This window comes from Anguilla anguilla, chromosome 8, assembly GCF_013347855.1.
Source record: "Anguilla anguilla isolate fAngAng1 chromosome 8, fAngAng1.pri, whole genome shotgun sequence".
Taxonomy (NCBI): Eukaryota; Metazoa; Chordata; class Actinopteri; order Anguilliformes; family Anguillidae; genus Anguilla; species Anguilla anguilla.
In genome coordinates, this window is record NC_049208.1 from 38670198 (window position 1) to 38730690 (window position 60493).

The following is a 60493-nucleotide window of genomic DNA, read 5'->3' on the forward strand; positions in this document are numbered from 1 at the left end:
AAGCAAGATGTCCACATCAGCATGGCTGAATAGGAACAAAATTAAAGCTTTGGAGTGACCTGTTTGAAGTTCTGACTTGAACCCAATACAGGTGCTGTGGCAGAACCTAAACGGCCAGTTCATGCTCAAAAACCTATTAATTTGTCTGAATTAAATCAGTTCTGCAAAGAAGAGTCAGTTAAAATTCCTCCACATTGATGTGAAAGACTGATTATAATCATAGGAAGTGTTTGGTTGCAGTTATTGCTGCTAAAGGTGGTGCAAGCAGTTATTAAGTGCAAGGGGGTAATTACTTTTTCACATGGGTTCACACGAGTTTACATGGGTGTTTGATAACATTATCCATTAACTATAACTGCCTACTCCTGGTCAGGGTCACGGGAGGTGCTGGAGCCCATCCCAGCCTGCACTGGGCGAGAGGCAGGAACACACCCTGGACAGGTCACCAGTCCATCACAGGGCACACGCCCACCATTCCCTCACACACACCTAGGGGCAATTTAGACTCCAGTTAACCTCCAGTTAACCTCCTGTAAGTTGCATGTCCTTGGACTGTGGGAGGAAATCGGATTACCTGGAGGAAACCCACGCAGACACAGGGAGAACAGTGCTTGATAACATTTTTCATTAAATAAATTAAGTTTACTCAGGTTCCCTTTGTCTAATATAGCATTTTATCTAAAGATCTGAAACCATTCTGTGTGACAAGTATGCAATAATAGAGGAATCAGGAAGGGGGCAAATACTTTTCCAGGGCACTGTACTAAGTAGCACTATGGAGTCATTCATAAACTTTCTTGAACAGTTCTTATAACTGGGAAAAAATGTGTAATTATACAATCACTGTAGAGGATTTATGTTGTGTTTATGAAGACATTTTTTGAGCCATTTGGTTATATCACTGTAACTTGTAGTAGCTGTCAAATAAAGATTCAGGAAAATATAGCCAGATGTTTATAGGCCAAATGTCCACAAGGCTTGACAAAGTTTGATAACTGATGTATATTTTATATGGTAATAAATTCGTACCTTTATTGCCGTTCATAAAGCTGTGCCACACATTTTCAGATTCTTGGAGCACCTACTCATCCACAGCTTTGGCAGAGATCCGCACAATTAAGAGAAGTTATATTTTTCATGTCAGTAAGCCAACAAATTATGGAAAGTTGTAAATTTTAAGTTTTTACACCAAATACAATGAGACTTCTGTGCTATGGGGGTTAAAACAAGTTTTTGTAAACTTTAAACTCTGAAATGAAAGAATAAAGTACCACACTTACCTACAGTTTGGAGTACAGTATCTCACATGTGATTTTCCATTATTTTCTCAGCAGTTTGTATGTGCCCTACAGTCCAGAATATTTCCCCAGGGAGTGAAATGACAGTATTCTTATTTCAACATTTGTACATATTGAGTGACCCCTTGTGGTTAAACAAGGCTATGCAACCACGGATTCTGTCACTTTATTTATGGAATGCCCCAAGGAATTACTGATGGAATCCTTTAATAATGGATGAAAGGGAAATATTTTATTATATATGGGATGATGTATTGTATTTTGATTTTATATATTTAACTTTTGTGCACATACCTATACTGTGGAGTTACGCTTCTCAAGACTGCAGAACATTGGGAGTTAAAAATGCATTGAAACACTATCATCCTATTTCAACATATACAGTATATATATTTTAAGTCTGATGATTTGAAATTGTTATTTATCCATACTTCTTCCATATGATTTCAGTTTTCTGACTGTTTTCTACTGCAATAGGCGATGCCACGCCTCGGAATTCTAGAATCAGTCATAAATCTATGTAAATAAAGTGAAAGAACAATTTTGTGCACAAAATAAGTGCACTTACATATGAATATATATACTATATGATATTATGTTGTATCCATTTCACCAATGTTGCCTTCTTTTTTCTTGTTATTTGTAGTCCTGTATTAAACAGTTTGTATGTACAGTATTATGTATAAGGTAAAATATTCTGTTGACGGACACTTAATGTAACTGCAAGTAGTACAGTGGCTTAGTGCCTGCAGTCAATTTGCATATTAGGCCCAAACATGTATGGAAGTATATTGCTGTTACAATTAGCAATGGGACTAAGGTTGAACAAATTATAACTACGGCTTTATAGAATATGGCTTTCTTCTGTTCAGTTGACATTTTTATTGTTCTGTTATTGAGAGTTATTAGATTTACTGGTTTACTGGTATTAGATTTATCTTACATCATGGTTATGCACTAATTATGAAGGGAACATGTCTGTCTTGGCTACCACCCATCTTTCTTAACAACAGAGTGGAAAGTATTTTAGCAAAAACACAACTGTCTGGATTTTACCACTGATCTGCTGGCAGCCGAAAGGAAGTACTTACCTGAAAGAAAGTGAAGTGCACATTGAATACTCAATTATTGTACATGCAATAGACTATGCATACAACAGGCTATTGCTTCAGATAGCAATCTTTTTAAGATCCACCTTAAGTTGAAACATCACACTTTGATCCACCTTAAGATGTACCGGGGAAGATATGTGCAGCATCTAAGACAGGCGTGGCTTAAGGGTGGAGCAAGCTTCAACTTGGACAACTTCAGCCGACAGGAAGTCAGGCCTTTCAGTGCCACCAGCGATGACATGGGAGGAAAGCACAACAACAAAGCTGACAGTTATTTATTTTGAGAGGTGGAGCACCACCACTTAACCGTAAAAGCTTTTCTGCAGTGGGAATCCTGTCGAACATTGTGCATCAAAAGTTGCCATTTCAATGACAGTATTAAGCCTCATGATAAATAAAATTCATTCAACAGAATTTGAAATGAAATTGCATTCATTTTGGGCTCAAAAGTGAAAAAAGAAGGGGAAAAAAACTTGAATGTCAGTGTAGGAATTTCCAAATGACATTCAAATGGCCCTTCCAAGTTCTTGAGCAGAAATGCTTTTAGGTGTGCATATTTCAAGTGGCCATCACTCTATCAAATCTTAAAGGGCTGGTTTTGCTGTCCGATCAACTATTTGGTAATTTGCATGTACGGTACATTGAGGACCACTTAACCATGCGCTGCTTTGACAGAATCGTGCATGCAGTGATGGAAGAAAAAAATGTGTCAACAGCCCTTTTCACCTTGACTTTACAGACCCACTGAATTAACAGTGCATCTATCATGCATCACAGCATGTTGCCTCTTCACTCTTCAGTGAAATCCCCTGGGTGGCCTCGACACCTGTAAGTGGCCTGGGACCCTATTTATTAAGCCGCCGAGTAGGCGTGCTGATCTAGGATCAGGTTCTCCCTGTCCTTATTGTAACCTTGTCCACTATGAACTTAACAAGCAAACTGATCCTAGATCAGCACTCCTGCTGTCAGATGCTTAATAAATATGGGCCTCCTGGTTACAAAGGCCTACTTTGCGTCCTGACTGGCCTCTGATGCCAGGCTTTACACATCTGTATTGGCTCCCTGTATTGTTTATTGTTTATTGTTTATTAGGATCCCCGTTAGCTAATGCCACGACATCAGCTAGTCTTCCTGGGGTCCGACACATGCTTCTTCTGTATGCTGCTTCTACCAAGGCTATTTAATTGGGAGATGCTTTTAGCTGAAGATACTCACAAAAGTGCCTTTTAACATGGTAAGCAAACACCACTAGAACTACAGAAACACAATGTCCATGCCATAGTGTGCCAATGTTTCTGTGCCATTAGTCTTATTCATAAGCCTATTTTCACATTCATTTTACCCAATTTAATAGTACAACATTTTAAATCTATAATTGTTGAATAGTTAATTTTACCGTTTTCAGTATTTAGAATAATACCTGTCAACATTAAAATTCTTTAGTTCATGATGTAGCACCAAAGTATTTCTGTTTCCCACAACTTTATGAATGATGTCACTAAATGCAGCCACTCTCACTGTCAGCACAGCATACTTAGCCATACAGCCTTAAAGATAATATACTAAGGCGCTAAAGGTCTTGGAAATATCCCCCCCTGTATATTTAACTATTGCCATGGCTGGCTGCATGCATGCAGGGAAAACAAGGAGGTGTACCTTTGCACTTAGAAGTTGAAAAATGGAAAAGAAAGAAAAAACACTGTCACACACGCTGTCTGGAATGAACTTTCACTGTATTTCTGGAACAGGGTGTATTTACAAATCAAACAGGATTCAGAGGCTGACCTTGGGCCATTCAGAGGCAGTGTCCCTTGGTCTTATGCTAACTAAACAGGGACCTGAAACTCAAAACTTTAAATGGAGTGCCGACAACACAGACATGGCACCTATGGGTCTCCTTCATGCAAGTATGAAGTAAAAAAAAATAAATAAATAAAAGCTATAACCTTTCGCATGCTATTTGTACTGGCTGTACCTACGTTGGCTTGATTTCTACGGTATAACTCAAGATACTGCATAATGAACCAATAAAGAAACCGTGTTTTTACATCGCAAAACAGTGACTTTACAGTGATTTTACCATTTCCAGTGCAACTGTTAGCTGCCCTTTCAACATTTCAGTAGTACAGTATGACCTCTATTCAATCTGACCACCGCACGCTTCATCCTTACCTGTAGATCAGATATCTAGGCAAGTGTTAAGTTCTTTAGCGTAAACAACATTGTGAGTTCATAGGTCACTCAATGAAAATAACAAAAAAGTGCCATAAGAAATGAACACATTAAATAATAACAACATAGCTTAAGAAATTTGTTACACAAAGTTGAGGACACGTCGCACCTTGGTGGGATTGAACAGAGGCCTAAAATGGTGACAAAATACTTCAAATCAAAATTCAGCACATACACAATGTCAAGACAGTGCAATGCTATGTACATCTTTGATATAAAACCCGATCAGCTCTGAACATCCCCCCTTCCTTGTATTTCTGTTGACAGACAATGTAGCCCTCGCATTGGTCCCAACATTGAGGGACTCACACAATATAAAACGAGACTTTCCAAAGTTATATTGCTTTCAGCATGTAAAAAATACATCAAGTACAGTAATGTTCACAGGCGGGGAATTCTGGGATATCTAAAGAACGTTCGTTGCCAGCGTTTGAGGTCATTATTTGTGAAAGTGTTATGCACATATACCTTATGTATATATCTTGTCAACTCGCATCATAAACTCTTTCTGCATTTTTTTACTTTAATGTGAAGATACCTTCTTGTATAGCTTGCATCATAAAACTCCTATAGAATTTTTTTTGTAATGTGATATATCTTCTTTTCTAGCATCATAAACTCCGTATTTTTTATGTGAAGAAACCTTCTATTCTATTCTTCTGTTCATAATGTCTTTCTGGCTTTCTCAGACCATAAAATGGAGAACAGTGTTTTAGCTTTTGATAAAATAGTTTTTGTTGAACTCAGGGTAATTCAGGGGAAGAAATTAGGACAGGAGAATTCAATTTATTGTCAAAAAAGGGACCTCAAAAGATGTTATAATGCAAGCCTACTTTAAAATTAATATCATTAGGTTTCTTTAATATTTAATGTCTTCATCATAATTATGTTCAAACTTCTCATCCTGAGACTTCTGATTATTTCTTATTTGGCAAAAAGGAACAAAAAAAAAGGTTTTGTGGAGTAAAATTATGATCAGTTGTTTTGATTATGATAATTCTGTAGATAAGTTGTAACTATTCCACTTTTTAGTAGGACTAATAATAATTTAGTCCCAGTGTGAAGTGACACAATGATGTATTAATATGTATATTAATATTTAAATAGATTAATACCTCCAGAGGATAAGCAATGAGCATTTTTCACCCACTCGACCCACACTGCACAAACTTCCAGCTGCAGGGAGCATACGAAAGAAACTTCAGCAGCCATTTTGTGCCTTTGGTACGGCGTTACAGCTCAGAGCCTCAATATAAAAAATTACCTAAGCTCTCAGCCGTAAATCATCTAAGCCCTCAACTGAAACAAAAAGATGCAAATAAATATAGAGATGAAGTGCAGGACAAAAACATGGAAAATGGCCGCACATTCACAGAAGTCACATGACAAAATGACAGACCACTTTCTGTGCGCTAGTAAAAATGTCAAAGGAAACACTTGATGTCTACAGATATCTTACACATCGCCGTGCAATTTCGAAGGAGGTGTAAAAGGGAGGGTGTTGTGTTATCCCGAGGGCATGAGTGACCATGCGGAGATAAAGGAGTGTAAATGGGGATCTTTGCAGCGCAGGGCAAACCTTAGGTCAAAATCAAACACTGAACACGATTCTGTCTTTCTCCGTATCAACACATTTCCAACACTTTCTTTATATAGCACTTTAAAAGGAAAATATACTAGCTGACAAATGAGGTACCAAAACATCTGCAGACAAGGGAAATGTATTCCAGAGAAATCTAAAATTCTAAAGGCAAAATGACCTTGAGTTTCTGGAAACCTAAAAGCTCTCAAAATGGAGGCTATTAAAGCAATAGAGCTGGCGGCAATTTTTATAGCGCTGCATTCTTGCTATCGAAGTACTGTTTGGTTTTGTCATAAGTCCATAAAAGTTAGAATACTGCCCTCCAGCGTCCGTGCTACCTGTCAAAACCCGATAAGGCCAAATGCTTCTGAGCGAACGCAGAGAAACGCTCTCCCACGTCTGGAGCGGAAATCGCATTTTCCTCGTGAAAACGCGAGTGGTCAGCCGACGTCTGAGCTGATCTTTACCCGTTCCGCTCCCGAACGTTCGTATTTTGCGTGTCTTGCATTGCGCTGTGGGACGTCCTGCAGCCGAGAGGACGCGGAGACGGAGCGATAGCCCTTCGCCCGCGCTCAGTCGCCGCGGAGTGCGAGTCGGGCAGCTCGCCGTCACTCCGGCCAATCCGCAGCTGCGGCACGAGGGTTCCAGTTTCTCCAGTCGAGATCAGGGGAAAAGCAGCAGCCCGTCTATGTGCCGAAATAATGTGCAAGGCATTCTACTCGGAGTGGCTATGCAATCCAGGCCTATCCAGTGTGCTTCCGCAAAGCAAAAAAAGATTTAAGAAATCTACACAGCATATACACAGGTTTCTCATATTAAAAATGGCACATCAGACTTTTATGTTATAATATATATATATATGTATATATATATGTATATATTTACAATTACATTACACCTAAAGGTGGTTGAAATACAGCCTAGTAAGATGATGCCTACAGACCCAATTGAAGCTGACTTGAGGAGTGTGAGTGTCATGAGATCCAGTGTGTGGGGACAGAACACTGCAAACAATAAACCAAAACATAAAAACCAGCAAAGGGAGGAAAAAACGGTTGATTTTTTTTTTTTTAAATCCCAAAGCGCGAGTGAGATGAAGCCTCTGAGCCCGGCCCGAGCGTTTTCGGCTCGTTTCCCGTAGGAACGGCGGCTTGGTGGTCCCCTAGCAAGTGGCGCAGTGGCGGCTCTCTCACGCGAGTCCCCCGCTCCGCTTTCCAGCCACTGGAAAAAAAGAAGGTGCTGCTGGATCGGCCCGGCTTGTCACTCGGTGGCGCCCTCTGCTGGCTCGCCGGACGACTTGCTGCCGTTGCGGGCCTGCCTCTGCATCTGTTCCAGCTCTTTCCGGCGCGCTTTCTCCCGCTGCTTCTCTTGCTTCTCGCGGTTCCTCCGGGCCTTCTCCATCAGCGCCTTCAGGTCCTTCACCTTCTTCTTTATCAGGGCGCGGTCCTGGGAGGAGGCCACGCCCAGGGCCTGAACACACACAGGGGAGAAAACTCTCAGCTTCCCTCAGTTATGCTTCATTCATACTGATACTAGTTTATCAATACGTCTGCTGTTACTACTACTATTACAAATGGTGTTCTGTTCCGGTCATTATTAGTAGCATTACAATTATTATTGCTGTATATCTTCCAGCTGCCTTAGAGAGGGACTTCCAAAGCGACTGACGGTACATCTGACGGTACAAGTTTTTCTCAAATGGTAAATAGTGAATGCATATAGCGCATTTTCCTGCAACTACTGCACAAAGCTCTTTACAATTAATGCCTCTCATTCACCCATTCACACACCCACTTGCACACCAATAAGGCAGCCCAAAGGCAGCCGTGCAAGGCAATTGGGGTTAGGCGTCTTGCTCAAGGACACTTCGACACACTCTAAAGGCCTGGAATCGAGCAGACAGCTCTCCAACCCCTCGAGCCTTGTGAGCAGTGCTTCGGTCTACGAGCTTCACCTTGAGGCTGGTGCCGTCCACCTGCAGGAGCTGCCCTCCGTCCACGTTTTTGGCGGTGAACTCCGGGACGTACTGCTCCAGGTTGAGGCCCATCAGCCAGCGGGACACCTGCTGGCAGTTCCACTCCAGCACGCAGCGGTTCTGCCACTGGTGCGCTTTGGGCGCCTGGGCCTCGTCCAGGATCTCCTCGCGGGAACAGTTAGCGCGTTACGCACACCGCTTCGATTCAAGGGGAACAGCTGCATGCACCACGCCAGCGACGGAACGGACGTCACACACACACAACCGCCCCGCAACCCTGCTGCGAAGCATCCACACTTATAGCAGAGTAGCAGAAAGTCCTTGAACAGGCAACGTGCAGGCTGCGCTTTCTCAGTTTATGACACCAGCCCGCCACTCAAAATGCTAGCCGAAAATGCAGAACGATGCTATTTAAGTTTGAAGGATGGGGTCTGAAATAGCGCTCCCGATTCATAGCGGGTTCAGCCAATCAAGAAGCAGGTTAGCTCCCAACCAGCAGGAGGCTTCCAATCTGAAGACTTACGTGCTCGCTGTAAAACCTGGAATGGCTCGGACTGCTATGCACCGGGAGCGATGTTCCCATCCTTACACCAGCGACTGAACAACGAGCGCATGCAACCCTCAGCCCCAGTACCACACACTGACAGTACATGCTGAATCTCACCTCATCCTCTATCATATCCAAGCTCTGACCAATGGGGCGCGAGAGCATGTGGAAGAGGCGGGGTTGTTTATGGAAATGGAGAATAACAATAATGACGCAATAAAGATGTAGCCAAAGACAGAAAATTGATCAAACATGCTGAGTTAAAAAAACAAAAAAAAAAACCCAACAGACAGACGAACAGACCATTACGTTAAAAAAAACGTTTCTTCGTTTGCCATCCACATCTGCTGATAAACAAAAAATACAACTCGTGACAATCCTGCTAAAAAGCCTTGCTAGATAACTTCCAGGTTTTCAAAAGCAGGATATTCATTCCGTGTGGTGGCAAAGGTCTGTTTTACAGTGCAACGGGAGCAGCTTAAAATGTCTCCCCTCGTGCGTGCGTTCGTACAGTAGTTACCGAACGCTCTGAAAGCTACGCGGTTGCACACATGCCGAATGCAGAGTGCAGGGAGGCCGGCACGGACCCAGCGGGGCAGCGGATCCGCACGCGCGTGCGTGCGGGTGCGGGTTCTCACCTCGTCCGACGACAGGGCCGGGGTGTGGCAGCGGCCCGAAAGCTTGGGGTCGGCCAGCAGGCCGCTGAAGTCCGCCGAGCTGGCGCTGCTGGCGCTGAAGTCGTCGTTCAGAGCGGGGCTCTGTGTGCGAAGTAAATTCGGCAGGTTCACGCATTTCAAATGCTGACGGACGCTAACAAGACGCTAACAAGAACTGACGGACGCTAACAGGAATTTAAATTATTCTACAGAAAGCAATTCAATTCGGTAATTGATGAGCATTTCATTTAAAAAGTAACTATCATTTCATAATCACACAAGATTATGTGCATTGGATTGTTAATTTTATTTGCACTTTTGTAAATTTACCTCAGAAATGAACACCAGTAATGAATCCTATCACAAAACATACTTGAATGCTTTCTGTCCAGCAAAGTGAAAGGTTTAAGATTCTCTCACACGTCTTGCAAGATATTTGCCAGTAACGCCAGGCCGTGGCGGAAGACCCAGGATTTACAGCGTGTTTTGCGTGAGGAATTTGACTGCCTGAGCCCAGGATTTACACCATGTTTTGCGTGAGGAATTTGACTGGCTGAGCTTTTATGTAACATTTCCATCCCTAGCAGTCCGCTCTCCTCTGCTCTGCTCGCTCTCTCGCTGCTCTGCTCTGGTCCCGCGGGCGGGCCGCTCTGAGTTTGAGGAGACGTGGGCTAAAGCTGAGTCACGCTCTGACACAAGCGGTGCCAGCGGGTGCTCGGTCTCGGCCAGTGACGCTGCGATCAAGGCAAAGCTCCCGGAAAGCCAGGAGCTGATTGGTCCGCTCGCCCGCGATCCGCTTCAGAGTTTGTAGAGCTTCACGCAGGGACCGTGGAAAGATAGGTGGATGCGCGTAAGTCACCCCTCAGCCAGGGGGTCGGCCAGGGACAGGTGACCAGGTCTGAGCCAATCACGTCTCTGGCCTGCGGTGGCACACAGCCTCAGGCTGTCTCTTTCTATCACATCTGCATGATGATTGTGCCTCGCTGGGTAATTTTTGTATATTTTTGCTTAGGCATATCGGCACAAAATGGCCGGGCAGCTTCTCAGAAAACTCCATGATGCCAGCATAAACTTGTGCCCTGTGAGGATTAGGCTGCTCTGCAAGGCCTTGGACAGTAGCTGTGTATTTAGAAGTCCAAAAAGCAGCTTATGTAGTAGCAACTGGCTGCTCCCCACATGCAAAGGCCACTGGGGCAACTAAATCTGAAATAACGCATCCATACCTGAACATAATATGCAACCAATGTTTTCTCCGTGCCAACACATTTCGGACTTTGCTTATTTACTTGTATGTGATTTTCAAGATTATTTTGCTGGAGAGAACTCACATAAACTATTTGTACTGGATTTATGGGGAAATCATACACAGCTGTAGAGACAGACAGCAGATTCTTACATGGCAATTCTACTTCCTGTGCTTAGTCAAACATTTGCAATTGAATCAGGGATCTTATGTCACACAGCTGTTACAATGCAGCAAGATTTAATACAAATTCATTTTACCCATTGGGAAAGTGATTGCATGATCATGTTTGTCAGTTATTGAACTGATCAGCTTGCTGCTGATAATTGGTACTTAGTTTGTAATCACCAGATTATACATTGTCTAATAGTATTCACATACGTGCTGCTGTACATGCACTATCGTTTCTAACTTTATAAAACACGATTGAAGATTTAAAAAAATGAAACACGATACCACATAATAAGAATAGGAAAAGAAATGTGGCCAGGAGAGGGATTTCTGTTCAACAGAGATGCAAAAAGAGACTGTCATTTTCATGGCTTAAAAATTCATTCATTATGAACAATACTAGGCTCGCTCACATTTTGGTGCATCCTTTTACTTTCACACATTCCACTGCCAACGGCTGTTTGCGTATGAATTCAGACTATCTGACAGCATGTCACGCCCGAGACAGAGCATCCGCACTGTGGAATGCTACTGTACGTTGGTCACAAACAGTGGAGCCGTAAGTCAATTTTACCGTTTTACACAGGGGCTGGCACCCCGCTCAGGATACGGAGATGCGATGTACTGGCGACTCTGCGCATTGTACTGGCTGGACTGCACATGCTCACAACAGATCAGTGTTATTAGTCTGGGGTTCTGTTTGCGTACCTTGGGCTTGAGCTTCTCCGGACTGTTCTCCGCAGACAGATCTGTGGAACTGTAGAGAAGGAAGGGTTATTGGTGGCTGCTAATGCAGTGGAGACAGGGAAGCAGAGGAAGAGGGGGAGGGAGGGAGGGAGGGAGGAGGATACTTTACACCCCTCATTTCCATGACCATTATCAAATAAAAAAACACAGAGAACAAACCTAAAGACAGAAGTTATTTTAAAACTCTTTGTACTGGTGCCAAGGAGTAGTATGTCATTTTACAATAGTTACAGAGGATTTATGTTGTTTTTAAAAAGACACATTTGTGTGTCATTTGGCTATATCACTGTAACTTGTAGTAACTGTCAAATAAAGATTCTGGGAAATATAGCCAGATGTTTATAGGCCCAATATCTACAAGGCTTGACAAAATTTGATAAGTGATTCATATTTTATATGGTAATAAATACTGTCCTTTATTGGCGTTCATAAAGATGAATTTTGATGAGCTTGTGTCACACATTTTCAGACGCCTGGAGTACCCACTCATCTCAGCTTTGATAGATGTCCACACTGTACCCCCTTGCTTCCATGACCATTTTCAGATAACAAACACGGAGAACACGGGTTAGATCCTGGATCTAAAGACAGGATTTATTTTAAAACTCCAGCTGCGCTCCTGTGCTGAGAACACACTGGAGGACTTACCACAAACTTCAGATAACCTTGTACGGTACCCTTATTTACTAAGACCTTTAGTATGTGTCAAACGTTTTAGCACACACAAAACCAATAACATGGCCAATGACAGGTCATGGTATTCGTTTTGCACCAATCGTTGGTTGTGTTATTGATTTTGTGTGCGCTAAAAGGTTTTCTAAGGGTCTCAGTAAATTAGGCCCTCTGCATCGTCTTGTGCGGTTTTGTGCTCTCTGGTGGCTTTGCGGGTGCAAATGCCTTCACGAGCCTTTACTAAACTCTGGTCTAGTCCGGTAAAGTAAAAGACGGTGCAAGAAAGGGCCTGCTTCACAGGACCAGATCTACGTGGGTAGCTTCTATGCGGTCAACTCCGTAGCGGTCACAGCGCGGTAAGCCTGCTGCTGCGTGCGGTGTCTGGCCACGCCTTCCGGTTGCCGTGGCAGTGACTGCTTCCAGTGCCAGACAACCGCAACGCATCGCCCGGGGACCTGGGGCACCGTTATATAAACTGCTGCTCTCTATATAAATCAAAACCTTCTCCATTTGCCTGTTACGCCATAATACTGTGTCAACTCGCTGACAGAATGACACACCCTATCACGATGATAAAGGGCAGAGACTACAGTAAATGTATCCACCCACGCTGAAGGGGTGCTCAACCGCGTACATTTTTTGTCAAAATGTAAGCCCATTGTAGAGCATCTCCTTTTGTTTTTATCCTGCTTACTTTGTGTTGCATAAATTCTAAAAAACCTCAGCATTAAATCAAACCGATAAACAAGGACAGAACTGACTAAAGAGGAATATTTGTATGCTGTTATATCACAAAATATCATTGCCAAAATATATCCTCTCTCCTAATTTCAGTGATATACTTAATGCTGAAATGAATCTCATTATCTCTATATTATCATTTCTTATATGGCATTCTTTTCTGTATGGGGAGGGGTGGGTGTGGCTACACAGCAGCAGGGTGTTTGTTGCTAGCTAGCTAGCAGATGTAATGGCTCAGATACAGGAAAGCAAAAAGACAAGCTGACAGGGCTCAGGGTAGAACTAGAGCTAACCTTGGAATTGCTTTTCCTTGGTGGCTTGAGCTGCTGTTCGCCAAGGGGATGAAAGCCGACATGGAGTTGGCTTGTTTTCTGTTAGACCTGTAAGTAACGTTACCTCCAGCTATCCAACTAGGATTGCTATACGTATGATTTTGTTGACTAGAATGCCTGGTTTTCAAAGTACTTGTACATGCCCGGTTTGTGGTCCCGACTGGACAATGTAATATCCGGTTGAAGTAATTGATGGGAGAAATTTTCCGGTAGTTTCTAATGAATTTGCGAGTCTGTGACTCGTTTGGGAACTCAGATGAGTTGACCTGGGTTGAAGACAGAGATGAGACTTCTTCGTTTGTAAACACAGGAGATAGCAAGGCTAAAAAATCCTGCATAGTATGCCTTTTAGGAATTAATGAAGTAATAATAATGAACCAAAAAATAAAACACATTTTCAGAAAGGAACTGGCCTATATTGAGAGAAGAAATGCTAACTGCATATAGTTACATTTGATCAGTTTAGATTTAAATGAAGTGGTGCTGGTTTTGTGGTCTTACCTGTTTCCAGAAGACAGTCTAGACTCTCTGCCTTTGCTGTGCCTTAGTGGAGACCTGTGGGGACAAAGGGTGGCCAGGCTTTTAGGGTAGCCTATGATCACTCCAGTTCTTTCTCTTCCCGATAATGTATATTGAATGCAGCTATCACATGACTTTGATTTGTTTCCATGGTTATTTTACCTTTGATTATAATACTTTAATTATCATTGTATGTTTTTTTATGTTTAAAACTATACCACTTCTGCAGTGTACTCCAATGTATGAGTGCAGCCTGGGATTATAAGAATTTAAGGCATACATACGCAAGCAGTGCCTCTTGGATTATGTAATTTTACCCAAGGTCTATGTGTCCTTGTCATCACCTGCTTAATCATCTTACTCATGATCAAGCCACCATAATCACTCTCACCACCTTCTTCATTATCGTAATCTTCACTATCATCATCATCACCACTACCACTCCCATCATCATCATCATCAACTTACCCGACATCGAAGACCTTTCTGTTTGTCTTCTCGGAAGGACAGGACGCAAGTGGGGACTGAGACCCTGCACAAACACACATAAATGCTCCAGCATAGAACACTGTACTGGGAACAGTCACAGCACTGCAACAGCACAGCAGGGCAGCATAGTCACATGACACTGCCGCAGGCTAACTCACTGCACCGGGAACAGTCATGGGACAATAACAGCACAGCAGGACTGCGAAAACACCACAGCGCTGACCAACGGCCAACCAACTGGCGGAGCCAAGTGTTAATCATACTGAACATTCAAGGGCCTGCAGGAATTATCTTCCGGCAAAGCAATTAAAAATGAGCAGAGACTAAGAGGCGGTGTAATTGCATCATAAAGCCAAGGTGACAGACGCCTCTTTGCGGACGCGTGTTCTGAACTGACCTCCCTCGTCTCCGCCCTTCCGCGGCTGGTGCCGGGGGGACGCGTCGCCGCCGGCGCCCGGTCTGCCCGCCCTCCCGGCGCAGGTCTCCGCGGCGTCCGCGGCGGACAGCGAGGAGGCGCCGGAGTCGGAGAGGGAGGACCTGACCCCGTGGGAGGGGCTGTCGTAGCCTTCCGCAGCCTGGGGGAGAGAGGCGACCAGCGCCATGTTACCACCCTGCCGTGCTACATACAGACCAATCACAGCCCGGATCCAAACTGTGATCTCATCCTGGGGCCTTTTCACTCTAAATCTGCCATTTGCCAAGAGGACATCACTACACTCTGGCTAGTGTTACCACCTGGGTCACTGTGGTGTGAGCTACGATTACAGTAAACATTAGTGATTGTACAATATTTAAAACTATGTAAATAAAACAATAAATCACAGAAGCAATTTATTCAAAGGTAATTCATAGGCATAGGTACAAGGACACAACACATTTAATGTTTAATTCTGGGTTTCTGAGTATTTGGGGGGGAAATATACAAGAATATCACTACACAGAATCTCTACCATTTATGGTATTAGTACTAGAGGTGATCTACAAAGGGGAGAAAAATATTGCTTATGTGGTAACAGTTTTTAAAGACTCAGCGGGTCATTAATACAAGCAATTATATATGGAAGACAGAATAAGATTCGACACCACAGGAGATTAACTCTGTGCCACAGGGTGCAGGCACAGAAATTAAAACTATATTACATAAAACCTGACAAAACAAAACGACAAGAGGCATCATTAACCGGCCGAAAGTGCACCTTGGAGCTTTATACAGTAGCAGTAGTTTTCAGGAACAAAAAATACAATTAAACACAATTAAACAGAATTTCACCCAAATAGCTGAACAGCTGGAAAGCCATATGAAAGAATACAACTATTATATTTTAAGAGTAACAATTACTTCAGCTCCATGATGTTTGTACATAGATACAGTGTAGTCCATAAGTATTTGGACAGTGACACAATTTGCTGTTTTGGCTCTGTCCAGCACAAAGATTTCATTGGAAAAATAAATATGACGTTAAGGTGCAGACTATCAATTTTATATAAAGGTATTTCCATCCATTATGATTGATCCTTGCAGAATTACAGCCTTTTTTATAGTTAGTCCTTCCATTTTAGGGGACCAAAAATAATTGGACAAATGAACATAACCTTAAATAAAGTCGCCATATTATTACTTGGTTGCAAATCCTTTGCATTTGGTGACTACCTGAAGTCTGCAACCCATAGACACCACCAGAATCTGGGTATCTTCCCAGGAGATGCTCTGCCAGGCTGGGTAATTGACTTGAGTTTATATTAATAATCTTGTCTGTGTGTCTGTATGTGTGTTTGCATGCCTGTGTGTGTGTGTGTGTGTGTGTGTGTGTTTGTGTGCTTGTGTGTGTGTGCCTGTGTGTGTGTTTGTGAGTGTGAGTGTACCTGTATGTATGTGTATGTGTGTGTGTGTGTGTGTGTGTGTGTGCTTGTGTGTGTGTGTGTGCGTACCTGTGAGTGTGTGTGTGTGTGTGTATGTGTGTGGGTGTGCTTGTGTGTGTGTGTGTGTGTGTTTGTGTACTTGTGTTAGCCTGTGAGCGTGTGTGTGTGTGTGTGTGTGTGTGTTTGTGTACTTGTGTGAGCCTGTGAGTGTGTGTGTGTGTGTGTGGGTGTGCTTGTGTGTGTGTGTGTTTTTGTGTACTTGTGTGAGCCTGTGAGCGTGTGTGTGTGTGTGCTTGTGTGTGTGTGTGCGTGTGCCTGTGAGCGTGTGTGTGTATATATGTGTGTGGGTGTGCTTGTGTGAGCGTGTGTGTGTGTGCTTGTGTGTGTGTCTCACCTTCCTCTCCAGGCTGTCGTCTCCCTCAGTGGAGCTGATGCTGTCTCTGAGCAGTGACCTGGATGGTCTCTGCCTGCAGGCCTTTCCGGCGAGCTGAGCCCGAGCCTTCAGCGCCTCGCTGTCCAGCCGCTCCGTCTCCGGCACCGCCCTGCTGAGATCTGACACGGGGCCGCCCCGGGAACACCGATTTAACAGTGCAACACAGCCCCGGGAACACCGATTTAACAACACAACACAGCCCCGGGAACACAGATTTAACAACACAACACAGCCCCGGGAACACCGATTTAACAACACAACACAGCCCCGGGAACACCGATTAAACAACACAACACAGCACTGGGAACACCGATTTAACAACACAACACAGCCCCAGGAACACCAATTCAACAACGCAACGCAGCCCCGGGAACACCGATTTAACAACACAACACAGCCCCGGGAACACCGATTAAACAACACAACACAGCACTGGGAACACCGATTTAACAACACAACACAGCCCCGGGAACACCGATTAAACAACACAACACAGCACTGGGAACACCGATTTAACAACACAACACAGCCCCGGGAACACCGATATAACAACACAACACAGCCCCGGGAACACCGATATAACAACACAACACAGCCCCGGGAACACCGATTAAACAACACAACACAGCACTGGGAACACCGATTCAACAACACAACACAGCCCCAGGAACACCGATTTAACATCACAACACAGCCCCGGGAACACCGATTAAACAACACAACACAGCACTGGGAACACCAATTTAACAACGCAACGCAGCACTTTTCTCAACTCACAGCTTTCACGCTACGCAGCACCCAGACGTAACAATGAAAGTACATCTCGCTAAAACTTATGGTGCTTCATCTGCATGGGCCAAAAGTTTCTGTCAGTTATCACGGGGGTGGGGAGGTACGCAGAAAAGCAGAAGTTTTCGCCTTGTCCTCTCCCTGATAGCGTCTGAAACTGCGCCTCATTCAATCAGCATGGCTCTGGGTCTGCGTTCGGAAACCGTGTCACCTTTCATCGTGTTATTTGGTGAGAGAGGGCGGAATTATGGGGTGAAAATGCCTCTGTGCTGAAAACTGCAACCAGAGAGCACTCCCGTGTTTACTGCAACAGACAGAAAATCAATTTTATCTCTTTACTGCTGTGTTCACTGCTGAATGCGAAGAAAAAGTTCATTGGTGGAAAAATGCCTTATGATACTGCTTACATTAGTGTATAAAAATGGTTTTATATTGCAGTTGACTGAGTATATTTACCCAAAAAGCATAAAAATAAGTAAAGCACTTAAGTAAAAAATTTATTCAGAGCCAATTCCATTTAAGAGAGAAATGGATAAGACTGTTTATCCATTTCTTCAGTGCTGATATCACTCGGGTGGGTGAGTAATATATTAATATCTTATTACATTTTTAAAGCAGTAACATGTTTAACCAAAAACATCCACAGTTCACAGTCACTGCCCATCAATGTTGTCCCCGATCCTGTAATGAGAAAAATGTATCCGATATACAGCAGGGATCTGAAACTACACAATGTTTCGTTTTATTCATTGTGTGGCCCTGTTTTTAAGGCCTAAATTGCCTGCTGAAGAAAGGAAACCAAAAAAGGCTGCATATACTGCAATCCTCCAGGATCAAAGCTACAGACCCCTGCTTTAGAATGATGTCCACCAGCAGTAACCTATCCCTGGGCCTGCAGAGTTACAGGGTCACCTGGGTTTGTTTTCAATCAAAAATCAGCCACCGGTTTAGACCCAAGAAGCCATGCGAGGTGAGCTAACTGTGTAGCCAACTGCTTTATTTTATATATTAAGTGCTGAATAACAACAAAAACCCAGCAGATCCAGCAGATCTGGCCACCCTGATCCACATGCTTATGAAATGTCCTTAGCCTTGCTGTGTAACATGGCTTATATTTTAGTCCATTAATACATGGATATTTGCTAAAGTTATTCAGTGTACTGTACTAAAGGCTAAAGTAGCACCTGGGACCTACCATTACACTACAGTGCTGCAGCACACTGTCACTAGAGGAAAACAACACCTTGACGTTCCTCAGCAAAGGCATTTTATTCAGCAGGATAGTGTAATGCCCAGAGGGAATTCATGCGCAGGGATGGGCGCTCTCGCACGCACACGCACACGCAGGAGATGAAAATGAGAGCCGAGCGCTCCTCTCCCGCCTTCCCGATCATGTGACACCTCTGCGCCCGCTCCGCAGCTGCAGGGTCTACGAGAGGAGGAGGTCACGTGATCGGGAAGGGGGCGGAGGCGCTGCGAAGGGACGGAGCTCGTCCTCGTCACGTAATCCCCAGGGAGGGAACGCGCCAAGCGGTCTGCTGAGTCCAGCGTCGCCCATGGCGCTGTGGAGGGAGCCGGTATTCGGGGAGGGGGGAGGGGTCGCGCGAAGGCATTGTCCTGAAAACCAGAAAGCACCTCGAACCCTCACCTCCTCCATCAGCAGCGGCAGCGGTGGCGGCGGCGGCGGCGGCAGCCCCGGCCGAACCTCGCGGCTCCGCCCGAGCCTCAGCGCTGTTGTTGTTGTTGTTAACCTGGGCGCCGTTCCGCTTCATCAGCTGCAGCAGCTCCGCCTCCAGGTCTGCGATCTGCAGGGACAGGCCGAGCCACGGCGGATCAGGGGACGGGTGCTCACGCGACCGCGGCTGCGTCGCCAGAGCCGGGAGCGCGGACGCGTCTCTGTGTGCGCGTTTCTGTTCGCAGCGCAGCGAATGCAGCAGTCGGGGCGAAGTCGCGGCTAACCGCCCGACCAGTGAAGAGGCCCCGATAATGTAACTGAAGCGCGCGATTGTGTGTGCATGTTGACCCGAAACGCCCCTTCGGGCGAAATTCCCTGGGGAGCTTGCGAATGTGTTCTGAGGGACACTGCCTGCCGTTCCCCCGTAGAGCTGACTGCACTTAAACCGCAGCGGTCCTGGGACGCCAGGTGCTGGAGAACAGGGCGGGGCTCTGGGGCGGTGCGAGTCTGAGCCGAGCTGCGGCTCGGCCTGACGTGAGCCGATTCCCTGGGCGCCGCAGTCAGCAAGCGTGCGGAGGTGTGCGCGCCCCGACCCACACGCAGGGCTACGCCCTCCAAACACCCTGCCAGCGCTGCCCCCTGCAATCTGTTTATTACAATGGCAGGTACACCACGCACGGCTGACTAACCTAGCCTGGACCAAACCACACTAACTAAAAATATATTTTCTTCAAACGCAGTGCAAAATTAGGAACCATACTAATATACAGTATCTAAAAGGAAAACCACACATGATCGAAAATACGAATTGCACTTTATTCATAAATTATACTGTAGGATACTTCACAATACTGCAATTCATATATCATAAAAATTCATATATTATTAATATATTATTTTAAAATATATTCCTTATGAACCACATTCCTTATGAGTCACATTTGTGTAAGGAGAAGGCAACTCTGTTACAGTGCGGATGCTAGACCCAATTATGTGCATGTATTATAATGCATGGCGGGTGATGACAGGGTCAATACATGCTATGACAGCCTATTACAGTTGGAATAAATTTGGAATAAAAGTCTGGGCGAGCGAGCGAGCGTGCGTGTGTGTGTGTGTCTGTGTGTCTGTGTGTGTGTGTGTGTGTGTATGGTACTCCATTACTCCACTCTATTACAGTGCTGTATTTTGCACAGTCAACCTTATTTTCATGTGGTTAAGGACATACAGTAAATGTAAATGACGGATTTAAATGGATAGTTACCCTTGCTTGCAACGCCTGTATCTCCACCAGATGGGCCTTCTCAGCCTCCTCCAGCTTCTTCCTCTCCGCCTCCTCCCGCTGGATGAACTCCAGTTCCCTGAGAGGAGGAGCAGGCCGCGAGGGCGGGGCGGGGTCATTAGGACGGGGCTCTCTCTCCTCGCCGCGGCGCCGAGGCGAGGCGCCGTGACAGGCCGGGAAGAGCGATGGCGCGGAGCTCGCTCTCGCACGGCGGCGCAATTAGCGTCGGGCTCGTCAAGGACGCGGGCGCGGCCCTCCCCATCCTCTCGCCCGCCCGCCCGCCCGCGCCGCTCAAACGAAGCGTCTCGTTCGTTCGGGGGGCTTTAACATCACCATTAAAACCGGCTCGGCCGCGGCGGGGTCGCCCTTGGGCGACGGCAATTAAGCCCGGTCACGCCGACCGCGGAGGCGAGCCGTTCTGACGGGAGTGACCTCAGCAGTCGGGTCACGCTGAGCGAGATGCTCTGTTCTTCCTCTAGCAGGGCAAACTCGCACGGAATGCTAATACAATACTTAATGCTTTCCAAAAACCCACTCAAGAAACATTAGCATTGGCTGCAAATCGCACACCTTTTCTTGTTACAAAAAGGACATTTCACTTCCTAAAAAAATATTTTGCATAATTAAAAATACAAAAATTGTGAATTACCAAAAAGTAATTCTGCTGCAAATAACAGAGTACTATAAAACAGCATATTTGACTTAAATAAGACATACAGTGCAAAGACATAGATTAAAATAAATAAGTCACATTGTCAATGCTGCACTGCAAACAATAAATGCAGGCACACTTATTTCATAACTTGCACAATACTCATTTTACATTGTTAAGGATAGCTGTTGTGCTCAGTCAGCAAAGCTTAAAGTGTATCTCTTGATTGTGCTTAGCCAGAGCATGGAAATAAGAGTGAGACTGAGCCACATTGACTGACTACAAAATGTAGGCAAGGCAGCATTGTTTATATATCTAGCCCCTGTAGACGCATCTCCGGTGCAGTAACAGCAGATGTGAGGCTTTCATCAATGCAAGTCAAATTTTAATGTTAACATATAAATGTATGTAAAGAAATGTGTTTCTGGATAAGAAGTGATTAAACTTGGGTAGCGCATGAAGGTCCACACAGACGCACTCACTTCTGCTGGAAGTCTTTGATGAGCTTCTTGGCCTTGTTGTACTTCTTCTCCAGGGCCTGGTACTGGCTCTGCGTCTCCTTCAGGTGCTCGTTGACGGTGTGGCAGAGGGTCTGGGCCTCGATCCAGTAGCTCTCCAGCTTCAGCATCCTCTCCTTGTTGTCTTCGATGCTCTGACGCAGCTGAGACTTCTCCCTCTCCCAGCGCTGCTTCTCCTTCTCCACTGCCTGCAGCTGAGAGCGCACACACACACTGGAGTCAGAGACTACATGCGCACGCACACACACACACACACACTGGAGTCAGAGACTACATGCGCACGCACACACACACACACACACATACCTCAGTGAGAGACTACACATGCACACACACACAAACACACACACCTGAGTGAGAAACTACACGCACACACACACACACACACACACTGGAGTCAGAGACTATACGCACACGCACACACACACAACGGAGTGAGAGACTACACATGCGCACACACACACACACACACACCTGAGTGAGAAACTACATGCACACACACACACACACACTGGAGTCAGAGACTACACGCGCACACACACACACACACACACACACACACCTGAGTCAGAGACTACACACGCACACACACACACACCTAAGTGAGAGACTACACATGCGCACACACACACACACACACACTCAAATAACAACCTACAGAAATGCAGTGTGCAAAACTACACACGTCTGACAGGATATACACAAACACATACATAGCAGAAGAAACTACATGCATACACACACCGAGTGAGAGAAACTACACACAAATGCCTTGACGACCAAAAGACACACACAAAGAACTCCCCTAAATCACATATCCTGCACAGGACCAGATAAAATACACCCTAAATCACAAATCCTGTGCAGGACCAGATAAAATACACCCTAAATCACATATCCTGCACAGGACCCGATAAAATACACCCTAAATCACATATCCTGCACATGCCCAGATAAAATACACCCTAAATCACATATCCTGCACAGGACCAGATAAAATACACCCTAAATCACATATCCTGCACATGCCCAGATAAAATACACCCTAAATCACATATCCTGCAGAGGACCCGATAAAATACACCCTAAATCACATATCCTGCACAGGACCAGATAAAATACACCCCAAATCACATATCCTGCACATGCCCAGATAAAATACACCCTAAATCACATATCCTGCACAGGACCAGATAAAACACACCCTAAACCACATATCCTGCACATGACCAGATAAAATACACCCTAAATCACATATCCTGCACAGGACCAGATAAAACACACCCTAAACCACATATCCTGCACATGACCAGATAAAATACACCCTAAATCACATATCCTGCACAGGACCAGATAGAATACACCCTAAATCACATATCCTGCACAGGACCAGATAAAACACACCCTAAACCAACATCCTGCTCAGGGTCAGATAAAATACACCCTAAATCACAGATCCTGGAATGTATTTGTATTTTATTCAAATAGATGAAAAGCAGAGAGGGTTATATGGGTTATGGCTCTAATATATACTCAGTGCCAGGTCTGCACTCCCTTATGCCTGCTCCCTGATTTGTGCACAAATTCTAACTCCAAGGGGAGATACAGCTAGAAAGCAGACACTAGGACAGTGGTCAAGGGCATATGATAATTAATAATAAAACTGGTTATTTTTGTATACTGAATGCATATATTCTAAAAGGAAACTGTTTAATTCACAAAGCAATTCAATCTTTAATCATCAATCAATTAAGTACCTAAATGTATCTGTAATATCTTTTTTAATGGATACAGCTTCTGCACACAATGGTATTTCAAGTCTAGAGACTGCAAGATAAATAAATGCAAAATAAATGTGATTTTCAAATACCAAAGTGTGTTAGTTGCTGTCAGCTGTGTGTATGTTCTACATTTAACATTTAAATAGTCTCAAACCAACAGAACAAAGTTTGCCAGAGGGAACTGAAAAAATACTCAAATCCAGAGGCAATCTTGCATGGTGAGGCTCAGAATTCAGAACTATATTGCTGTCGGGCACAGTTTGCTTTGTCTCTGAACAAATACCTCAGACATATTTATTACAGCCACTGCCGCAAAAAGACCCCATTTTCAAAAAGAGGACCCCATTTTCAAAAAGAAAATGAACCAAAGACCAAAATCAATCCAGTTTACAATGAATCATCAAACTACCACAGGCATCTTATTTGTAATATATTTCAGCAGCAATAGATTGTCAGCGCTTTGGCTCGGCAAGAGAGTAATATATCCATGGATTATTTTTCTAAACAATAGCATGGGTGTCATATTAATTTATGTAAGAATATTGTATGTGCTATGAGCACCAAGAAAATACATTGTCTTTGCTGGCCAAAAATGTCACACTAACAAGAGGCCGATTTATGTTTGCACCTGCCAGTACTTAGTTGTGGAACAAATCACAAATCATAAATAATCTTTATGAACGAGAACTTGAACCCCTATAACCATGCATACAGATATGTGTTTCATTAATTTAGATATGAATTAATGAAAAATCTAAATATTGTACTACACACTTCATAAATACTCCATGACTGCCGTATATGCCAATAATACGTTACAGTGTGACAATGTGTCAGAACAGAACAATGTCTTTCAGATATTGAAAAAAAATGATACATGTTTGCTATAATAATAGAAATGCAATACATATTTGCTTCTAAAGATGATGCATTTCTTAAATGATCATTGCTTAAATGATGCTTAAATGAAAGACCTTCCCAGGCATGCAGATGCACACACATTTACTTAAATACACATTATATTTTGATTGTGATTCATGCAGGGGTGCATTGTCTAGAACTTTCCGCACACGCCCAGAAGAGAAACGTACCTTATTTTTGAGCTTCTGTATCTCGGCCTCGGTGACAGTGTGCTTGATCTGCAGCTGTGTAAATATTGAAAGGAAGTTAGTCGGCCGGGCGGCCAGGCATTGGGTCTGCCCTACACGGAGCGCGCTCAGGAGCGAACTGCGCTGCACGGCCGCGAGCGATAAATCACGCTGCCTCTCATGCGCAGGAAGTCAGACCCATACTTCTCCCTACTTAAGATTTACTCTGAAAAAACAATGTCTTAGGAGATGAGCTATGATGTGAGGGGGAGGGAGGGAGAGAGGAAGAAAGAGAGAGAGAGAGAGAGAGAGAAAGAGGGACGGGAAGGAGAGATTCACACGGGATAAGTATCAGGACTTCCGTAGCTGGGAGTTCATTCTTTCTCACAGGATGTGCAGATACACAGTGGCTCAGGTAAAATGTGCATGGATCATAACAAGGGGGGAGGGAGGATAGCTATTAAAGGAACAAAAGGACACCCGATTCAAAACAAAATGTCTCCATGCTTTAGGGCTTACAGTATCGACATAAACAATGGCAAAGACACACATTCAAAGCTGTTTTTATTCATTAGTAGAGCCTGTGAGTGCAGCACCCTCGCAGGGTAACGGTGTGGTCTGACTGTTAGGGAACTGCATAATTTGAAGGTTGCAGGTTGAAGGTTAGGGCTAGTAAGCTGTGCATTTCAGAAAAGGTACTTAACCTTCAGCAAATATCTGTTTAAATGGATAATAAGTACAAATGTCAGCTACTCAAATTACACTACATAATGGTGTCTGCTCAGCATATCATTATGCCTTCTGTAATACTACTTTGATCACTATTATTATTATTCATTCATTTATTATTGATAATAAAAATGAGTAATAAATTATAATACAGTATGTGGGTGTTCATTCAGTGGAAAATGGGAAAATGTAGACCTTAGTCGACCGTTTAAAATTCAGTTTATAATTTTGTGCATTCAGTGCACATGATATCCTGTTAGACCTCAAACTAAAAGGGAGAGGAGCAATTTTGCAAAATTTCTACATTTGGCATAAAGCAAAAGAGAGATTACTTTAAAGGTACCCAAATACAATACAATATTGAATGCACATTAAACTAAAGTACAGCATTCAAATGCCCAGAACAATATCATTGTACACAATAATACCAGGTCAGTAATCAGTAAAACTATCATTAGTGGACAAAGTCAGCTGTTGTATTGTAGCCTACAGTAGATAACTATGTTTTCATTTGTTTTTGAATGCACTCACAAATCAGCCTTCATCCAATGCAATCCAAAAGGCATTCACGCATCAATTCAAATGCACCCATCATTTTATGTAGAACACCTTCATCTCAGTCCGCGTGCCTTTCTTGTGATACGTACCTCGCGGAACTTCTGGGACAGTTTGGTAGCGTCCATTTCAGAGGGGGAAAACATGTCCTCCGTTTCTGGTAGGTCAAACACCTCGATGGTCATCTCCCCGCCCGTTATAGCAGGGCCTTCCTCCTCCTCTTCCTCATCAGTGGCATATTCTCCTGTCTGGAAACAATGCAGCAACTGCAGAAGAGCAGCCAGTATACTTTATCAAGCTAATTTGTAATTGAAAATTTTGCCTCTCCTCACTTAATGGAAAACAGAACAGAGAAGCTGCAGTTACCATGGTAATAAAATAAAATGTGTTCCCTGCATGGTCCACTCAGGATTCAGGTTGGATTTACAATTTCATTGATTGGAAGAGCCCATTTATGCCAATGCAGTTTAACAACAGCAGAGGCTTTATATATTAAAATAAATAATGAACAAACATCTGAAATGGGCAGGGTGTGACAGAGTGCAGATTATAAAGCTCCTGATGCTGGTCTGTTGATGACACCTTATGATTATGAAAGCAGATGATTCAGTTATGCAGTAAATCAACCAAGCGACCCTGATTTTCCAGTTAACTTGGCCCCACTTCAAGCTTTCACATTCCAGGAGAGGCACAAATTCTCAAGAACTTCTCAAGAAGTTATTTAGATCAACGCACGTCATTTACTTTTGAACTGTTCGACTATGTCAAATTTCAGACGTTACATTATATGCACTAACAACTACAGATTTGTTGTGCATTTCTCTTACATAGTGGTCTGCAGTGAAAATAGGAGTCTTCAAAGAAAATGGAAATCTACAGAAGCCAATATGAATGTTTTTTTTTTTTTTCTAGGGAGAAATAAATAGTAGAAGGATACTGATAAAGTATGGGCCACACACTGGCAAAGGAAAAGTGGAATTATATAAACTTTGGAATTGAGCCCTAAGAATATCCTTTGATACCCATGGGGAACACTGATCGTACTTCAATAAATATCATTACTATGAGAAATATGAAACCTGCATACCATTGTGAAGGATTTTTGGAACAAAACTGAAGCAGTTACAGTTTCGTAGAAACAACGTTTGTAATGCATTAGATCTGTAAGGGCCTTTACTGTTTCAGTAATCTTCACGGGTTTATCACATTAAAAATCAATGACTCGTGGGAGGCCGATATAATTGTAAATATCACTGTAAGAAAAATGAATAAAATCAATTCTGATGACAGACAGTACTGAATTCAAAACAGAATGCTCGAGAATCAAACTATATATCTGCAGTACCCAGAGGAGCCCTTAAGAATAATGAGAAAGCAGGTCAACCATTTTGTAACAGATTCCTTGGGAATCCTTAATTAACATTTGACCCATCTAAAATAATCAACAACTCTGGATTATTTGTGTCTGCTGCAAGTGTACACACATCCAAGCTAAGTCGTCCAATCAATTAATGGACCGTCACACTTCAGCAACTCTGTGTCTTAGCTCATCAATTCAGCAGGATTGTTGCTATGGTAATCCACTACTACTATGGACTTTCAAATATTCCACATAGGCCATTTGCGAAGTTGGCATACTGACAATACCACACTGATTATACAAGTTGACACAGTCAGCATCTGAGGGATGACGCGTAAAGATGAGCGTGTGTTAAAAGTGAGTAGAGTATGTCATAGAGGGGAGTGAGAGTGTGGTGTAAAGGGAGGAGTGTGGGAGTGAGAATGTCATGTATAGAAATGGATGTGGATTGATGGGCAGAGAGGTGAATCAGGATGTGTTGTAAAGATACGGATGTGACACAAAGGCTCTACAGTGAGGGGTGACAGAGTGGCAGAGGCTGAGAACATAGGCAGAATGTGGAAAGATGCAAAGGTGTACTCTCTTCCTTTAAGGCTGTAGTGTTGACCGGACTTGTTGTTCAACTGGAAGAGCGGATCAAGTTCCACACAAGCGTGTCCATGGGAGGCCTCTCCTCTGGATCGAATGAACCTGCCTGGCATGCAGCCCAGTACGCACCAAGTAGACATACTCCTAACGTGCCACCCAAACCAGAATAACGCACACCCCATCAAAGATAACCTATTTGACGGTTTTGCTGTCTTAAACAAATCCCCGCTATTTATCACAGTCACAACGCATTAATGAGAAGAAAGGGATTATGCGTAAAGCAAAATGGCACTTCAAAGTTTACGCAGACATCATTAAGGGATTGCCTAATGTTGTGAACAGCCTGACACCGCTACTATTCAACACCTTCCGTTTACAGTTGGAATATTAGGAGGACCTGGCGCTGAGTATACAGTATATCAGAGCCATTTAATGTGTGGAATTAATAAGCCCTTGGGTCTCCTCCTTTCACAAACTGAGATTACAGTCACAGCGAATCTGTGTGAGATGGCAGCTACGAAGTTATTAGGGTTTCTAAGACTACACCAACCAAGTTGGCGAGCGATGATGCACAGCTATTAGGAGCACCGCGAAAAGTGCTTTATTTCAGAAGGCTTTTATGAGCACAAAGCCAATGTATGGCTTTACCAATTATCTTAAGCAATTGGCATGGTGCTTAATGTCCATTGCTATCCACTGAGTGCTTGGCGTTTTTGGACCCGCTTGCAAGGTCTGGCTTTAATCCCGAAAGTGAGTTAAATGCTGACGGCAGGTTTAAAGGTTGCCAGTAAGCAAGATGCACAGGGAGGCATTATTTGCATCTTAAATGACAAACCTTTACAAAGGAACAAGTGGTGCTGTTGTTGTTGCTGTTGTTATTGTTGCTGTTTCTATTGAAGATGCTGTGGGATCCCTGAAAATCACGAACCTGCTTCTAAAAAATTTGCAACGAGAGAGAGAGAGACGTCTGTTAACCACTCAAATGCGGCCGTTACAGATATAACTGGGGCCACATGAATGCTGCTTCTGTGCATTTACAGCAACCAATCATGTTAGGCTCTCTTTTCATTATGCTGGCTGGAGAAAGGTATCAGTGAAAATAGTCCAGTGTTTTTTAATCAGTTAAACTGAACAGCATGGACTTAAACCTCAGTTTAACAACAATGAAACAACAGATCATTTTGGCTTTGGCTCAGACCAACATTTTAAATTAAGCAACCACTGACATATATTCTTCCATTTCTAACAAGACATTATGGTTTGGTTATTAATTTGGTAATCAATCAAATAAAAAATAAAAAAAACTGTCTGGACCACCAGTCTTAATCTTTAGAAGGGAAGAGGAAAGAATGAATTCTCACTTCAGTGTGTTGTTCGGGTTTAAGAAAAAAGTGTATTGTCGTTTGACAAATTCATCTGCAAAGTACACTTACTGCCTTGCAGAATTGGGAGTTGCCAATAGCTCTTCAGATAAGTTATTTTTTGGAAATTGAATAAGGAACATTTCCCTGGTTTTTCACCCTACAGTGCTACACAGAGTGTTCTTGGTGAAGAGTATAAGTGAACTGGCCATGATGCCATCTTCCATTTAGTTGAAATGTGTTCCCCCAGGCAACAGATGTGAACCATGCCCTGTTCTCTGCACTGTTACCTTAATTAAGAGCCTACTGATAATCTGGGTTATGCAGCCCTTCCAAGATGTTTAAAACTCCCCAAATTCAGAATCAAGTACTTAAAAAAAAATGAACTGAACCATTCAGTATGCTTATATATAAAGCACTGAAGCTTCATCGCAAGGGTTGATGTCGTAACACACTAGAGAAATTACAGAGCCTTTGGCATATGAAAATTGGCTGATGAGAGAAAGTTGGGACATGAGATAAGTTACCAAGTAAAGTTTCTGAAAAGTATTAAATATATAAATATGTGTTTTCACCATATCCACTTTACACTCTCTTCAACTGTGTGGTATAACTTTATGGTAATACAGTATTAATCCTGATAGGTTTGAGTTAATATGTATTTCTTTCAGGCTATAGATGTGTGCCTATGGAAGAGGTTGGACATCAAGGTCACTGAGCACCCAGGTCCTTAGTAATGGAGATGAGCACAAGCATAATGGAGTTCATAACACATTCTTGTTTATTTACCTGAGGTGCAAGTTTAAAAAGAATAGCAAGTCAACATTTGCATAGTACCAAATAATTCAGGGGGGCCAAGAGGTGAGACAAACAACATTCACATTGATCAGCAGGGCAAAGTACTGTCAAAGATGAAATGAATGAATCAAAGCTTATGCGCCAACTTTCCGGCTAAATACATTTCTAGTTAGCTAGCTAAACTAGATAAATAGATAAATAGCTATTCAAGTGATATATGACGCAGTAGAGACTAGCTTGCTATTAAGAGATCTCGAGGCTAACTAATGTCACAAGACTCTTATCTGACTCTAATCAGCTAGCTACTGTAACCTTACAAAATTTACTTAAATAGTTATTTGTTGAACATATATAATGTGCATGTGAATTTGATGAAGCTTGTAATAAATGCATGATACTGAAGGGTGAGGTTTTTCACCCATTGGTCAAAAGCTTGTATAACTGCTTGGAAATCTAATACCCAACCAACATATCACATTTTTGCAACATATTTTACTAATGTTTGTTCGATGTCACAACTAGTAAAAACGGAATGGCCTTTGAATCTATGAACGATTGAACTATATGGGGTTTTAGCTCCTGTGTTACCACTGCTGATGTAAAGCCAACTTCTTCTATAGATTCAATTAATGCAGAAGGCCGTAATTAATTTGACCTTCAATTGAAGCTTCGCTTGAGCACCACAGCACCATAGCAACGCTGAATCTGTTCTGGAAAAGTGGTCATCTCCCATGCAAGTCAACAATTAGCCGAAACAGTCAACTGACAAATCTGGGAATAAGATAGCAGCTCTTTTGTCTTTTAAACACAATGCCATTGAATAGCATGTGCCATCGGAATTAGCATACATGCAACCTACTGTAACAGCACACTGCACTGAAACAAGCGTGAATGCCACTGTATGGGTTTGAACGTTAGATTCCACATGACTGCAAAAAGATCTTGTTTGTGAACAGGAAGGGTGGGGAAGAGGGACCCCGCATTACAACACGAGCTTCACCTTATCCACTGATCTCAACGATTGGTAACCATAGCAAATCAATCAACCCTCATGTCAATCCTCAAGGGTGATCCAAAAGACATGTTTTGCACACAACAATAAGGCTGCTGATTATGTATTCTGCTCCTCTGCTGCTATAAGTGAAAAAAATGATGTAAGTATTGTAGCCTTACTGTTTGCGTGCGAACCATTTCTTTTGGATTGCTATAATCATTGGTTTTACGCCCCACCATTATGCGGTTGAGGGCGATGGTATCAGTTTTCCACAGAATATTCAAGGCCGCCATTTTAAGCGGCAGGCAATAAAACGTGGCCTCGGAGCACAGCCCTCACCTCGTCGTCATCGGCGTCGTACTGCGCATAATGCTGCTCCAGCATCTCCCTCTGCCGCCGCTCCTGCTCCAGGGTCTGACTGATGAGCTGCGCCACCTCGCTCACCTGGCCTGGCCGCTCTCGTCCAATCACAAACCTGAAGGCAGAGAGGCGGCCAATCAGTGGGTGTGGAACAAACACAAAGTATTACAACAGGCATTGTAACGCAAAAGTGAAATTTACAATTTAGCCACTTCTGTGGAGCCTATTTTCAGAAAAGATACAAGTTATTTACAGTACAGCTATCATTCAACAAGTTGATTTAATCAGATAACAAACCCTTCCCATGTTTATTTCTCCCGCAGGTGTCTTGTAAATAGCTACAGTACAGACATAGTTAAAGGGGGTGACAGCAATGAAACATAATTTCCCCCTTATCTGTAAAGCCACAAAAGTCATTGGATGCCAGCCCCTCCCTAAGCACCAAAAAATACTGCCACCCCCCCCCCCCCTTCCATTTGAAATGAGTCCTACATCATGCCACTGGCAGTGAACCACAACTGACAAGAATATGTAAAGTAATAGTTTACATGCTCATCAAATACTTTCAGCTGTAACGTAACTTTGAATACCTGACTCCGGAATTTTTCCCAGTACAAATACATCCAATGTATGTTTTTTTAACAGATTAAAACTACAGCGCAGTGAGCGCTACGTCTCTGAGGCATGTCATCGTCATGGCACCAAACCTGGGGGGGGGGGTGTATTTTAAAACTAAATTACATGATTGGGCTTCTCTAGGGCTGAGCGCTTGATGAAATGTGGGCGCTCTTCGATGCTTACGCAATAAAGCAATGAATGTCCCCACAGCCCCGTGAGACGTGATCGAATCCGACGTGTGCCCTCGCTCGGAGCGACCGCACTACGGAAAGACCCCCGCTAGCGCCTCTCGCGCTGAACCGAGCGCCGCCCACCGCCAGGGCAATACAGCGACAGCAAATCCGGACTGACAACGGGAAACATTTACTCGCTAGACCACAACTGAAGTCGTCATATAGGAGATCGGCGTTTAACGACAAACAATAAAACGGCTGCATTTAGAAACTGCGTTGTGATAAATGGCCTTTTGATGTGCGTTTAGCTCAGTGACTCGCTTCTGTGCTATTAACCTTGCACCGAAACACCTCATTTGATTTACTGGTCTGTTAATTTAAAAGAGATCTTGAATACTGGAAGACTTGGAATCTTGAAGATATTACAGTATTCAAGATTCCTTAAAAAAAGATTTGAGATAACTAAATCACTACATATACTATATACTATATACCACAGTGTGGTTAAAAGAGATTTCCCTTTTTCAAAAAGCTTTTCTCTGCATGAAAAACTAGACTGTTCACTAATGTGCAGTTCATCTTACAATGACCCACAGCAGATATATCTAATTGTAATGTAAATGAACTGTAAAAAAGAGGCTATTTTTAAAGGATATTTTCCCTTCAAATCTCATAATTAATGTATTTAGCCTTTTCAAAGCATTCTTTTGTCGACAGGAAATTAATGTTTCCAGAAAAATCTCCACTGTTCTATTTAGGATACAAACCACGCCAGAATGTCAGAATGCAAGAGATCTTTTTGTGCTCATTCAATCGACCCTGCTGTCATAGCAGACAAGAACTCTGCCGAGGCGCTTAATCAATCAATGTGCAGAATCCAAACTATAATTTGACTTTATAATTTCATTTTCATCTGAAGCAACAGCCAAACAGAAGTGCCACAAAGCAATTATGGTCATTACTAGCAATTAATCCCAACAAAGTCTGAAGAAAGGACTTAAAAATAACAAGGCACACAAGCAATACCAAGTATCGGGTGGTGTAGGAGGCAGTTCAGTTGACGTTAGTGTGTGTTTAAGCAAAAAATTAATTTTAGGGTGCTTTCAACACGGCCTGTTTGGGAACCTGGTTGAACCTAATCGATCTGACCACGCTTCCAGTCCTCATGTGCAATGGCTCTGTAGAGTAAATGACCTGGAAGCCTTCCACTATGTAACTGCAAGAGGGAGCCCCCAGCTTATCTGTGCACCCTCCCCCTACATCAGCATCGGACACAGGGATCCCTCTAATGCTCATAAGACCACTCTGACAGAAAATTGGTGGCCCCAAGTGACCACACATATCTTAATGGAACAATGAGAGCAAGCAACATACAGCATTTCTGAAACATTATTTTAATTCTATTTTGTTCTTGGGCATGCTGTTTCATCACACTGCGATATCAATACAAGACAGTACAAAAATGCTAGCTCAGAAATAACATGGTGTTCATCCTCGGGCTCATCAACACAGCTCAATTTTATGATCAGGTAATATTTGTTTTATTGAGCTTTGTTGTCTTAATAAACTTTTTGTGAGGTTTAATGTAAACTTCAGATCCCCCCTCCCCAATTTGAAACCATTTGTTTACAAAAAAAATAATTAAAAATTAGCCTAAGATCAATGGCTGCTGCTGAATAATGGTGTAACATAATGAGAAAGTAATGACTTCTATTATTGTCTAACACCTCACAGTTAAATGCACAAGTATCAAAACAATGCCACAGTTTTTGTTGGCTCTACTCCAGGACATTGGATTTGAATGGAAACAATGAATACATTACATTTGTTAAATATGTTAAAGTACAGACTGTCAGCTTTAATTTGAGGGTATCTATATGCAAATCAATTGATTTGTGTAGGAATTACAGCCCTTTTTATACATAGTCCCTCCGTTTTTGTTGTTGTGATTCTTACTTAATTAATCAATTACAGCAGTTAATACACAGTTAACTCTGTTCACCCAGTTACTTGGGTCTGAACTGAGGGTTAATTTTAAGGTGAAAAACCCAGCAGAGCTTGCAGCTCTCCAGGACCAGTATTGCAGATTCCTTCTGCATGGCAAAATAAAAACTCATATGAAAGGTGAGACATTAATAATCAGTGATCACAATTATGCCCTAAAACTTGCAAAAATGTATCCGGATATAGAATTCACCAGTAACAAACGGTTCTTCATACAATCTGTTTCCTCCTCTGCTAAGGAAAATTCACATCTTTACTTTCACACGTCGGGGCTATCTCTTCTGAACACATGAGTTTGCAAAATTTTACACAAGAGAATCTGAATAAAACAACTGACTTAAGCACTGCAGCCTGGGACCAGCCTTCATACAGCTGTGAATAAGAAGTGGTGTTTCAAAAGAATAATTCAGATCAGGCAGGATAACCACCTTCATAAACTGAATATAGCTGCAGTGGTTAAATAAGTTTTTTATGAGCAGCTGGGCCCACCTCCAGTAGTGACTCACTGTCATGATGTGGGATCGTGGTGTTCTGTCACTGTGGTTGTGTACAGCTTGGTAGAGTTAATAAAGCACTCATTTTCAAAGGGATGCTGTCAGTTTGACAATACAGCAGGTGCTACTGAAAGGAAGATGGATTAGGCTTTGAAATGAGGTGTATTGTAGCTTTGTGTGGAGCAGACACATTCAACTAAAAATGAAAGTGCCTTTTCCAAGATAGGTCAGACACATGGCATAAAGGAATATGCTATATAAGCTTTTAAAAGTTACATAGATAAGGTATAAAGGTAAACATACAAGGTTCCAACATACATAGGTAAACATACAGTTCCAACAGCAATTAGCCCATTGTAAAGTGTGCTGTAAGGTTGTTAAAAAAAGATGGTCAAATATTTATATATTAAAATATATAAATATATATCAAATATTAATGGCTTTCTGTGAAGCAAACTACAGTACACAAGATGCCAACAGTGATTAATCAAACTAATCTAATTAAACTAATCCTAGTTCTAAATCCAGAATCCTACATGATTTGTTTTACAATGGAAATAAAGATATTGAACATACAGTAAACAATTTATAAACAAATACGGTAAACAATGCCAGAATGGATACATAAGGAGTTACTTAACAAAAATAAATAATCACTATATGCTAATCTGTTTAGCTGATATATTATCTCAACTAAGCATCCTCCAACATATTCCATCAACTTTCACAGGAACCTTCAGGAAGTCTATCGCAACTCGAAAAATTAAAGGATTGAAACATGGCATTATAGCATAAACACATAAGGCAGCATTTCACTGATCTTGGAAGCTACAAGCCACATAGCAAACACAGTTTCTTTGGATGGATATCAGAACATAAATGTTCCTGTTTGACACACATAAAATACACTGACTCTTTATAGACCAGGTCTATAATCAAATATATTGGGATTTTTAAAGATCCTTCAAAAATGTATCTGAATAAATACATCTGTCAGAACTACCATTGGACTCAGTATTGTCTTTATTGTAGGACACAAAATCTGAGCAAGTGTCATGGGAAATGAAGTCTCATATGGACTGGTGTTGGGCCTTGCAGTCCAATTCTAAAATAATCCAGACATGAATAGGACCCAGATCTTGACTGTTAATGGGCAAACACCATCAAAGACAGTTACAATTAAACAGCATGTGCATTTTACCACGGTGAAAAAGTCAACTTCGAATTTTGCCAGGATTTATGGGGGAATCAGTGACTTCATGGTTGAACTCAATGCAGTGATAGCTACAGTGTAGTTGCATCGTTAGTAATTTGTTGTTATTGAGCTTTTTTAAACTTTTCATATTCAACTTTATTTTTTAAAGAATTTTACTGATTCACTTAGACATTCTGTTGCTAACATGTTTTAAAGGTATAAAAAGGGTTGGGGAGGTGGATAATCTAATTACCTAAAGATCAGACTGAAATGGCTAAAAGCTAATATGACTGAATTGCCTGTCATTTTTTATAAATGATCTGCATGTTCTTCCATATTCAGTAGTTCATGTAGAAGTCAATTATACAGGAGTAAGAGATGCATCAAGTCAAAGGTTAGCATTAATCATTTCCCCGATGAAGGCCAGATAATGCAGTCCAGCCAGAAGCTGGTTTTGCAAGATCAGCAGAGGAAACATTGTTGAGCAATTTTTCCTTGTCATCTTGGGAATCATTCTAGAGGTGAACTTGAGATGATGACAATTTTTGATTGTTATGCACAAGGGACAACTCTTAATTACAGTGCTGTTTTTAATGTGTGTGATACTGACTTCAGAATGCAGCTGTCACATGTATCAATAAGGCAGAGATTAAATAATGGACATGTGTCATACGGTAATTACCCACAGCAGCAGCATCACAGCAGAACCTAATTTAGTATTTTATTATATTCCTAATTATGAAATATTTAGAGCCTAGAAAAAGTGACTTTCCTCTTCAAATCCCTTAGATTCTTATTGGAGCAGAAAAGATTATTTCTTCTCAGTTAGATACTAGCTGTGAAATATGCTGAAGCCTACAATATTGAGTAGGCCCCCTTGTCTTTAAAGGTGCAGTGTGTAAGTTCGGAAAAGCAAGCAAGAGAAAGCTGTATGTTTTGAAAAAATATGTACCACCACCTCACACCCCTTTTCCTCAGCTCTCCCTCTAAAGCCCCTCCCACCAAACACATGCACGTATGCTGCCTGGCATCTGGGTACTGGAGAAAGAGGATATATGTGACCCCTTCTATCATAATCAGTCGGAAGTCTCTATGGCCAATTTCGTATAAATCGATGTTTATGTCAAAAAATGTTCATTTTTGGCAGTTTTAGGATTTAATCTAATTTTAGAAGAACAATCTCTTGGCTTTCATAATCTGTATGTCTTAATGCCAAATTCTTGAGTAAAAATTTCAACAGTTTTGAAGCTTTGAAATGTAAGATTACAGTCTCAGAGTTTTGCATCTTTTGGAAGCTAGCCTGCTTAGCAACTGTCACCCGTGACACAATAACCTCAGCTGCTTTTGTGGCTACAGACCAATGGGTTTCCTGTGATTTTACTCAAAAAATGTCTTGGCCTTCATGATCTGCATGTCTTCCTGTCAAATTCAGTGTAAAATATAGTTTTACAGGTTTTAAACATAAAATGACAAGCTAGCACCGAAGTTTCGTTTGACTACTGAGACCATATCTACAGCCATTTGTCACCAGTCACGCTTAGTGACTGCATTGTGCCCTGGCTTTCATTATCTGTATGTCTTAATGTCAAATTCAGAGTAAAAATATACTTTGACAAGGTACTACCAGAGTGTTGCGTTGTTTGGAGGTCGAGATTTTAGCACTGTCTCTGCAGTATTTCTTCTCTGCTCTTAACTGTATAGCCCCGCCCTACCTGCTCTGGCAGCGCTGTGACAGGCAGTTTGGGAAGCCTCCTTGCAGAGAGTTGTCCTGTTTGGCTGTCAAGATTCAGGCACCGATACATTTTCAGTGGCTGATTACAGAGCCCGGGGCAGTCAGAGAGACCAGATTTTTTTCTTAGAGCTTTTAATTTATTTATATCTGTCAGGATGTGAAGGAAATTCAAGCAAATTAACAAAGCGTTCCAAAACAAAATTACATACTGCATCTTTAAGTGCTGCAGTGTGCTGGTGTGTAGTTGAATCCAAATCTAATTCACTACTTAACTGGATCAGTGTAGAGACTTAAGCCTCTTGTGTGCATCTCCTAATTTGAGGAGGCCATGCTCCTAAGCATAATCAATGCTAGAATGCATTCTTATCCCTATCACTTCTGTCTCAGTTCTACCATATGAATTCATATGCTTTTCTATAAAGACAAAGAGTAGGTTACAGTTAAAACAGGGTACTCCAGAGATCCTGTCACTTGTTTAGACATGTTTATATAATGTGCAAATGTGTACGTACTTTAGTATTTGATTTGTTCTTTGTAACAATGCTTTTGGAGAAGAATCGGTTACAGTTAAAACAGGGTACTCCAGAGATCATATCACTTGCTTACAAATGTTTATATAATGTTCAAATGTGTATGTACTTTAGTACTGTGCTTTTGCTTAAAATTTCATGAATGGTGAAGTGTATTGTATAGTACCTTCAATAAGAGGCCATAGCACAGTTTAGGAGACAATAATGTTCATCATAACCCAAAGAAGGTTTGCATGGATCTATATGTGTCTACAAATAGCAACTGTCTCCCGTATCCACATACATGTGCATATGAGCTTGTGTCGACGATGTGCGTTTCTCACCTGACCACGCCCTGCGTGTTCCTCAGGACGGTTGCGGCGAAGCTCTGGGTGACCCCTACCAGACTGGTCCCGTCCACCTCCACAATCTGGTCATTAACCTTGATCCTGCGGCACGGGAATCAGTCTCAGGTCAGAAATGACAAGGCCAGCAAAATGCTGAGCAAGCATCGCTTGATTAGCCAGCTTCCGTTCCATGCATAGATCAGTCAGGAACTTTCTATGTTTGAGGGCTGTTATCACACCATGAATCTAGTCTGATTTTTTAACATGGCTCTGGTATCATCACGGCCATTATTTTGAACAGTGGGCTATAAATGACAAACCTCCACAGAATGTTAAAGATAACTGACACTCGGGGTCCAATGACCACAATGCCCAGTGGTGGTCAACTTTAATTGAAACGCCCAACAGACAGAAGAAATTAGCTTCAGAAGCCTGTATGCTAGCAGGAACGAGTCATGTAGTGCCCGAGGCTTGCGACAGCCCTGCGGCTAATCGAAGGAAACAAACGCTATTTTATGGTGCTGGTCCGGGGTCTGGGAAGCTGGGGGATTCAAAATTGCAAACAGCAGAGAAGAATAACAATCGCATTTCCGAAATCGAAGCACTCATTAAGAGGAAGAAGATTTGATAATGACAAAGCCATCATTTCAGAGACCAATTTCCGTACCTCCTCAGATAATCTGAATATGTCATTGTGTTTAAATCAAGTAGCACCCACAGCAACCAACAGGAAAACACATATATAAACACACACATAAAAACATTTATATACATAAATAAAAACGTATTATCATTACTGGTAGTATTACTATTGAGTCAGAACACGGACAAATGGGTCCAACTTTTTGCAGTTACATAAATTCATTCCTTGTTAAATATTATTTATTATTGGCCACATTTTTTCCTCTTTGTTTGAATTTTAAATGCCCAATCACATTTAAGATGATTTGGGAAAGTGCTAGCAAGTACACACTACTTCCTCTGAAGAGCAGGCTGCCAGCTCTTGCTCATTTTCAGTTCTTCTTAGAAACAGAAGAGTCCACTTCCTGTACGCAGTGAAACGGGGGCAGTCCACCAGCTGAAAACCTCTATTACATAACATTTTATTTGTCAGGTTGGCACCACAAGTCCTTCTGTGGGGCTGGGACCACAATAATGGCACAGTTCCGTTTTAATATCTGACCATGGGAGGCCATCTAGCAGCCCACAGGAACCACATTTATTAATTTGCATTCACTGCAAGCTAGCGCAAAAACCTTTCAATGTTTCCAATTGGCTACAAACATTTACAGGCCAGAAACCTGACATGACTTGACCTGCTTAAGCTAGCACTACAATTACTCCACACTGCTCTTTCCTGTGGCACAACCCGGTTCCTGCCAGCCAGAGATTTAATAATGGAGGCAAAGTTCGAACAGCTAATGTTTTCCATTCAGACCAACCAGCCTGCTAATAGTGCTTCTGTCAATACACTGCAATACTTCTTGCTCAATGCCCACAAGTGTTCTGCATGATCAGGAGTTCCACAAAAACAAACAATATTTTCCTGTATCAAGCTCTTCAACTGTTTAATTATTCAACAGAACGTTCACTGTTTACAGTGACATTTATTCATTTAGCCAGCAGTCTTATCCAGATCATCTGATTCTACAGAACAGCGCAAGGCAAGATAAGCATCAGTACAGATGCATAAATTGTTCGCAACACAATGAAAATGCAAAGTATACCAATATAAAATGCTGCTATATTAAACATATGGTCATGCAAAAGTGCTGCAAATTCCTGTGTTGTACATTTTAGATATTTAGCAGATATTTAGATATTTGTCATCCAGAGCAGTTCACACAGTTTGCTTTCTTTGCATGCAATCCATTTGTACGTTTGGATATTTTTACTGAAGCAATGGCAGTTAAATACCATGCTGAAGGGTACAGCAGTGCTCCACTTGGGAATCAAACCTACAGCCTACAAGTTGCAAGTCCATTTCTCTCACCACTGTGTTACACTACTGCTATACTACAGTTTTAGTGTAACCCCCCCAGGACTGATTCCTGTTACATTTCTGTGGCTGTGATAATCCCCTATTTAGTCTTGTCAGTGATTGGCTGGTTCGTCGCCTCCGAAACGTCTGAAAGCTTTGCTCCTGTCCTCCCTGCTCTAATCCCCACCCCTGGCGCTCTGTAAATCCTTGGCTCCCTGGGGGGGGGGGGTTGGCAGACAGCGAGCGAGCGCCCTCACCTGCCGTCTCTCTCGGCGGCCCCTCCCTCGATGACGGTCTTGACGAAAATCCCCAGCTTCTCCAGGCCGGCATCGGCGCCCACGCCCATTCCGATGATGCTGATCCCCAGCCCGTCATCGTCTGAGCACAGCCCATAAACAACAGCTTCAGTGTGTGTGTGTGTGTATGTGTGCATCTGTGTCCGTGTGTATGTGCACTGAAGTGTGTGAGTCTGTGTGAGTGTTAGTTTTCGAGTTTACGTGTGTGTGTGTGTGTGTGTGTGTGTGCATGTGGGCACACGTGTGTGTGTGTGTGCGCTTATGTCATAAACAGCTTTCTGAAAGTGGATAAATGGATGAATAAACAGACACAGATACTGTGGATGTGTGCATGCATTCTGACACTGTTATATTTACATCATCAATGATATGTGTTTTTCCTCCAAGCTAAATGAGTCATGGCACAGAATCACAACTCAAGCAGAGCCCTCAGCAGAGACCTGATGCAAAGCAGGCAATGTCAGACATGTTCGGTCACGCTAGGATGCTGTGTGGGTGGAACAGGTGAAAGTAGACGAGTTTACCTTTTTCAAGCTCGACAGGGAAAAGTTCCAGCTTTTCCACTCTCTTTTCCAGCTCGTACTCTGCGGATGAAGCCACCGGATCCACCTCCTCGTTTCTCCGATCGTAATCCTCATTCGAGTACGTGTTAAAAACCTGGACACACAAAATGAACAGCTCCAATGAACAAGGCCGCATTATCATTACTTGACATAGTTGTGCTTTTAATGGGAGACCATCAATTACAGACCAGGGCTATTCAACTGGCCTCACAAGAGGTACATTTGGCCCGCCACAGACAGACATACTCTCGTCCCTTTAGAAAAAAAAGCATCTTGCCTGCATCTGCACACTGTCTGCATACCTCCCACTAATGACAGAATATTAACTAACAGTTAGCACAATTTAAAAACCATCTACTTCATTTACAGACATGTATGTACAGTACATATTAATATCAGATGGTAAAGACAAAGAGGTTGCATAGCGATCAATAATTTTTAAAAACTCCTCGTTTCGGCTCTTGCCTTCCTTAAGGGTCTGCACCCTTAAGTCTAAACAGCAGGTGGAAAATGTTTGGCCTGGATGCATTACTTTTAAAAAGATTTAGCCCCCATGAGGAAAGAGCTGAATATCTCCACTGTAGACCACCACAAATCGCATGTACGTGTCTTTGTCCTGCAGCAATTCTGCCCCAAACACCCAGAGGTAATTAGAAATGAGATTAACGGCTAATGCTGTGGCTCTTGATTTGTGAGCAGGAAGGCCACAACTTCATTCATCTCCTGAAATGTAAACATCCACTTAAATTAATATCAGCACAACCGATTTTCTGTCCTCTCCGCTGTTAGGGGCTGCCATGCGCCGTTGGGTCACTAATGACTAATGACCAGACCAGAGAATCTCCTCCATCTTCCATGTTACTGTAGACATGCAACTGTAATCATCTTCTCGCTAACAAGAGCATTATGCACTATAATATGGTATTCCTATTGCTCACCATTTAATGTCAATTGAATCCATGGAAAGGAAAGGAATTCATATGAGCATAGTTTTACAGGAAAATACAACCAAGGCCACAAACACAGAGAAACTGAAGTCAGCAGCTAGATCATGCCTTACTGCTGAACCATGGCAACGTAGGAGAGCTCCCCACAAAAGCTTTATCTCAGTAAAATCCACATCATCAATCATTTAGTGTCATCAACGATGTGCTTATTTACCACACAAAAGATTGCACCACTGGGCTGTGAATTAGCACTACTGGTATGAAACAGGCTTTGAATCAATATGTGTTCTGGCTTTCTGAGGAACAAGCACGAAACTGTCCAGACCCACGGCGCACCTGTACAAAGTGTCATGAGTAAAACTTGGCTAACTATATATAGCTAGATAGCTATGGCATGTCCTCATCTCTGTAACGTTATTTGTTGTCCTCCGTGTGTCCATACATCTGTATCGGTGGTACGCATTAACTAGGTTAACTGAAGTAGGCGAAACACTAACATGTTAGGGTTAGCTAAAGTAACATTAGGCAATAAAGCTGTGCTTAAAAAACTTGTGCCGTTCGAAGCGATGATTTTGGGAGATGCACCTGCGCATGCATCCTACTAAAGGAAGCACCACCTGCGCATGCATCCCACCAAACGTCCCTCTCAGGTTGTCCATGAGTGAGTGAGTGAGTGAGTGAGTGAGTGACCACAATTTGCCATGCATAGCCCATGGCGGCCGTTCCTGCACGCCATGGGAAAAAGACCTGAGAGTGTTTGACCTTGAGGGTGTTTGGTGTCATGTGGGGTTTGAAATTCTGCCAATAGGTGTGCCTTCCCCCGCTATAAAGAATGGAGAACGCGCTCTGTTTGCACCTCAGTTTTGACAGCCCCACAAGGGCCTCCACTGCAGAGTCCGGGGATGGGGGGGGTTTGGGGGGGGGGGTGTCACATGACTTCCTGTGCACCAGGAGGGGCCTCCGCAAGAAAGAGACAGAGACAAACCTTCTGGGCGGAGGAGTTTCGCGGTGGAGGAAGTGCCAACCGCCTCTCTTAGATTTAGTCACCGCGGCACTGCAGCCTCTCCGATGCTGCTGCTGTTGGCTGCCGCTCAAGCCCAGACAAACGTCTGCAAGCGATTGACACACCCACATGTACAGGCTCATACAGCACAGTGCACCTCCACCACCACCTCAAACTAGGCCTTGCAGATCTCCTGTTTCACATGGGGGATCAATGTCCTCTGTCAATGTACTTAACGTGCTGCTTCTGCGCTGTCTTCCTAACCGATCTGTACCACAACTGGACTGCTCTGTCAGACCATGGTCAGGCTGGTTTCCTTTCACGTCACGCCGCTTGGATCTGTTATTTCTGACTGTGGATTTTCCCCTTCTACTCCTATGTCACTAAAACTGACTTGATTTCTGCCAAAGAACATTCTATTTAGAATTTTATGTAAAGTTCATCAACTCTCCTGCAATAAACAAAGAGAAAGAAGAAACTGGATTTTTTAATTTAGCAAGCATATTAAGGAATCCAAGCAATTAATTAATGATCTCAATGTCAAATATTTGTGTAAATGAAAATTCAGCCATGCCTCCAATTAACATAAGTGTAATGGAGATCTATACCTGGATGACAAACCAATACCTGAATGTCAGGCTGTCTGAAGCAACCATACTTTACCTACAAGCCAGAGCCTGCATCTTTCTGTAACCCTGAGTAGTTCTACTGTACACTGTACCCCTCCCACTCTGCCAAGACGCTTTGTATTGCCACACAATCTCTACAGAAAGCAGATGGTTAGCCCATGCATGCTCTACATCCTTCCTTCATCCTTACTCAATAATGTGTTATGCTTTCTGGTGCCATATTAAAATTTGAACCAACTTTACTTTCAATGTTCATCATACAAAGCTGCCCATCTGGTTAGTCTGTGGAAGAAGCCTGCTATAGACCAAGAATCGCAAGTAGGATCTCTGTCTCACAGTGATATCGTCCCAAAGACAAACAGGTTGCTAGAAATTAGTATAACATCAGCGCTCTTGATTTATGAGTGGGACTTCATTCATCTCCTCAAATATAAACAGCCACTTCAATTCGTATCAGAGCCAGAGATATGTGGTCCACTCCAATGTGAAGGGCTGCCACGTGCAGTCACTGATGACACTTCAGATGGACATCTTCACCAGCCAAGACACAGGGACCAGAGAATCTCCTGCATCTTCTAGTCTGCCAAGAGCCGTCTCATTCCCACAGAGAATGGGACCGTTTTGGACAGTTCCTGGTGCTATATTACAACTAGAATGTTTCCATTCCAAGAGCACAGAAACAGACCTTTAAATATATAAAGAATACAAAGCTGACCATCTGGTGAGTTTGCAGAATCTCTCATACCCACTTTGATAGCAAGCTCTTTTTCACCCTCAGCATCTCGTCAGTGACCAGCTTCTGTTGCTAGTCTTCAGTTACACAAATAGAAAGCTCCTGGCCCTCACCACCTACTCAACACAGCTGCTGGTCCAGGCCCTGGTCCAGCTACTTCCACTTGGATAACCACAGATCTTCTGTGACTGACTGGTGTTTAGTTAAAACATGTCCATGGCTTGCTACTCCCCCTCAGCCTTTTGTTATTGGCTATTGATCCCAGCCTGTATAACATCTAAGGCCTGGATGATTCAGCCCTCTACCAGGCTGTCAAAGGCAGTCAACTATACCTGCAATCCGTCTGTAGACCTGATAGAAGCTCTCCGCTCAGTTACCTTTCTCATCTTAACAGGCCCTCTCAGTAGCTGAACATCCCAAAGTCACATCAGAATTTCATCCTTCTTATAGTACCAAAAGTATTTCCCTAAATGGATGCTTGTTAAGAACTACAATATGTGTACATTCTTATGTAATGTTACCTTTATTATCATTGTTGAGATAAAAATGCATTGAGAACATGACAACAGTCGCATACTGTACTTAATCACTGTTTTTCAACACAATAGTCAATTGCTGATGTTCTCTGAGCCATTCTGTGTTGCTCTATGATAAGCTATTCTGTGTTTCCCTTGTTACAATTAGTGTATCTTGTCTTGATGGTCTTTGAAGTCATTCTAGATACTGGATAAACAGTGACACAGACCAGTGGCCAGGAGCTGGCTCTGGAGGATAAGAGAAATTAAGGAATCCTAGTGGACAGGTACCTGCTCTGGTGACTGGTTTGGACTGTAAGTAAGGGAATGTATCAAACCAAGCTGTAAATGAAACATAGCAACATATCATTTACCTTTTTTTGTATCATGATAGTCTAATGCAATTTCCTTGAAAAATGGTATGATTTCATTATCAGAATGACAGCAATACCCTTATTTGCCATCTGTCATAGAACCACACCATGTTCAGTTTCAGTTTTGTTTTTTTGAACCTGGTTCCCAGTTTCTGGACCCTGTGTACTTTGGTAATGTTACAGTCATCAGTCTTTTGAGTCTGTCTTATTCTAATCATTAGGGTGTACCATTTCAAAATACCATGGACATGGGTGGTTACTACTGTATATAGGGTATTGAATGGCATAGCCATCCGCCAGGCAGACATTTTGTTGACAGCAGTAAATATGTTTATAAGCTCATGAGATGAGGTGGTGAGCGATGAGGTTTTGACTGTCGTAAATCAGCTGGGAAATTTAGTAACATACACCGCCGCTATACGAGGAGATGAGGATTTGATTGGAGGAAGGCAGCTGGGAGATTCAGTAACACACACCGCTGCGATACGGGGGAGTGCCGATCAGGAGGCATTCATGCTGTTTGCCAAACCCCAAGATTCTGAGCCAGCACAACTACAGACGCATGATGGCTCCCACTGCTCCGCGCTTCTACCTTATCTTGCCCCATCAGCCCAGTTCTGCCACTGAAATCCCCCTCTCTGTCTAAAGCAGAGGACTGATGCTGCTGACGGCTGACACCCAAAAAACACAGAGCCACGTGCCCGTCTTTCTATCATCAACCAGCTTTTCAAATCGTTCCTTCAATTCGATATGCACTGTATATTATACAGTACAGCGGCCTCAGACGTATTTCTGTATATCAATTTTAATACATTTGCAAACATTTCTAAAAACATGCTTTCACTTTGTCATTATGGGGTACTGTGTGTAAACTGATGCCAAAATGAAATCCAGAACAGAACAAATTTTGGAAAAAAAGTGAAGGGGTCTGAATATTTTCCGAAGCCAATGTATGTACTGTATTTGTGCACTTAAGCCAGTCTCACTCTATGAAGGGGCTGCTGTAGGGCTTCTCGTCAAGGGAAAGCGCTAGTCCTCCTTCTGATCCAGAACTTGACTGTGTCGGTACTGACTGTGACTGGTGTTGCGTCAGAAGACGCACAGCACCACAGAGCAAGGAAGGGATGTCACTCTGCAGGTGTTTAACCCCACTTCATGAAGGAAGAGCGCCTCCTCTGGTTGATCCGGTGCCCGCTGTCCACCCGCGCCAACCGCGCGGAAACTGCAGCCCTCTGTCATAATGGCTGCTATCACATTAAAAAAAGCAGAGCGAGGGTGAATGTGCTTCCGAGGACATGCATGCTTGTCTGCTCTCCCCAAGTTTATGGCAGAGGCTCTCAGCAGCCGGGAGGGCATATCGGCGTTCCAAATTGAGAGACGAGTAAAAAAAAAAGGGGGTGATTGATCTGCGCATTAATCTTTCTCTGAACGCTTTCGCCCGCTCGCCGCATCGCAGGATCCCTGAGTCATTAACAATGAGAGGAAGGAGACGGGGTTTCTTCAGGCCAACGCCGCCTCGTGAGCACCACGCTCGACAAACACACTTTACCGCACGCGGTTCTCCTCCACGCCGCACATTTCCCCCGGCAGTCCTGTCCCGGGATTCTGTTTGAGAATGTTCTCCACGAGCACGGCTGTCTTGTCCCGGGATTCTGTTTGAGAATGTTCTCCACGAGCCGGGGCTGCTGGCTGCGCACTGGCTCAAGAGGACCGCCCAGTTTTGAGGACAGCAGAAGAGTGACAGTTCATCTGCCAGGCTCACGCCCACGCTCGCACTCTCACTCCCACTTCCACAAAATGGTCTTTTTCAACTCTTCCTCAGTAACCCCCGCGGTAAAGAGAAGTCTCTTCTTCAGCATTTGTGGTATTTCCCTGCAGCCCTACTTTTTAAAGTATGCCATATTCAACTGATTTTGAAAAAGGCGGGGTGGTGGGCGTGAGGGGGCCCCCCTGCCTGAGGACGCCACAGCACGGCATCTGCTATTAATGCCAGCCACCTCTTCCGTGGGTATCAAACGCCACTTTGTGCCTTGCCCTGCCAGAGAGTAGGTGCCATGCTGTTTCAGAGTAGAGGGACAAGAGGGCCCTGGCGGCGTGGCCCTTTAAGAGTTGCCCTTGACGTGGGGCTTTTGCAGTGTGCCAGTGCATCTTTTCAGCACGTTGAAAACCGCAGCGTACGTTTCCCTCAACCGAGCTACATTCTCTTGACTGTGTGTGGACTCACAAACAGTTTTTTCCCTCAGGCCATCAGGCTTCTCAACCAGCAACATAAATCCCTGGGATCACATTGATCACATGTCCTCCTGTGTATGCTATGTACGTTCAATGTACAATCTTATGCACATATTCATCAGCACTCCTGCACTTTATATATGGTTAATATTTAAATATTTAATACTGCTATTCCCACTGTCCATATCCCCCATCTGTACAGGCTGGTACTTATTTGCTGTTAATATTTAACACTATGTTTAATATTATGTGTATTTTTATTATGTGTGATATTTCTTTGATATATTTTAGATATTTTAGATATTTTGCTCTTGCTTCTACGTAGTTGCTGCCTGCCATGTCACAAGAATTTCTTTGCTCAGAATGACCTGTGTTATACTGTGCACTTGACAAATAAAAACACATTGACTTTGACTTTGACTGAATGTGTTAAAAATAAAGAGTTAGCTTCAAACTATGATGACACATGCATCTTAAAGTTTTGTGTTTCAATTTACAGTATGTCATTTTTCTGTGCTGGCTCTCACATTGGAGCGGAGCGCATATCTGATGTTCATATTCTTCAGGCATCAGTAAGGACAGAAATACATTTTTTAGCATTCTAGTTTGACAAGTCAGACTCTAGTGAGAGAGGATATTTTGGTGAATGTGAAATGTGTAGAACTTGCAACTGTACCAAAAAAAGCCAGCTTTTCCATCTGTGTCTGCCGACCTTTTGACATCCGGGACAGAAAAAAAAAAACAGAATTGAGAAATTTGCTTCGGATTTTTTTTTCACGCAACAAATTGCTGACTCTGTAGGTGGCTTATCTGCCAAAGAATGCATTTTCAAATCCTGTTATGGTAGATTATAATTGGGTGCCATGACTCCAGCCAACAAATGGCCCACGTGTGCGGCAAGAGGGAGCTCTTTCAGAGCAGAGGCAAAGAATAAACGGACGAAAACAACAACGGATTCTTTCATTCCACACACTCTTTTCACCAAACTCACGTGGGCAATGTCTTTTCACACATGACTCCAACTACGCACAATGTAAAGTTTCCATCCCCCAAGCCAAATCAAATTATTCAGTAGCAACATGAAGCTTCATGGTACATTATTCATAATACAATAATGATATTGCTAACAATAACACTGGTTTTCATGCATTACTAACAGAAAAGGACATATTATTATTATTATTATTACTATTATTATTATTAGATGCCCATATCCAAGACAACAACAGCTTTCAATGTTTACCATTTCACTACAGAACGTTGTATATTTCATAACCAATTCATAAAGGTGGGTTTGTACTGAAGTTATTTAGGTGAACTACCTGCTGATTATCTGAGTGATTATCTGTATTGTACATATGCCAGCTATGGCCTACGAACCTGGGCACATAATCCAGCGCTCCAGTCAATACCCCGCAGGCTGCCGTACATCTGACTGTGCGGCTGGTCTAACTGGCGAGCCAAATTCTCAGCTGGGGAAGGGGAACGCACTTCGCCACAATGCAGGCCACTGTGGCACTTTCTGAATGCTCCTGCCTGCAGCCGGGCACGCTCTCAGAACAATGCGGGATGCTTCAGCGGGCTGATATCACATCAGGAGGGTGGAACGCCTGATACGAACCGTCGGAATCGACCGGGTTCAGACCGCCAGGCCGTTTTGTGTTTCCCGAATCGTAAAAAATTCAGCCAAGAAGGTCAGATGTCGGCGAAATGATCAAAACAAAACCACCCCGGTTATTAATAATGCACGGGGAAGGACGCGGCTAACAGTATTGATAATGGCGTTGCGGTCTGGGCCTAAAATGAAACCCTCGGGACCTGCTTTCAGTTCCCTCTCGGTGATGGAAAATGACCTCACATGACAGACGTGACACGACAGCGTGTCCGTTCACCACGATTGGTGGAACATCTGTGCAGCGTGATCGAGGCTGCTTCACCATTGAAATCTGATCTTGTACAGTTTTCTACAACTTTGAATTTGACAGCAACATAAGCAGTTAGTGAGCCATTGTGAGTTCATACATAGACACAAATCTTTCATAATATCCCAGAAGACTGACTTGAATAATGTCTCGCTCAAGCATTCAGTGACAGCTTTAAAGAGCCAAGGACATGTTCTAAACACATAAGGATAAGAGCTCCACAAAACCCTCAAATTTCATTAGGTGCACATTAGGTAACCTCAGTACAAGCTTCTTGGAGCCACAGAAATGAATGCTTGACTGCAGAATACAACACAACAACGACTCAAGGCCAAGAGAATGACCTATAAACTTTATTTTGAATAAAGTTGGAGTGGGATTTGAAAATCTCTACAGCCTTAATGCAGACTTTCTAAAATACGAAAATAACTACATTAATAACTGCTCCCAACATGAAAGTGCCAAATGCAGCGGCCAGCCAAAGAATTCGTTTCCAGAGTGGATGCACCCTAGGGTTCAGTTTTGAGTTACCGACTGTGCCAGCGCCAACTGTGACCAATGGCCCACAAGCCTAATTGGTCACAGCGTTGCCCAGGGAGCGTTTTTGGCTAGCAGGGTTGTTGTTAGATCATTGTCCAAGAGCAGCTCACCTGACCACTCAGACTGTGCTGTGCATGAAGCACACTCCTCCAATGGGTGGCAGAACTGGTGGGCAGCAGAGGAAAGAAGAAGCCAGTGGCTGGCAGAACACCAAACTGACAAAGCACATCGCAGCCATGAGATTTATATGACTGAGCATATCAAAGTGGGAGAAAAGTAAAGGCCTGCGATTCATTTTCTAGCTCAAAGGACTGAAATATCAAAGGGCAAAATGTAGGCCTATGTTGTACTATTTGTAGGACATAAAGATTCCGTAATTAGGCTCTTTAAGAACAGTGAATGTTCATGCAACTGAAACTATAGCTCTGACTATTCTTATTATTCAAAAACCTGGCACTTACATGCTTGCATCCTGTTGTATACTGTTTAGCATGATGCTTTATGATCCTACTTAATGTATAATTTATTCTTCTGTAACCCTGCCCTTGCAATGCATAAATTATGACGAGCACTTTACAGTAGTAAAATGGATTTTATGATTGTATTGATTGGTAAAGCACGACATAGCTTAGCTCTTCAACAGTCAAACATTAACAGTAGTACCCCACAAGCCAGAGAAGCAGTTTGGATCATCTGTTCAGGGCTTCCTTATTGTTCCTTCAGCAAGGCTGGTGGTGAATTCTTTGAAATTACTCCCAATTTTTTAAAGCGATTTTAAAAACATGGTAACTTTGCATTCTTATGCTTTATCTTGTAGGCACTGTACAACTTATTGTATACTGTGTTTTAACTTTTGTTTTGTCATTCCTGTATCTGTACACTGTCTTGTGATTAGATATTTGTCTGCTGTTCTGATGCCTGTTTTTTAATTTGAACTCAGGACATTGCATGAAAAACACGATGTGAATTATTATTATTATTATTATTATTATTATTATTATTATTATTATGACTTTACATATCCTACCATGTTGGCCCTGTAAGTTACTCTTGCTAAGAGAATCCACCAGGACTATTAAGTGTTTGACACACCATTCTGCGCAGATCTGTCGATGTGTTTATCATGTGACAGAGAGCGTGACAGGACAGGGCCCTTCTGAAGGAGCGTGCGCAGCTCGGCACTGAGGGACCGGCCCTCCCTCTCTCCGCTCGGCCGCAGAACCGCCTCTCAGGGCCGACTGAGTCAGCAGGAGGGGAGTCAGGACCCAGAGCCAGAGCCCCACACCGCACCGCACCGCACCGCACCGCACCGCACCGCACCATGCCACGCCGGCCTGTACAATCAGATCCACAGGGTCGATCCCGGGCTGTCCTTCACAAACATCGCCCTCAGAGTTCAGAGTTCAACCCACAGGGTTTGGGTCTGGAAGCTTGAGAAATCAGTAAAAAGGCATTCTGAGAATTGGACCACACTGCATTTAAAGCACGTCAACAGACTGAAAATATCCCTGCAATATTAGTAAGAGCATGCGTTTCCTTTTTTAATCAATAGTCTCATTTTTGCATAATAAAACCTTATCATGGAAATTACATTACAAGTGGGGAAATTACATTATTAAAACAATGTTTGGTATCTTTTATGTTATTTTGTGTTAGAGTTATATATTTACTTTATCTAATGAATTGGAGTTTATCGAATGCTGCGAGCACCAAAATGAAGGCATGTTTCTCAAGCCTTCAGATGGAGAGGATTTCCATCGGTAGTGACACGCAAGTTTAACATATGTGAGGAATTCTAACTTTTTCAGAATGAAAAAAAAACATTTAGTGCTTTATCACTACAAGTACTGTATGAGAGCCTGCTTGGATGACGGTCTGCAAAAGATTTCTATATTAATTAAAGTTTTAACAGCTTAGATTTTGAAATGATTCACTGGCTTTGAGAGACACCAAGAAATATCACCAAAGTAATTATTAAGTAACATTAACCAGATCATTTCATTTCAAGTGCTTTGGCTTTGTCTTTTTCCTAGTCAAACCGTAAGGGTCTTCTTCGGGGTTATCCCAGTACAAGGATATCTTCTGTAATACGTTAATGATATGTAATATGTTTCTTTCAGAATTCCTAAGAATAGTCAGAGATTAGAGCTCTTTTTGTTCATCCCACATTTGGAAAATTCCTGCCTCAGTTATATATTCCACCACACCTTGCCTGGAAGAAAAATACCTGATGCTATTCTATAATTGTGCTCACAGAATAAGATGAAAATAAGAAATTTACACAGAATAAATGGGTAATTTACCTTCTCTCTAATTGCCCAATCAGCATTGACATTGGTCTTCCCTGAAGGCATAGCTACATCCTGACTAGTATTACCGATCCAAAAAACGTTCATGCATCATCAAACATACAGTGCAAAATGGAAAGCATTGCTGGTTTTTGTATTGTTCAATTGCTATACATCACACCAGCTACATTACAGCCTTGGATCACTGAGACCTGTATAATAAGTTGATAATTAGTGAGCTAAACCTCAAATTAATTTTGCATAGCATGGGAATATGATCTGATTAAGGTATTCTAAGAATATAAAATATGCTAAAAATGTACGGGGAGTAGCTGACCTTTTTCTTCAAGCTACACTCACCATGCGGTGACTTTCAAACGATTTCAGTTTTGTCAGGGATTAGCGATTTAACACCACTTTTTGTGAAAAAAGTAGGGCGACGGGCTCCAGTCCATTGCTCAGCGTTGATAAGATCAATTTCAAACCTGCGGACTTGTGGCTTGTATTGCTTTTGATCCACAAAACAAAAGCCTGTTAGCTGCGACCAAAAACACATGGTGCAGTAGTAAACAACTTATATTTTACAGGGGGCTTCAGTACAGTTAATACTACTGAGACATGGCACAAAAATAAAGGTCATATCTATATACATATACTTTTATATCCTGCCATTACCTGCTGACCTCACACCACTAACCAATGCTGAAAATGGCAGCATATTACTGGTGGTATGGGCCAATTTACACAGCCTCAGTCTACACAGTACACTGCTTCCTCATGGTAAGAGGCTTAACAGAATGGAAACAGGTTCCCCATTAGCACTGGAATACCCCCTGATGTTTTATGATTGAACAATTGGTGATAGATGAACATTTTATATATTATGGTGAATATTCCATTTTTATGCATAAGAGCTAATTATCAAAACATATTAAATTTTGTGATGGCAATGTGCAGTTAATTTAACACGTAATTAAATAGCACTTAGCACACAAATATGTTAGTTATGGACCCCTCTGGATTCAGATGGATAGAGATTTTTTACAGCCCCAAAAAAATGATACGAAGTGCAAGGTCATTCAAATAATTTCAAAAGAAGAAAGAAGGAACCTAAGCTCCTGGCAGGTGGTAATTATCAATTCCTCCACGGCCAGAAATCAGTAAACGAATATCTCCACATCCATATCACCGCTATTTCACACCTGGAGATGGAATCCTTGTGAAATGGGAGTTAGCAGGATTAAAAATGGAAAGCGTTCAATGTGCCAGGACTGTGGAAGTGCGAAAATCAACTGGGAGCACTGCCAGCTGACTCACTCACAGGTCACCGTTCCCGTGCACTCTCCCCAGTAGGCAATAACTGGCTTCAAACAGCAAGTCAGGGCACAGCCAGCTTCACTACTTAAAATGCAAGGCCATGAGCAAGCTGTTTGAGTTATTTACTGTAGCTTATGACATAGGGATATTCAAAGATTCTTGTTCTGTTCAAGGATCAAATTAACACTTAAAACTGTAGCTTGAAATGTAAAAATGTCAGGGGAAAGAGATGACACAATGCCACTAAAAGTCAGATAATTTCACAAATACAACATTATAACAGGGGGTGAGTTAAATGAGAGGAAACTCTTGATGTGGGTGTGCTTCTGGGTATTTTCAGGCCCACACAACTGACCCTGGATCAGCCGTAGAGGAGCACCTATCTCTACCAGAGTAAGTTAATGTGCAGTAAGACTGCTCCATGCACATACTATTTCTAAGTTCCATTTAAAGACACATTTTCAAGAACCAATTTGATTAGTTCCAAGTGTCTGCATTAAATAGTATGCTTCTTATGTAACAAGAAAATGACTAAATATAGGCTAGATCCTTTGAAGGCGAAATAATACCTGAACTGGAGAAATAGTGTGCAAGTATCCTCAGATAGTTTTTCTTTGGAAACAACTTCATTTTTAAGAATAATAAAAGCAAGAAGACTTACTGTCATTGGAGCTGTACTAAATCTTATTTTTCTGCCTTTAGGGACGTCTTCTTCCTCCTCCTCAGGTAAGCCAGCAATCTCCTTTATGTCTGAGCCTGGGTCGAAATAAGCGGCGTCATCGCCATACGCTTCGTCTTCGGGGTCTGTGCAACTTTCGCCCCAGCCTTGGTAACAAGCGTCACCGTCGGCGTTGAATATGACCCTCTCGTTGCCACTGTATTCCTCACTGGGTTCTTTAGCATCGCCGCCGGTGACCTGAGTCGAATTCTCCGCCTGGCGGCCTCCTGTGGCTTCGTTTGTCTCGCCGGCTGCTGCGTCAGGCGTGGTCTCGGTGCAAACGGAGGCCGTGCGCACTGGCGAGTCCGTGCTGACACCCACAGCTTCCGTGGACGTGACCGTCCCCGCGTGCCTCAGCCGGTGGGCTTCCTCGTATTTGTCCGAAACGGCGGCGCCCCTTTCCTCGCTCCTCCCGTCCCCGGGCTCCTCCCCTTTCTGCGGGGGCGCCTCCGGGAACCCCGGCCCGGCGTCCACCGCCTCCGACAGCGGGCTGGGGCTGAGGAGGTCCTCCGAGGACGAGGACACGGGGAGCGCGGGCCGCCCGCCGCGGTGCCTGCGACCGGCGCGCGACGGCGACTGGAGGGAGCTGCCGTCGTCCTCGCTCAGGTCGCCGGGGCGGTGGAACCCGTCCGGGGAGCACAGGGCCCGCCCGCTGGCGCTCCTGCGGAAAGCGCCGGCCTGGTGCTGGTCGGCGTTCTCGAACACGGCGCTGAGTTGGCTCACCGTGGGCGACGCGGCCTCCGTCCTGGAGCACAGGCTGTCCAGGGAGTCGTTGCTGCCCCTGTTGGAGCGCGGCCCCCTCCACTCGTCCAGGTGCTCGTGCGAGCCTCTCTTGTCCCGGCTGGAGGCGTAGACCGGGGACTGCGAGGCCCCCCTCTGTTCGAAAAGCTTCCTGGTCTCTGAGAACTTTGAGTGGGTGCCGCTCGCTCGCTCGCTGACGGTGGGCTGGAGCTTGATGACCGAGCCGTCCGTCCGGTTGACAAAGTTGGTAGGCTTCCTCAGCTTCTGGGGCGAGGCCTCCTCTCCCACATTAGTTTTCGATGAGGGCACTGGGCCGTCAGTCCCCATCTGCATGAACATGTTTTTAATCCGGCTGACGTGGGTGCCGTACTGCCTGCCCCGCGGCTGCTTGGCGCGCTCCGGGTCTTTCTGCTTCGGGTCCCCATCCTGCCTGGGCTGGTCGAAGGCCTTCTTCAAGGCCTGGAACTCGGCCCTGTAGGCGTTCCGATGAGGCGAGGCACTCCGGAGGTTGGAACGCTCCCCCGAAGCCTCCGTCTTCAACATGTTTGTTTTAAAGGCGGAGGAGATGTCAGCATCGCTGGGTTTACATATCACATCTTCCCATCATCCAGCCTCTCACATTTTGTTCAGGGGGAACATAATATCTACAATAATTCAAGAAATATATGTTAGAAATACGACAATATGTATTACATCACACTTGCTTTATCCATTGAAAAGAAAAGAAAGTCATGCTTATTTCAGAAATTAATACTTAAATGTACAATACCACACCGTACCATCACTGAATGCATTTACGAGGAACAAGACTCTTAAATTTAACGAAAAACTATCTTTTACGCAAAGCTCGTGGATAAATTGGACTGTGAAAGTGTCAAGACATTCCGATTATGACATACTCAGTCTTCCAAAAAATAAAATGAACTTGATCCACATTCTGCAGTCTGGAGTCCACACTGATTGATTTTCCCATTTCATTTGAGGCACCGCTTGGTCTGATTCTCCTGCGCCTCCCCATTGAATTCTGCATAATCATCTATGTATGAAGCCAAAGCCTCCGATCTGCTTATAAGCACAAATGACAAACACGTATTTCGGGATATACCTCTTTCCTAAATAATGACGGACGACAAGATCAACAAACACGATATACTTTAAACAGACAATCATAAATTCTCATAGCGCACAAAGATTTTACTGGGAATTTTTATAACATCCTGCGTTACTTCGGTTATAACAAGGCGAACATATGGACCTTTGTGACCATTGTCAGACCTTCGAGATTTTAAAAAATCGTGGTTAAATACCTGTACAGTATGTGATGCCAAAGACAAGCACTGAACAGCGTTTCCGATATGCTGCAAACATAGGTTCTGAACCATTGGCTATACTGAAAATGCACTATAACGGACGCCGGCGAAACGTTTACATCTCAGCCTCCGAATTTATCTCGGGGATGTTTTAAGTATTTGCAGATACGGTCTGCATATCATCAGCAAAATTAAAAAGGTCGGAGATGCATGTCCCCAGCTGTTGTTGCGTAGCATCGTTCACCAGATGCAAGTCACAGAAACGTCAAATTGCAACATTCTGCAAGCGTAGGCTGCCCTCTGTTTTCAACGTTGAAATGGAAAAATAAGGATTATAAATAATATGTTTACGAATTGCCACAGTGGTAACAATCAAGTTTTATAAAACATCAAATCTAACTCTGATCGTTGCATTCAATACAGGGTCAACTTTAAAATTGCAGACAGTAAAAATAGCGACGCATAACATGCAATGAGTCAGAGTATGGTACAGTGAACAAACAGCGAATAGACGCAAATCGACTCGTAGAGCATATTAAATGACAGCCAGCGACATTTCAAACAAATTGTAGTTACGTATGCTGTAAAACAGACACTCTGCATTTCCTATTAATTCGGATCATATATTTATCCGTGTACATGCAACTGCCAACCTATTAAGTAAGTATTCAAAAAAGAAGAAGTTAACTATAGCCTACTATCTATAGCTGTTGCTACAATGATCAAAACAAAAGCGTCACTTACGTGCTTTGCCTCGTTCAAAGGAGATGCTATGATAAATGTTTAATATCCAAAATGGGCATATTTTGTCGTAGAGTTCAAATGTAGAATAATGTGTACATAGTAAATACACTCCTAGTACACACTTTCATTTAGCCGCGTCCATTTCCTCTACAAGTCATAGTCTACTATCCCTCCAATTGAAACAATTTGACATACAAGCCCTAGTCTGAGCACCGCTAGACAACGCCATTGCAGGCAATTGTTGACACGGCCACCCGCACAATAGGGGTGTCAGTAAAATGTAACATTCTGTATTTTTCAGTGGAATAAACATGGTAATAGATTCCGGTAAATATTATCTACGACTATTATTTAGTTTGAAAAATTCATATTGTTTGCTTTTAAAAATAATCATCGCCCCAAATATTTACAGACGCGTGACAGGTGTTATACCTTCTGCTTACCAATGGTTTGTTCCATAAATCTGCACGGAGATGTTCTAACGAACTGCAGTCTAGAATAATAACAGCACAATAATTTAGCTGGACTAAATATGTTGCAAAATTAAAATATATATGTACTGAGCATAACGTGAGCTGTTTGCAAATATTCTATATTAATTTAACTGTTTACCAATGTAAAATTAACCAACGCTGTTTTAATTTTTTTCAATGCAGCGTAGTGGCAGAGCACATCTTGCAAATAACCTACGTCTGCGATTTAGAATTTAATTTAATAACATGCTATACCTGCATCTATAGTGTATGCTTTAAAAAATAGTTACAGTATTAGGCTACACCATGACTAGAAATGCAGGGACTTCAAGGTTGTGTTGTTGCCTACTCATGTGCTCTAATCCAGGACACAGGACAAATAGTTTGCTTTTACATAAAATAGGCTACGTTTCCAGTATGATGTAAAATGTTTAGAACAGTTTAAAATGCATTTAACGGTTAGCTGAAAGTATTCGTTTTCATCAGATAATGGTTATTTACTCAAACACGGTGCTTCGACCTGGGCTGAAAATAAAAATTATACATTACAACAAGATACTTAACCAACGTGAAGTTCAATCCTAGATCAAGGCTAATATGGGTCTGGTATACACCATGTAACATAATTAAATACATAGCTAAATGTGTTCCATGTGGATCTCTTTGAAGATAATGTGAGACCAATAAAATGGGACTGTTCTATGAAAATGCTCCATAAAAAAAGTGGAATGTTGGAAACCTTAGTTAAAACATGGAACGCTGAAGGAGGCATGTGACATAGTCGGGTCTGAAAGAAAGCTTTGTCAAACAAGTGTAATGGGTTTGCTCCTTCTCAGCCAGTGGGGTAAGCTTCTACAATGGCAGCAGCATTGAAAAAATATTGTTAAAAAAATACACTGCTAAAAAGATTAAAACATATAGGATTACACTGGAGAAGGATTATACTGGGGGCACATTTGTGAGACCCAAAATTAGTTCAGCTTTGGGGTAGGAGCTGGTGAAGTAGTTAGAATAATGTAGGCTATTGAGATAATATGCGGCTAGCGTATAACTCAAACAGATTGAGAGGTTAAAAATTCTGTTTACATTTCACTTCCCATACAGTGACTGAAATGGGAACATTCCATCTTGTGCATATTTCACAATGAGTATGACATCCGCACACAATATTTGCATTGTTTTTTTTTTTTCTGCAAAGATTCTGTGAATGCGGAATCCCCATATATTGTATGATATGTGACTGCTTCCCCACTTCACTACAACCTACAGTCTGATGATGTTGCTAAGCAACCTAAAAATAATCTTACAAAAAAGACCTGCTTCTCTCCAGAGCAGAAAATGAAGACAGTGTGGCGAATTTACTCCTACAGGAATATTTCATCTAAATTCGACAAGAACAAGAATAAAAAATAATAAATAAAGAGTAGGCACACAGTAAAATGTCTAGTGATAATTCAACTGTAACAGTGCTTATTCAACTTTAGCAGATAACATTTGGGGCCAAATGTTATCTGTTCGAGATGAATTAACACTGTTAAAGTTTAATTAACACTGGACTTTTAGCTGTGTAGCTGTTCACTTTGCAACACACCAAGACATGCAATCTCGTGAATTCAGGATACCTGTATAGTCAAATGCTTGTGACATCCAGGAACAAGATAAACTTCACAGTGCCAGAATACGACTTTCCTTCCATCAGAAAATGAACTTTCACTGACAAAGGGAAACACTACGCAGATTTTTGAGTCATGGTCATCTAGTTGGGCTGCATTGTCAATGAGCAAAGTGGACCCAGCCATCTGTCCATTCCACTGCACCATAGGAGGTTAAAAGGATTTTAATGGTCTTTATCACACTGACCTCTTTATGGTCCTGTGGTATATGAGCTGGGGGAAGGGATCTTTGAAAACACTCAGATTTCACTGCATACAATCACTAGAAGCAGCAAAAATAAAACAAATAAATAAATAAAATAAAATAAAATAAAATAAATAGATAAATAAATAAATAAATAAATACACATTTTGGATCAAAACAAAGATTAATTAATAATAACTGTTCAGCTGAGCTGAGCAGCGAAAATGAATTTCTTCACATTGTATCAAGAATGAACCTATACCAGTGTTGCAGTGCTGTCTCATACTTTTAATTCTTCACAGCTTGTGGCAATTAGTCCTTCATTTTTTCCTGTGTACACTGGATTAAAAATGCAGACTTAAATAAGTTTATTTTGTTTGCCTCTTGTTTTTGTTATTTTTGCTTTAGCAATCATTGTGGTTTTATATATATATTATGTATATTATTGTATGAGACCAAAATTTAATAAGAAGCTAATGTCAAATATTTATTCAGCATATCTTAGACACTTTAGTACAGCCAGTTGACGCCCACTGGATAGGTAAACTTACACAAATGTGTTTATAAAATTGAAACATAATCGCTGATGTAGCCAGTCTCAGAGCTAAAAAATGTGTAATTCCAAATGCATTGCTCTTCTATAACTCTGTGGTTGATTCAATTCTATATTGTATTCTATTCATCATAAGGAAAGATTAAGGCTGCTTTAACATAGATATCGTCCTTCAAATATTTACCATCTCAGGGGGACTATTCACACTATTGACGGGAGATCTAAGCAAAATGTTTCTGTTTGTAGGCTAATATGCCTGCTTGAATTTCATTTTGCAAGGAGATAAAGAAAAACGACACTATTAAAAGCAAGAGTTCCGCACACTCCAAGAGAATCCCAGGACAGTCACGGGATATTTCCATAAAAATAGACTGATTTGACGATAGCTTTAGAAAGAACATTCAGCTTGAGTCCTATTAATAAAATAATGCGCTGATTCATGCATTGGGGTTTTGAAAGGGTGATTATGATGATTGTTCGATTAGTGTGTTGGCAGGGCTGAATGGCTATAAACCTAATTCTGTAACTCAGAGAAAAAAGTCCTAT

At 42.6% G+C, this 60493-nt stretch overlaps 1 protein-coding gene across 7 annotated transcripts; it reads right to left on the reverse strand.

The window, feature by feature from the left end:
• Positions 1-4124: 4124 nt before the first annotated feature.
• Positions 4125-57302, reverse strand: ppp1r9a (protein phosphatase 1, regulatory subunit 9A). Of its 7 annotated transcripts, none has more exons than XM_035428842.1 (21): positions 57065-57302; positions 54213-55654; positions 41013-41145; positions 40450-40570; positions 38209-38313; positions 31119-31254; positions 28462-28560; positions 25771-25926; positions 24398-24451; positions 21490-21719; positions 20338-20434; positions 19047-19203; positions 16571-16728; positions 14714-14891; positions 14296-14359; positions 13810-13863; positions 11525-11573; positions 9385-9504; positions 8864-8887; positions 8179-8361; positions 4125-7694 (listed from the first exon to the last, which is right to left on the reverse strand). In XM_035428842.1, exons 2-21 carry the CDS (start codon positions 55551-55553, stop codon positions 7485-7487), a joined length of 3669 nt encoding a protein of 1222 aa, XP_035284733.1. In that variant the 5' UTR covers positions 55554-55654; positions 57065-57302; the 3' UTR covers positions 4125-7484. The 7 variants fall into 7 exon arrangements, with proteins under 7 accessions (XP_035284733.1, XP_035284731.1, XP_035284732.1 ...); XM_035428840.1 differs by having other exon boundaries at positions 25771-25944; XM_035428841.1 differs by lacking the exon at positions 57065-57302 and adding an exon at positions 55910-56072 and having other exon boundaries at positions 25771-25944.
• Between the last annotated feature and the right edge of the window lie 3191 nt (positions 57303-60493).

Bases quoted from the DNA above. Each gene is read 5' to 3' on its own strand.
- ppp1r9a (XM_035428840.1), bottom strand. From the start codon at position 55,553: ATGTTGAAGACGGAGGCTTCGGGGGAGCGTTCCAACCTCCGGAGTGCC. The intron at 13,864-14,295 runs GTAAGTTGATGA...TTGTCCCCACAG, and splicing joins AGAAAGGTCTTCGATGTCGG to GTCTCCACTAAGGCACAGCA. The intron at 8,362-8,863 runs GTGAGATTCAGC...TCCCGCGAGGAG, and splicing joins TGGATATGATAGAGGATGAG to ATCCTGGACGAGGCCCAGGC.